Source organism: Scyliorhinus torazame, chromosome 19, assembly GCF_047496885.1.
Source record: "Scyliorhinus torazame isolate Kashiwa2021f chromosome 19, sScyTor2.1, whole genome shotgun sequence".
In the NCBI taxonomy this organism is placed as follows: domain Eukaryota; kingdom Metazoa; phylum Chordata; class Chondrichthyes; order Carcharhiniformes; family Scyliorhinidae; genus Scyliorhinus; species Scyliorhinus torazame.
In genome coordinates this window covers 24,107,940-24,179,649 of record NC_092725.1, presented here as the reverse complement: position 1 = coordinate 24,179,649, position 71,710 = coordinate 24,107,940, and the positions used below count along the sequence as shown (strand labels likewise).

General features: G+C 48.2%; 1 protein-coding gene across 6 annotated transcripts; it reads left to right on the top strand.

The window, feature by feature from the left end:
- Window positions 1-22,021: 22,021 nt before the first annotated feature.
- On the top strand, window positions 22,022-49,061 carry fus (FUS RNA binding protein). 6 transcript variants are annotated; one of them, XM_072484139.1, is made up of 15 exons: window positions 22,022-22,142; window positions 29,119-29,155; window positions 29,283-29,443; window positions 30,289-30,454; window positions 31,397-31,686; window positions 37,351-37,522; window positions 39,456-39,490; window positions 42,059-42,094; window positions 42,216-42,325; window positions 43,189-43,318; window positions 44,904-45,014; window positions 45,113-45,287; window positions 46,284-46,375; window positions 47,439-47,601; window positions 48,811-49,061. In XM_072484139.1, exons 1-15 carry the CDS (start codon window positions 22,130-22,132, stop codon window positions 48,848-48,850), a joined length of 1,731 nt encoding a protein of 576 aa, XP_072340240.1. In that variant the 5' UTR covers window positions 22,022-22,129; the 3' UTR covers window positions 48,851-49,061. The 6 variants fall into 6 exon arrangements, with proteins under 6 accessions (XP_072340240.1, XP_072340242.1, XP_072340241.1 ...); XM_072484138.1 differs by having other exon boundaries at window positions 22,115-22,142; window positions 29,116-29,155; XM_072484137.1 differs by lacking the exon at window positions 22,022-22,142 and adding an exon at window positions 23,346-23,415 and having other exon boundaries at window positions 29,116-29,155; window positions 30,292-30,454.
- Window positions 49,062-71,710: the final 22,649 nt, after the last annotated feature.

The following is a 71,710-nucleotide window of genomic DNA, read 5'->3' as shown; positions in this document are numbered from 1 at the left end:
GCGGCACCGCATAAATGACGCGACTTGCGTCGCGTAAATTACATCACCCGCGCATGCGCGGTTGCCGTCCTCCCCGAGGCCGCCCCGCAAGAAGATGTCGGATGGATCTTGCGGGGCAGCGGAGGAAAGGAGGTCCTCCTTCAGAGAGGCCGGCCCGCCGATCGGTGGGCACCGATCGCGGGCCAGACCCCTTTTGAGCCCCCCCCCCCGGTGCAGGAATCCCCCTCGCCCCCCCACAGGCTGCCCCCCCAGCATTCCCGCGCTGTTCCCGCCGGCAGCGACCAGGTGTGGATGGCGCCGGCGGGAACCTGTCGTGTTGGGCAGGGCGCTCGACCCATCCAGGCCGGAGAATCACCGCTCGCCCATTACCATCGGCAAGCGGCGATTCTCCCAGCGGCCAGCCGTGATTCACGCCGCGCCGGTTTGGGGGGGGGGGGAGAATCGCATGCGGGCATCGGGATGGTGTGGCGGGACTCGCACGGCACCCGGGCGATTCTCCCACCCGGCGTGCGGGGGGGGGGGGGGGGGCGGGGGGGGAGAATTCCGCTCCATGTATGTTTGACCAAATTCTTTCCTTAAATTTCTAAACCTTTGTCTGTAAGCTTCGGGCACTAGCTCACATGCACTTAAGATGGATTTCTTCACCTCCTCATACGTCCCAGATACCTCCTCCGGTTGTGATGCAAACACTTCACTAACTCTATCTACCAGCTTTGTTTGAATCAGTAACACCCACATGTCCTGTGGCCATTTCATTTGTTTAGCTACCTTCTCAAATGGAATGAAAAAGGCTCCCACTTCCTTCTCGTCAAACCTTGGCAATGCTTGGACATATTTAAATAGATTCCCACCAAGCCTTCGACTATGACGCTCTTTCTCACTATCCTCATCACTATCATCCAACTGTACGTTTCCCTTTACGTCTGCCAATTTTAACTGATTGTCATGTTTCAGGGCCATTTTCTGAAGTTCAAACTCCCTCTCTTTATCTTTTTCCCTGATCTGTATCTCCCTTTCTCTTTCTTTTTGTTCTGCTCGGGCTATTCGTTCTTTTCTCCTTTCTTCTCTCTCCTTTTCGTTTTCCTCTCTCTCTCTTTCTCTTTCTTTTTCCTCTCTCTCTCTTTCTCTTTCTTTTTCCTCTCTCTTTCTTTTTCCTCTCTCTCACTCTCGTATGCCAGCCGCTTTAATTCTTTCTCATGTTCCATTTGTTTAATTTGCAACTGAATTTTTGCCATTTCCAATGAGTCAAACTCTATCTCAGGCAACTTTAAATGCTTAGCCACCGCCATAATTACCTCACCGTTTCGCATTTTGTCAGGCAATGTTAACTGCAATGTTCTTGCCAAATCTAACAGTCTGCTTTTCGTTTCTATCCGTAAAGTACTACGTGTGACATTCTCCACCCCCAAAAACTTCTGAGCCTCTGAAAGAGACATTGTTCACAACACTCTCCCCACTTAAACTAAAATACCACACCGGAAAAGCAACAATCCTTCACTGTCTTTAAGTTCACAAAAGCCAATCCAATAGATAGACTTTTATCCCCCTCGAGCCCCCAATTTTTATGGGCGAGGCGTTTTCAGAACCCCAAAATGTATCATTGAGCTCAACCAACCTCTCCCTTTAATGAATTTGTTGCTTTTCCTAGCAGACGGCTTGTTCCCTAGGTGTGGGATTACAATTATGGACACATGGGTTTTTAAAAAATATATTTTATTCAAAATTTTGTGGCCAAACATAACAGTACATAGTTTTTCTTTTGAACAACAACAAAGCAATATAAATAACCGTGGCCAATTTTAAACAAATAAATAAATAATATATAAACAAAAACAAAACTGAGTGGCAACTGCCTTGTCAAAAATAGTTACTCTCCAAAGATACAATCCAACAATCCAATATACATTACCTATAACAAGTGTCTATACCTATACAATGACATCCCTGAGAGTCCATCCGGTTCCTCCTCCCCCCCCCCCTCCCCCCTGGGTTGCTGCTGTTGTCTTCTTCTTTTACATTCCCTCTATCTTTCTGTGAGGTAGTCGATGAACGGTTGCCACCGTCTGGTGAACCCTTGAGCCGAACCCCTTAATACGAACTTGATCCGTTCTAACTTTATAAACCCTGCCATGTCGTTTATCCAGGTCTCCACACCTGGGGGTTTGGCCTCCCTCCACATTAACAATATCCTGCGCCGGGCTACTAGGGAAGCAAAGGCCAAAACATCAGCCTCTCTCGCCTCCTGCACTCCCGGCTCTTCTGCAACCCCGAATATAGCCAACCCCCAGCTTGGTTCGACCTGGACCCCCACCACCTTCGAAAGCACCTTTGCCACCCCCACCCAAAACCCCTATAGTGCCGGGCATGACCAGAACATGTGGGTGTGATTCGCTGGGCTTCTCGAGCATCTCCCACACCTATCCTCTACCCCAAAAAATTTACTGAGCCATGCTCCAGTCATATGCGCCCTGTGTAACACCTTAAATTGTATCAGGCTTAGCCTGGCACACGAGGACGATGAGTTTACCCTACGTAGGGCGTCAGCCCACAGCCCCTCCTCAATCTCCTCCCCCAGCTCTTCTTCCCATTTCCCTTTCAGCTCATCTACCATGATCTCCCCCTCGTCCCTCATTTCCCTATATATGTCCGCCACCTTACCATCCCCCACCCACGTCTCTGAGCTCACTCTATCCTGCACCTCCTGCGTCGGGAGCTGCGGGAATTCCCTCACCTGTTGCCTCGCGAAAGCCCTCAGTTGCATATACCGAAATGCATTCCCTTGGGGCAACCCATATTTTTCCGTCAGCGCTCCCAGACTCGCAAACGTCCCATCTACGAACAGATCTCTCAATTGTGCTACCCCAGCTCTTTGCCATGCTCCAAATCCCCCATCCATTCTCCCCGGGACAAACCTATGGTTATTTCTTATCGGGGACCGCACCGAGGCTCCCGTCTTTCCCCTATGCCGTCTCCACTGCCCCCATATTTTCAATGTAGCCACCACCACCGGGCTTGTGGTGTATTTCTTCGGTGAGAACGGCAACGGCGCCGTCACCATAGCTTGTAGGCTAGTCCCCCTGCAGGACGCCCTCTCCAATCTCTTCCACGCCGCTCCCTCCCCTTCTCCCATCCACTTACACACCATTGAAACATTGGCGGCCCAGTAATAGTCGTTTAGGCTCGGTAGTGCCAGCCCCCCCTGTCCCTACTATGCTGCAAAAATCCCCTCCTCACTCTCGGGGTCTTCCCGGCCCACACAAAACTCATAATTCTCTTCTCGATTCTCTTGAAAAAAGCCTTCGTGACCACCACCGGGAGGCACTGAAACACAAAAAGGAATCTCGGGAGGACCACCATTTTAACCGCCTGCACCCTACCTGCTAGTGACAGGGACACCATGTCCCATCTCTTAAAGTCCTCCTTCATCTGTTCCACCAACCGCGTTAAATTAAGCCTGTGTAATGTACCCCAATTCTTGGCTATCTGGATCCCCAAGTACCGGAAGTCCCTTGTTACCTTCCTCAACGGTAAATCCTCTATTTCCCTGCTCTGCTCCCCTGGATGCACCTCGAACAACTCACTTTTCCCCATGTTCAATTTATACCCTGAAAAATCCCCAAACTCCCCAAGTATCCGCATTATCTCTGGCATCCCCTCAGCCGGGTCCGCCACATACAACAACAAATCGTCCGCATACAGAGATACCCGGTGTTCTTCTCCTCCCCTGAGTACTCCCCTCCACTTCCTGGAACCCCTCAATGCTATGGCCAGGGGCTCAATTGCCAGTGCAAACAATAACGGGGACAGAGGACATCCCTGCCTCGTCCCTCTATGGAGCCGAAAATAATCAGACCCCCGTCCATTCGTGACCATGCTCGCCATCGGGGCCCTATACAGCAACTGTACCCATCTGATATACCCATCTCCAAAGCCAAATCTCCTCAGCACCGCCCACAAATAATTCCACTCCACTCTATCAAATGCTTTCTCGGCATCCATCGCCACCACTATCTCCGCTTCCCCCTCTGGTGGGGGCATCATCATTACCCCTAGCAGCCTCCGTATATTTGTGTTCAGCTGTCTCCCCTTCACAAACCCAGTTTGGTCCTCATGGACCACCCCCGGGACACAATCCTCTATCCTCGTTGCCATTACCTTGGCCAGAATCTTAGCATCCACATTCAGGAGGGAAATGGGCCTATAGGACCCGCATTGCAGCGGGTCTTTTTCCTTCTTTAGGAGGAGCGATATCGTTGCCTCTGACATAGTCGGGGGCAGCTGCCCCCTTTCCCTCGCCTCATTAAAGGTTCTCATCAGTAGCGGGGCCAGCAAGTCCATATATTTCCTATAGAATTCCACTGGGAATCCGTCTGGTCCCGGGGCCTTCCCCGCCTGCATGCTTCCAATCCCTTTCACTACTTCCTCCGTCTCAATCTGTGCTCCCAGTCCCGCCCTCTCCTGCTCCTCCACCTTAGGAAATTCCAGCTGATCCAGAAAGCACATCATTCTCTCCTTCCCTTCCGGGGGCTGAGCTTCATATAATCTTTCATAAAATGCCTTGAACACTCCATTCACTCTCTCCGCTCCCCGCTCCATCTCTCCCTCCTCATCTCTCACCCCCCCTATCTCCCTCGCTGCTCCCCTTTTCCTCAGTTGGTGGGCCAGCAACCTGCTCGCCTTCTCCCCATATTCGTATTGTACACCCTGTGCCTTCCTCCATTGTGCCTCTGCATTACCCGTAGTCAACAAGTCAAATTCTACATGTAGCCTTTGCCTTTCCCTGTACAGTCCCTCCTCCGGTGCCTCCGCATATTGTCTGTCCACCCTCAAAAGTTCTTTCAACAACCGGTCCCTTTCCCTACCCTTCTGCTTTCCTTTATGTGCCCTGATAGATATCAGCTCCCCTCTGACCACAGCCTTCAACGCCTCCCAGACCACTCCCACCTGAACCTCCCCATTGTCATTGAGTTCCAAGTACCTTTCAATACACCCCCTCACCCTTAAACACACCCCCTCATCTGCCAATAATCCCATGTCCATTCTCCAGGGTGGGTGCTGTTCTTTTTCCTCCCCTATCTCCAGGTCCACCCAATGTGGAGCGTGGTCCGAAATAGCTATAGCCGTGTACTCCGTCCCCGTCACCTTCGGGATCAGTGCCCTTCCCAAAACAAAAAAGTCTATCCGTGAATAGACTTTGTGTACATAGGAGAAAAACGAAAACTCCTTACTCCGAGGTCTACTAAATCTCCAGGGGTCTACTCCTCCCATCTGCTCCATAAAGTCCTTGAGCACCCTAGCTGCAGCCGGCCTCCTTCCGGTCCTGGACCTCGATCTGTCCAGCCCTGGTTCCAGCACCGTATTAAAGTCTCCACCCATTACCAACTTTCCCGCCTCTAGGTCCGGGATACGCCCCAACATACGCCTCATAAAATTGGCATCATCCCAGTTCGGGGCATATACGTTCACTAAAACCACCGCCTCCCCTTGCAATCTGCCACTCACCATCACGTATCTGCCCCCACTATCCGCCACTATGGTCTTTGCCTCAAACATTACCCACTTCCCCACTAATATAGCCACCCCCCTGTTTTTTGCGTCTAGTCCCGAATGAAACACCTGCCCCACCCATCCTTTGCGTAGTCTGACCTGGTCTATCAGTTTCAGATGCGTCTCCTGCAGCATAACCACATCTGCCTTAAGTTTCTTTAGGTGTGCGAGTACCCGTGCCCTCTTAATCGGCCCGTTCAGCCCTCTCACATTCCACGTGATCAGCCGGGTTGGGGGGCTCTTTACCCCCCCCCCCCCCTGTCGACTAGCCATCTCCTTTTTCAATCCAGCTCCTCACCCGGTTCCCACGTAGCCGTATCTCCCCCCAACGGCGCCCTCTCGCCCCGACCACCCCACCCCATACCAGCTCCCCCTTCTCCCCAGCAGCAGCAACCCAGTTAACCCCCCCCCCAGCAAACTCTGGCCGACCTCGGCTTCCCCTCGTGACCTCGGCCCCCACTGTGCGAGGCCCCCTCCTTCCTGCTTCCCTGTTCCCGCCATGATTACCATAGCGCGGGAACAAAGCCCACGCTTCCCATTTGGCCCCGCCCCCAATGGCCGGCACCCCCAGCTCCTCATCCTCCCTCCCCCACGACATGGGGAAGAGAGAAAAGTTACAGGGTCGCAGGATTAACAACTTGGGAAATCATCTCTTCCCCCTTTTCCCCCTCTTCACCCCACATATTCGCCCCACCACTTTGTCCCAAACGTTCTTTTTCTAGCCCGCTTATTCCAGTTTCTCCTCGACAATAAATGTCCACGCCTCTTCTGCCATTTCAAAGTAGTGGTGTTTCCCTTGATGTGTGACCCACAGTCTTGCCGGCTGCAGCATTCCAAATTTAACCTTCCTTTTGTGCAGCACCGCCTTGGCCCGATTAAAGCTCGCCCTCCTTCTCGCCACCTCCGCACTCCAATCTTGATATACGCGGATCACCGTGTTCTCCCACCTACTGCTCCGGGTTTTCTTTGCCCATCTGAGGACCATCTCTCTGTCCTTATATCGGAGAAATCTCACCACTATGGCTCGAGAAATTTCTCCAGCCCTCGGTCTTCGCGCCATAACTTGATAAGCTCCCTCCACCTCCAACGGACCCGCTGGGGCCTCCGCTCCCATTAACGAGTGCAGCATCGTGCTCACATATGCCCCGACGTCCGCCCCTTCTGCACCTTTTGGAAGACCAAGAATCCTTAAATTCTTCCTCCTCACATTATTCTCCAGCACCTCCAGCCTTTCCACACACCTTTTGTGTTGTGCCTCGTGCATCTCTGTCTTCACCACCAGGCCCTGTATTTCGTCCTCATTCTCAGCAGCCTTTGCCTTCACGACCCGAAGCTCCCGCTCCTGGGTCTTTTGTTCCTCCTTTAGCCCTTCAATCGCCTGTAATATCGGGGCCAACAGCTCCTTCTTCATCTCCTTTTTAAGCTCTTCCACGCAGCGCCGCAGGAACTCTTGTTGGTCAGGGCCCCATATTAAACTGCCACCTTCCGACACCATCTTGCTTTGTGCTTGCCTTCCTGGCCGCTGCTCTAGAGGATCCACCGCAATCCGGCCACGTTCTCCTCCTTTTTCCATCCGTGTCCAGGGGGGATTCCCTTCTGGTTTACCGCACAGTGTTTTTAGCCGTTAAAATTGCCGTTGGGGCTCCTATCAAGAGCCCAAAAGTCCGTTCCACCGGGAGCTGCCGAAACGTACGACTCAGCTGGTCATCGCCGCACCCGGAAGTCGACACATGGGTTTTTAAACACAAAACACTGTTTATTCCATGAACTCAACTTAACATCTTAAATAAACATTGGATCTCTTAACACCCCTTACTTCAAAGATATTGCAATAGAAAATAATTCCTTAAAAGGTTCCTTCAAACTTCCAAGAGACCTTTAAACAAAATTACATCAGGTTAAAGGCTTTACTTTAAATCACCCAAATGATCCAGAGATAGTCTTTCATAGCAGATATCCAGTTCACTGCAAAACACAGACACACACTCAGCTCTTTTCAAAACTGAAACTAAAAACCTGCAAAACCAAACTGCAAAATGGCTGACCTGACAGCCCCACCCACTCTCTGACATGAAATGAAATGAAAATTGCTTATTGTCACGAGTAATTTTCAATGAAGTTACTGTGAAAAGCCCCCAGTCGCCACATTCCGGCGCCTGTTCAGGGAGGTGTGGTGGTATGTATTAGGGGTAATACGGTACACCATCAATGCCGAGGAGCTATTGGAGGACAGATGCTGGGTCCCGATTGGATCTGCCGCCTACTGGGCTCCACCCAGATAGGCGGGGTATAAGAACCCGGTTTGCTCCCCGCAGCTGCATTCTGTGACTGAGCTGCTGGGGAACAAGTCTGAACAAGTCTGCTCAATAAAGCCTTGATTAAAGTTCGCTACGTCTCGCCTTGTGTGTGATCGATGGTGCTACAGGAGGCTGGTACGGGAATTGAACCGTGCTGCTGGCCTGCCTTGGTCTGCTTTCAAAGCCAGCAATTTAGCCCAGTGAGCTAAACCAGCCCCTTTTTGTTTTCTTAAAGGTACATTGCTTAAACATCCATGTCTTAAAAGTACTCTCACGTGACACTGTCTTAAAGACACTCAGTGATTTGGCCTCTACAGCCTTCTGCGGCAAAGAGTTCCACAGATTCACCACACCCTGGCTGACAAAATTCCTCCTCATCTCTGTTTTAAAGGATCATCCTTTCAGTCTGAGACGGTGCCCTCGGGTTCTAGTTTTTCCTATTCGTGAAAACGTTCTCTCCACGTCCATTCTATCCAGGCCTCTCAGTATCCTGTAAGTTTCAATAAGATCCCCCCTCGTCCTTCTAAATTCCATTGAGTACAGACGCAGATCGTCAACCGCTCCTCATCCCCTGAGAATCCGATATGTCTCAATAAGGCCGCCTCTCATTCTTCTAAATTCTCGCTGAGTACAGTCCCAGCCTACTCAAACTCTCCTCATAGGAAAATCACTTCATACCCAAAATCAACTGAGTGAACCTTCTCTGGGCTGCCTCCAGCAAGTACAGGCCCTGACCTACTCAGCCTCTCCTCGTAAGATAATCCCTCCCAGTGTAGCCATCTGGGACGGCCACGTCCCGATTACAAAATGGACACTTGCAAAGAATGCAGGGAAAATTGGACAATGCTAAGAAACAAGCAGGTGTAAGGTCTGTCTGTTGATTAGAACCTTAAACTCTCAGATAGGACAGAAACTACCCAACAATCTACATACTAATGAGCCATCTCCGGGGACAAAAGGGAAACATTTAGATGCACAATGTTAAGGCAGACTCCCTGGTGCCAGAAGAAGCAAAGACAAAGCAGACTGACAGTCACCAGGACACGCCCAGCGATCAGGGAACCAGCCCTCTATTGGAGGAAAATCGATACCGATGATTGGGAAAGACCCAATTAGTTGCGGCCAAGCACAAGGCCCGCCCAAAAGCGCGCAAAGCCCTTTTCAGTATAAAAGGTGTCCCCCAAGGGAGAACGCCCTCCTTTGGCTTTGGCTCTCACCGAAGAGAGAGACCGGCCTAGCAGCTACAGCAGACCATGTAAGTTCCAAGTCAACGCACGCTACGAGATAGACGTTCCTAGTTGCTACCCTGTAAACAGCTCAACCCAGCAGCCTCAGAACCAAGCAACGGCCATTGTTCCTCTGACTGAGTGGGCACCCGAAGCTAAGTATAGGCTTTAGTAATAGTGATAGTTTAGTTTGTAGTTTATACATGAGTAGATTTGACTGTGTGTAAATAAATGAGCATTGCTTTTGAACTTACAGACTGGTGTTTCGAGTCATTGATCAGTATTCGGTTCTGAACCTTGTGGCGGTGTCGAAAGATACCTGCCGACTCTTGAGCAAACGTGATTAAACAGCCAAATTAAGAACCAACCAAAAGTTAGCAACACCGACCCTGGATCAACCGAGTGAACCTTCTCTGGACTGCCTCCAATCAGTTCAGGCCCGGCCTACTCAACGTCTCCTCATGACGCCAAGCACCTGGGTTCGATCCCACCTTGGGTCACTGTCCGTGTAGATTTTGCACATTCTCACCGTGTATGCGTGGGTTTCACCCCCACAACCCAAAAAGATGTGCAGGGTAGGTGGATTGGGCACGCTAAATTGCACCTTACTTGGAAAAAAGAATTGGGTACTGTAAATTCTTTTTTTTAAATTACCAGTTAAACAATGCTCAATAATGATAATGAAACACAAAATCCTACCTGCTATATTTTAGCTCCACTCAAGCACAATCCATTTCGGGTCAAAATCCACTTCTAAATACAGTTATCCAAGCCAGGAACACTTGTTGGAAAGAGATGTCTTGGATAAACGTCTTTGAGAAAGAGAGATAATTCAGGAACCAGCTGCAGATTCTTGCCAGTGTCAAACTACTGTTTAACCTGCCAGCCTTTTCAGAAACTGCCCTCATGCTCACAGGCGAAACCTTTTTGATTAAACTGCTTTGAGAAAAGTTGCTGGTCTGTATGCGGGCAAATCTTTAACTAAACCGAAACTCAACACCTGCCTGCTTCAACCCCTGACTCCTCCCGTTAACTACATCAACTTAACACAGCTAAACACATTATGAGTAGGATTCTTCGCCCTGCCGAACGCGTTTTCTGGTGCAGAGCGCCCCTACCAGCAGTGGGATCCTCCTTCCCGGCAGTCGGCCAATGGGGTTTCCCATTCTGGACACCCCCACGCCGTCGGGAAATCTGCGGGCGTGAGTGCATTGTCAGCGAAATGTAGGATCCCGCTGACTGGAGAATCCAGCCCAATGTCTCTAATTATCTATTCCCCAGGGAACCTTCTTCATTTTGTCAAAGAGTATCTTTAAGAAATGGATGTTTAAGCAATGTACCTTTAAGAATTGCAGTGATGTCAGAGTGTGGGTGGAGCTGGGCTTTAGATCAGCCATTTTGCAGTTTTTTAGTTTCAGTTTGAAAAGAGCTTGGGTGTGTCTGTGTTTGCAGTGAGCGGGATCTGATGTGATCTCTGCCATGAAAGACTATCTCTGGATCATTTGGGTGATTTAAACTGATAAAAGTAATGCCTTTAACCTGATGTGTTTTCGTTTAAAGGTGTTAAGTCTCTCTTGGATGTTGAAAGGAATAACTGAAGGATTATTTAGTGTTGCAATATTTTCAGGGTTATCTTTTAAGTAAAGGGGTGTCACGAGATCCAATATTTATTTAAAAGGGTTAAGTTGATTTCATGGAATAAACACTTTTGTGTTTAAAAACCCACGTATCCATAATTGTAATCCCACACCTGGAGAACAAGCCGTGTGCTCGGAAAAGCAATAATACATTAAAGGGGGAGGTTGGTTGAACTCAATGATGCATTTTAGGGTTCTGAAAACACCTCGCCCATAACAATGTGAACAAAATTCCATTAGCCCTACCTTTTATGATGCTTTGATTGCACCTCTGTAGTCACAGGGTCTTGTATTTTAGGACTTTTACAGCAGTTACACGCACACACTAACCCAGGCTTTTAACTCTTACTGCACTAAATACATGTATAATGTTTGAAATTCCTACATTCTTAACCTGTCTATTCCTCTGTAGACACTTTGAGTCATCCTCACCACTTGCCCTCCCACATATTTTTTACTGAAGTTACTGTGAAAAGCCCCCAGTCGCACACTCCGGCGCCTGTTCGGGTACACGGAGGGAGAATTCAGAATGTCCAATTCACCTAACAGCACGTCTTTCGGGACTTGTGGGGGGAAACCGGAGCACCCGGAGGAAACCCACGGGGAGAATGTGCCGACTCCGCACAGACAGTGACCCAAGCCGGGAATCGAACCTGGGACCCTGGCGCCGTGAAGCAACAACAGTGCTAATCACTGTGCTACCGTGCTGCCATTTGTGTGTCATCTGCAAACTTGGCAATATGCCTTCGTTTCCCTCGTCCCAAGACTGTGACCTCGTGCTGTGCATCAACCTGGACTATCATTTGCAACACTCGGCTGTCAACAAACACTGGAAGATCAGTGGGTTTCGGGAAGAACAAAGAGCATCTTACCTCGGAAACTGGAGCAGGAGGCCAGTGTTGCGAACTTTTGGTTGGTTCAATTGGCTCTGTTTTATAACCTTTGCTCTAGAGTTGCCAGGTATCTTTATGATACCGCCACGAGGTTCAAGTTCAAGTAATGATCAATAACTTAACACACCAATTAGTAAGATTCAAGTCAAAACACATTTATTATACACAGTAAATCACTACTCATGCATAAACTCTACTTTCTAGGCTATTCCTATCACTAAAAGGCCTATACTTGGCTTCGGACTGGCCCACCAGGTCAGGGGAACAAATTGCCTTTCGTTCAGGTCCTGAGTCTGCGGGATTCAAAGCTGGTCTGGACTGGTAGCTAGGAGCGCCTATCTCGTAGCGAGCGTTGACTGGAGACTTACTTGTTTAGAGGCCGCTGGACAGTTCACTCTCAGGGGTTGCTTCACGTTGCTGAGTGACCCTGTCAAGAAGGATGATTTGAATTTGGGGGCTTTACATTATAGTCCCCAGGGGCTTCCCGCCTTCGGGGCGGACCCCGTACCTGGTTCCAAGTGATTGGATTACTTTCCGATCACTTGGATCGATTTCTCCAATGCTGGAGCGGTTCCCTGATCGCTAGGCGGTCCCTAAATGTTCGTTAGCCTTCCTTTGTCTGGGCTCCTGCTGGCGCCGAGGAGTCTAGCTGGGCTTTGTTTCCCTTTACTGTTGCCATTGTGCCTGGGAATCGCACATTACTATGCAGATGGCTGCTGGTTTCAGTGCTGCCTGGTTCCTTACAGGTTCCAATATACATGATCTCTGTATTTGCTACCCTTTGCCTATGTTGGCTGAATTTCCCTTCAGCCTTTGCGGTTCTCCATTTTAAGTCGGGAAGTGGCCAACTCAGGTGGCTACACTTCAGTCAGCTCTTTGCTTCACCGTTTGATAAGATTATGGCTGCTCTGTCTGTGTCTTGAGTTTAAAATCCATCATCAGGGGGATCAATATCCTTGGGGAAGATTTGTTAGGGCTACAAGGGAGGGTTTAAACTAGATTGGCAGAGGGGGTGAGATCCTCTACAGCAGGGAAGCAAATGAGAGGCTGAAAGGAGGGGCAGTACTCAGCAACGGCAAGCTGAATAGACATGATAGGCAGGAGCCTGGCAGGGAGCGGGGAAAACCTGTTGGATTTAATTGCATCTATTTCAATGCAAGAGGGCTGACAGGTAAGGCTGATGAACTCAGGGCATGGATACGTACGTGGGACTGGGATATTATAGCCATAACTGAAACATGGCTAAGGGAGGGACAGAACTGGCAGCTTAATCCTCAATACCGGGGCCCCGCAAGGCTGCGTACTTAGCCCCCTACTCTACTTCCTGTACACACACGACTGCGTGGCAAAATTTGGTTCCAACTCCATCTACAGGTTTGCTGTTGATACGACCATAGTGGGTCGAATAATGACGAGTCAGAGTACAGGAGGGAGATAGAGAACCTAGTGGAGTGGTGCAGCGACAACAATCTCTCCCTCAATGCCAGCAAAACTAAAGAGCTGGTCATTGACTTCAGGAAGCAAAGTACTGTACACACCCCTGTCAGCATCAACGGGGCCGAGGTGGAGATGGTTAGCAGCTTCAAATTCCTAGCGGTGCACATCTCCAAAAATCTGTTCCACCCACGTCGACGCTACCACCAAGAAAGCACAACAGCACCTATACTTCCTCAGGAAACTAAGAAAATTCAGCATGTCCACATTAACCCTTACCAACTTTTACAGATGCACCATAGAAAGCATCCTATCGGGCTGCATCACAGCCTGGTATGGCAACTGCTCGGCCCAGGACCGCAAGAAACTTCAGAGTCGTGAACACAGCCCAGTCCATCACACGAACCTGCCTCCCATCCATTGACTCCATCTACACCTCCCGCTGCCTGGGGAAAGCGGGCAGCATAATCAAAGATCCCTCCCACCCGGCTTACTCACTCCTCCAACTTCTTCCATCGGGCAGGAGATACAGAAGTCTGAGAACACGCACGAACAGACTCAAAAACAGCTTCTTCCTCACTGTCACCAGACTCCTAAATAACCCTCTTATGGACTGACCTCATTAACACTACACCCTGTGTGCTTCATCCGATGCCGGTGCTTATGTAGTTACATTGTATACCTTCTGTTGCCCTATTATGTATTTTCTTTTATTCCCTTTTCTTCCCATGTACTTAATGATCTGTTGAGCTGCTCGCAGAAAAATACTTTTCACTGTACCTCGGTACACGTGACAATAAACAAATCCAATCCAATGTTCCAGAGTACACTCTGTTTTAGGTGGGACAGAGGTGGAGGAAAGAGAGGAAGGGGAGATGCATGTTTGATTAAGGGGGAGCATCGCGGCAGTAGTCAGAGATGAAATAACTGAGGGATCATCCAGCGAGGCTTTGTGGATGGAACTAAGAAATAAGAAGGGGATGGCGACCTTATTGGGGTTGTACTATAGGCCTCCAAATAGTCAACAGGAATTAGAAGACCAAATAGGCAGGGAGATTAGGGAGACTTACAGGAGTAATGGGGTTGTCATAGTTGGGGATTTTAGTGCTCCTAACATAGACTGGGTCTGCCGTAGTGTTGAGGGCTTAGATGGGGTGAAACTTGTTAAGCGTGTTCAGGAAAGTTTCCTCAGGCAGTATGAGGAGAGTCCTACTCGGGAATGGGCAAAACCTGACCTACTCTTGGGAAACAGGGCAGGGAAAGTGACCGAGGTGATGCTGAGGGACACTTTTGGACCAGTGACCACAGTTCTATTAATTTTAATATAGTTATGGAAGGGGACAAAACTGTTCCACAGGTACAAGTTCTAAATTGGGGCAACGTGAATTTCTGATGGAATTAGACAGGAGCTTGCAAGGATTGATTGGAGGAGCTTGTTTGAGGGCAAAGAGGTCTCCGGCAAGTGGGAGATCTTGAAAAGTGAAATAGCTAAGAGTTCAGGGTCTATATGCTCCTGATAGGGTGAAGGGCAAGGCTGGCAGGAATAGGGAACCCTAGATGGCAAAATATATTGAGGTTTTGGCCAGGAAAAAGGAGGCATGGCTCAGGTAGGGGTGCACGGTAGCATTGTGGATAGCACAATTGCTTCACAGCTCCAGGGTCCCAGGTTCAATTCCCGGCTTGGGTCACTGTCTGTGCGGAGTCTGCACGTTCTCCCCGTGTGTGCGTGGGTTTCCTCCGGGTGCTCCCGTTTCCTCCCACAGTCCAAAGATGTGCAGGTTAGGTGGATTGGCCGTGATAAATTGCCCTTAGTGTCCCAAATTGCCCTTAGTGTTGGGTGGGGTTACTGGATTATGGGGATAGGGTGGAGGTGTGGACCTTGGGGTCGAGTGCTCTTTCCAAGAGCCGGTGCAGACTCGATGGGCCAAATGGCACTGTAAATTCTATGTTCTAGGTACCAGCAGCTGCAATCACGGGATTCCCTGGAGATGGACGGGATACAGGAGTATACGCAAGAAGGAAATTATGAGGGCAAAAAAGGGGGCATGTCCGAGAGGATTGAGGGAATCCAAAGGGATTCTTTAAGTATATTAAAGGAAAAAGAATAACTAGTGAGAGAATCGGACGCTCAAGGATCAAAGTGGACACATATGTCCGCAGGAGATGGGTGAGGTTCTCAATGAATATTTCTTCTCTGTGTTTACTGTAGAGAAAGATATGAAGACTTGAGAACCTGGGACGGTTAGTGGCGATATATTGGGGACAGTTCACATTACAGTGTGCTGCCTGTGCTGTTGCAGTTGTACGGGACATTGATAAGACCGCACCTGGAGTATTGTGTTCAGTTGTGGTCACCCTGCTATAGGAAAGATGTTATTAAACTGGAGAGAGTGCAGAAGAGATTTACAAGGATGTTGCCGGGACTCCAGGACTGAGTTATTGGGAAAGATTGGACAGGCTGGGAGTTTTTTCTTTGGAGCGTAAGAGACTGAGGGGTGATCTTATCGAGGTGAATAAGATCATGAGAGGCGCGGATAGGGTGAATGCACTCAATCTTTTTCCCAGGGTTGGGGAATCGCGAACTGGAGAGCATAGGTTTAAGTTCAATGGGGAAAGAATTAATGGGAACCTGAGGAGCAACATGTTTACACAGAGGGTGGTACGTATGTGGAACGAGCAGCCAGAGGAAGTGGTTGAGGCAGGGACATTGACAACATTGGTAGCACAGTGGTTAGCACTGTTGCTTCACAGCGCCAGGGTCCCAGGTTCGATTCCCGGCTTGGGTCGCTGTCTGTGCGCACGTTCTCCCCATGTGGGCTGCCTCCGGGCGCTCCGGTTTCCTCCCACAAGTCCCGAAGGACGCGCTGTTAGGTGATTTGGACATTCTGACTTCTACCTCGGTGTCCCCGAACAGGCGCCGGAATGTGGCGACTAGGGGCTTTCCACAGTAAGTTCATTGCAGTGTTAATGTCAGCCTACTTGTGACAATAAAGATTATTATTGTTACTATTCAAAAGGCATCTGGGCAGATACATGGATAGGAAGGGTTTGGAGGGGTGCGGACCAAAGGCTGGCAAATGGAGTTAGCCCAGGTGGGCTTTTTGGTTGGTATGGACAAGCTTGGGCCGAAGGGCCTGTCTCCGTGCCGCAGATTCTATGATGCCCTCCGTAACTGTAGATTCTTATTGGGCAAGAAGTTGTGGAGTTTTACAGCACAGAAATAGGCCATTTGGCCGATCGAGTTTGCGCCGGACATCAAGCACCTGTCCTAATCCTGTTAGCACTTGCTCCCTCGCCTTGCATAGAGATGGCGTTTGAAATGCTCCTCTCAATACCTCTTGCATGTTGTGAGGGTTCCCACCTCCTCCACCTCCCTTTCAGGCAGCGAGGTCCAGATTCTTACCCCCTCTGGGTGAAAAGGTTTTCCCTCACATCCCCTCCAAATCACCTGCTCCTGACGAATGTGATATAAAATAGTTACTTTAGAGATATTAGTTCATGTAATGTAGAAATAAGCCACTTTGATTCTGGCAAGTAGAGACAAAGGGGTTTGAGACCGCATGGAAAAAGCAGGAAGAGGTGTGTCTATGAGAGTGATGCTGAATTGATAGGGGCCGGAGAAAGGGATTGGAAGTGAGCCAATCAGAATAGATCAAACAAGTCAGGAGGGACATAGGATGACCTATGGGTGTCGAGTATGTGAAACTTGATGCCATTTGAATGTATCAGTACTGATCTCTTTGTCTGGGACATTCACTTAGTCCCGGGGCTGCAGAGAGCAACATGTTATCTGTATCACTGTGGACTAGGTAGCTTGCAAGCTGAATAAAATAACTATTGTTATACTTGCAAATCCATCTCGACTTTTATTGAGGCCAGACTGACGGATAAAGAAATTTGGGATTCAACACTCCTTACTGTAAATCTATGCCCGCTGGTTACTGACCACTCGCCTCTGGGGGAAATGTTTCTTCCTATCCAGCTTATCCATGCCCATCATCATTTTGTACACCTTGGTCGGGTCCCCCCCTCAGCTTTCTCTGCTCCAAGGAAAACAACCCCAGTCTATCCAGCCTCTCTTCATAGCTGAAACTCTCCAGCCCAGGTAATAATTGGTGAATCTCCTCTGCACCCCCTCGAGCGCAATCACATCTGTGGTGATGTGCATCACTGTGGGTACACGGGGGGGTTAATGTAAATACATGTAGGCTAGTGGGAGCACCAGGGCCATCACACACACAACCAATAGATCAGTTAGATAGGACGCGACCAATGGACATTCACGATACACACGGAGGTGACACGACCACAGGGGGGCATTACACCAACCCATATATAAAGGACACCACACACATGATCTGCCTCTTTCCAGTGGAGACAGTCAGTGAGTACAGACACAGGGTTGATTCAATATTACTCCCACCACGTGGATTGCAGCAGCTGGTTAGTCAGTCTGGGTAGTTGTAGTAGGATTAGCAGTAGTGTTGAACCCGAGTAATAGAAGTGTAAATAGTTTAATAAACGTGTTGAAGTTATCTCCACATCTGAACCTTCCTTTGTCAAGTGCACCACAAGGAAGTTGCTTATGTTACACCTACAACATAACAAATCAACACCTTTCCTATCGTGGTGACCAGAACTGCACACAGTGCTCTAGTTGTGTCCTGACCAGTGTTTTATACAGCTCCAGCATAACCTTCCTGCTCTAACATTCACCGCCTTGGTTAATAAAGGCAAGTATCCCACAGGCCTTCTTAAAACGCCATATCTACCTGTCCTGTTGCCTTCAGGGACATGCACCCCAAGGCCTCTCTCAGTCTTCTGTATCCTTATGATCATAGAATTTACAGTGCAGGAGGAGGCCATTCGGCCCATCGAGTCTGCACCGGCTCTTGGAAAGAGCACCCTACCCAAGGTCAACACCTCCACCGTATCCCCATAACCCAGTAACCCCACCCAACACTAAGGGCAATTTTGGACACTAAGGGCAATTTATCATGGCCAATCCACCTAACCTGCATATCTTTGGACTGTGGGAGGAAACCGGAGCACCCGGAGGAAACCCACGCACACACGGGGAGGATGTGCAGACTCCGCACAGACAGTGACCCAAGCCGGAATCGAACCTGGGATACTAGAGCTGTGAAACAATTGTGCTATCCACAATGCTACCGTGCTGCCCTTGTTAGTCCCCGTTATCTTGTTAGTCCCCTAAAAATGCATCAACCTCTGCTTTAAAAATATTCAGCGCCCACTACCACTGCCTTCTGAGAGAAAGTTCCAGGACCCTGGAGGACAGAATGAGGCCATTGGGCCCACTCAGTCTGTGTAACCCTCTGAAAGCACCCTAACCTAGACCCACGCCCCCACCCTATCCTGGTAACCCCACCTAACCTGCACACCTTTGGACGCTTAAAGGGCAATTATAGCACGGCGCGTCCAACAAATCTGCACATCTTTGGACTGTGGGAAGAAACTGGAGCCACCCGGAGGAAACCCACGCACACACGGGGAGGACGTACAAACTCTGCACAGATGCCCGAGGCTGGAATTGAACCCGGGTCCCTGGCGCTGTGAGGCAGCAGTGCAGCCACTGCACCATCGTGCCGCCCTAGTCACACAAAGTCACATGACCCACTGAGAGACCCCTGAACTCTGTCCTAAAATGGCGACCCGTAATTTTAAAACTGCGGTTCTGAACTCGCTCACATGAGGAAACATCCTTCCCACCTCCGCCTAGTTAGGGTCATTCAGGATCTTACGTACTTACATAGTTAAAAAATATATATATTTATTCAAGTTTTTCATATTAACAAGCAGGTGAAACACCAAAATGCTAATATTACAAACAAAGAAACAGTAACTCACTTTTTTGAAATAAATTTAGAGTACCAAATTATTTATTTATATTTCTCCAGTTGCGGGGCAATTTAGCGTGGCCAATCCACGTCGCCCCCACATCTTTGGGTTGTGGGGGCGAAACCCACGCAGACACGGGGAGAATGTGCAAACTCCACACGGCCAGTGACCCAGGGCCGGGATTCGAACCCGGGTCCTCAGCGCCGCACTCCCTACAGTAACTAACTTTAAACTCCAGATGTAGAATCCCTAAGAGTCGACAGTGTCTAGATTTTTACAAAAGCAAATGAACAGTTGTGATCTGAGGTAGAATCTCTCCACTGAACCCCTGATGGTGAATTTCATTTTCCCCAAGTCCAAAAGGTACATGAATTCCCCTAACCAGGATTACGATCCCAGACCAGTCCCAAGTGGAGCTGGGATCTGTTTTGTTATGCTCTTGACGTCGCATAAGCTGCTTCCTTGGTGTGCACTCTGACAAAGGAAGGTTCAGACTTGGAGATAGCTTTTACACGTTTATTAAACTATTATCAATTCTCCTACTTGGATTCAACACTACTGTTAATCCTGCTATAGCTACTCAGACTGACGAACCAGTCTGCTACAATCCACGTGGTGGGTGTGATGTGTTTTGAATCAACCCTGTCTGTACTCACTGAGAGTCTCCACTGGAAAGAGACTGAGCATGTGTGATGTGTCCTTTTATATGGGTTGGTGTAATGCCCTCCTGTGGTAGTGTCACCTCTGTGTGTATCGTGACTGCCCATTGGTCGTGTCCTATCTTACTGACCTATTGGTTGAATGTCTGTGTGTCATGATGTCTCTGGTGCTCCCTCTGGTGTCTAGCTAGGAGTGATGTGTTCACATTAACCCCTTGTGTATTTACAGTGATGCATATCACCACAGGATCCAGGACTGAAACCCCAATATTCCAGTTTATTTTGTAAGACTGTGTGAAAATAATGATTCACTCCAGAAGTGATTGCATGAAGAAACAGGGCTGGGTTATTACTAAAACAAAACTTTATTATGGATACAATATTAAACTTTTTAACTTCACACCCAAAAAGAACAGCTTTACAATTACCCCTTAACACTGCTACCCAATTTCCCATCGAACAACAAGAAAGGAAACATACAGCTATCAGCCAGTCTTAAATTTAGCATTGGCACAGAGTAATACTTGCTTTATAAAACAGATTTGGCTGCTGTTAGAACCCCTTCAGACTCTGTCTGGATATCTTGAAAAAGATGGTTCACCTGGTGTGTTTCAGCTCCTTCCTTGTCCCCAGACAAAACTGCTCTGCTTTATATGTTATTCCTCGTTTGTAACTATCCTATTCTGAGAGAATTGTTGACTCAGAGTCAGGCAGATCAGAATCCAGTTCCCTTTTCTCCCAAACTGTCTCCAAACCTCACTGCCTCTGTACATTCCTGGGCTCCAGCCAGCAATGACATCATCTTCCCAAGCTGAAAAACAAATGATCTCTGCAGGCTGCACAAGCAGATCGACTCCCCAGAGACTTCCCCATGGGAAACCGCATTCCTCTGGTCAATTTCACCTGCTGCTTCAACGTTTCCAGGCCTTTACAAAACAAAATCCTTTTCAGAAGCATGCCCACTGCAGTCAAACACACTGGCTTTTAACCCTTATATTGTCCCATTACTTAGAAGCCAAGGTTCCTAAAATCCTCCATTTGTCACAGTGGTCAAAGGCGTTCTTCTGCATCAAGCCCCCCTCAAGGGCTATCTGACTGGAGTGTTCGGAAGCAACATGGCCAGTGCCATCCTTTGCAACAGCCGGCCATTGTGGAAGAGGGCTCCCATGTTCCCTGTGACAAGGTAGGTGCTGAATGTCCAGCTCCTCACGCTCGCGAGCGCCTGGGATGTCAGTGGAGGCAGGGTCGCCCGAGGCGGTGGGGAGGCATGGCTGTCGGCCAGAAAACCTCAGCAGGGGCAGCATGGATGGGTATAGTGCACCAAGGGGCACGTTGCTCCGGTGGAGGGTTGGCACTGGTGCCTCGGGCCAAGTGGCATTCACTCTCCCTGCCTCCCTCTCGCCTTTGGGTAGTGGACTGAGGGTCTACGCGTAGCTGGTGACCAGCCACACAACACTGCAAATGTGGCCGCCAGGATAAGGGTGACACCCCCATAATGCATGTGCTCCTGTCCATTTGGCGCCAAACTCCATTCATTCATTCAATTTGGGGAGGTGAGTGGGAGCAACTATTCACCTTGGAGAGAGAAAGGGGGGGGGGAATACACACATTCCTGGCACACACATTTATGAGTTTTTGGCCGAACCCACAACTTTAATGGTGGGGAAGAAGGATAATTTATGGTCCAGCGTCTCACTTTGGCGAAAGCAGCCATGTAAAAAGTCCTTTGAGCTAGCTTTTGTTGGTATCCCCCCTCCCCCCTCTCAGTCATGGCAGAGTCCAAGGTTTCACGGCATCGTCCATTCATGGTGCTGGCTGAGGGGGAGGCTGGTTTGAACAGATAGTGCAGCTTTGACAGAAAATAAAAAGTTGCCAAAATGGAACTGCACAGGCTGCAGTGCAATTAGTAAAAAATATACCCAATTCCCTTTGAGCGATGCGCGTCGGTGTGATTAATATAACGTAGAGTATAAACGTGCCTTTGGTCCAAAGCCCCCCCCCTCCACTTATCAGGTGCGAGAGTCTGACAGACCGCTGCGGGAGAGATCACGTGGATCGGGCAGCACCAATCCGAGAGGAGGGGGGAAAGAGAGGTGATGGTACAGCCCTTTGTCCGCAAGAGCAGCGGAGGGAAGGATCACGTGATCGTCCCAAAATGGGTCGCACCAAGTGCAGGCAGGGCGGAGGGGACTGACGGGAGATGGTACCGCCCTTTGTGCTGGGGACGCAAGAACAGGGAGGTCACGTGGTCCTCCCGGCGGGTTATACCAACATGAGAGACTAGCTGGGGGGGGGGGGGACTGATTACAGAGTGTTTACCTAAAAGGGAAAAACGTGCGAAATAACGGCGGATCTGGGTTTCCCACGGCTTCTTTAAGTTGTTTTAAAGCAGGTCCCGTTCCCAGAGGGGGCTTAACGCCCGGCGATGGCAGAAATCTGAAGCTAAACCCTCTCATCCCCCCCCCCCTCCGAGCGTGTGACGAGCGCGGGGAATGGTAGCGGCCGGTCAGGCTAGACCCAGCCCCGCTCGGAGTTGAGTCGTTCAGTCGGAGCCGGAGCTCCGAGAGTATCGGAAGGATGGCATCTAACGGTAAGGATAGGAAAAGGCGCCGACTCACTCGCAAGGCCGATGATCGGGGGCGGGAGGGGAAACGGGGACGGGAGGACTCCTAACCACTGTCTGAACGTGGGGAAATGTTTTTTTTCTCATCGATGTACCATGTACCTTACCGACCTCTGATTTTTTTTCCCCCCCTTTCCCCTCGGCCGCCATCTTGTTCCCCTTTCTTTCCCCCGGCCGCCATTTTGATTCCCCCATCTCCTTTTAGGCCAACGTTCAAAATGATTTTCCCCGTTGTGCTTTGGTGTTTCCCCCCCCCCCCCCCTTTATATCTCTTAACGTGTGGAGGGACGATGGTGGAAAAAATACATTTTGAAGTGCGCCAGAGGGAGGAGCCGCCGCCATTTTGTTCATCGCGCTCGTCGGCGCCTTTTATTTTTGTGAACCGCGTTTGCTGTTCAAAATATCGGGTTCTCTTTAATTCAACCCCCCCCCCCCCCCATTTCCCTATTTGTTTCGATGTTCAAATGAAAGGAGGATGAGGCTCAACGAGTGGGGACGGGCTGGCCGCCATTTTGGTCGCCCCTCTCTCTCTCTCTTCCCCCATCCATTTTTTTTTCTCGTCCATTGGCCCCGATTGTCGAACCCCTGCCTCCCCGCGAGGTGGGGGAGCTGCGGAGGGACCGCTTCTCCGTTCTCATGCCCGGGATGGCATCGGATGCCGCCGGGTTTGGGGGTGTTGGGTGGTGGGCTTTTCTCGATGGCCGCCTGGACATCCGGGGACTGCGGCCGCTGACGTCATTCCGTCGGGGCATTCCCGCCGGTGATGTCATCGCGCAGCCCCCACCCCAGTGTTGTGCACATCATGAATGCCTGCATTCACAAAACTTAGAGGCAGCAGGAAGCCATTCAGCTCCCTGCTCCACCATTCATTCATGGCTGTTCATCAAGTTCAATGCCCTCATTCTGCCTCTTTTGTACCCCCCCCTCCCCCAAATCACTTTGGCCCCCAGAACTACATCTAATTCCTAATTGAAACGAGACAGAGAATTACGCAGATTCGCCGTCCCGGGAATCAGCCTGGTGAACATTCACTGCACTCCCTCCACAGCAGGCACCACATCCTTCCTCTAATAACACCAAATCTGCAGAGAATACTCCAGTGCAGAAGGAGGCCTTTCGCCCTGTTGAGTCTGCACCAATCCTCTCGTCGACCCCGCCCATCACCTCACCTGCATATCCCTGGACATGGGCGAATTAGCATGGCCAATCCACCTAACTTTTACATCTTGGGAAGATACAGGTAAATTCCTCACAGACAGGGACTCATTTTTGGAGTACCCCATTCATTTTTTCCAATTACGTGGTCAATCCACCTAGCTTACACATTTTTCACAGCGCCAGGGTCCCAGGTTCGATTCCCTGCTGGGTCACTGGCTGTGCGGAGTCTGCACGTTCTCGTATCTGCGTCGGTTTCCTCCGGGTGCTCCGGTTTCCTCCCACAGTCCAAAGACGTGCAGGTTAGGTGGATTGGCCACAATAAATTGCCCTTAGTGACCAAAAAAGGTTAGGAGGGGTTACGGGGAGAGGGTGGACGTGAGGGCTTAAGTGGGCCAGTGCAGACTCGATGGGCCGAATGGTCTCCTTCTGTACTATGTAACACCACATGGACAGTGACCCAGAGCCGGTATCGAGCCTGGCACCTCGGTGCCATGAGGCTGCAGTGCTAACCCATTGTGCCACCGTGCTGCCCTCAGACAGACAGGGACTCATCCTGCCCATAATGGCCCCAGATTTTAGAGTTGATGTGCTGAAGGCCTCGAATCAAAGGGAATGGAGGATTTCAAAGAAAAATGGGCTGGCACAGTGGTTGGCGCTGCTGCCTCACAGTGCCAGGGACTGGGCTTCAATTCCAGCATCGGGTGACTGCCCCGTGTTTGCCGGGCTTTCCTTCGGGTGCCCTGGTTTCCTCCCACAGTCCAAAAGTGCAGGTTAGGTTGATCATAGAATTTACAGTGCAGAAGGAGGCCATTCAGCCCATCGAGTCTGCACCGACTCTTGGAAAGAGCACCCTACCCAAGGTCAACACCTCCACCCAATCCCCATAACCCAGTAACCCCACCCAACACAAGGGCAATTTTGAACACTAAGGGCAATTGATCATGGCCAATCCACCTAACCTGCACATCTTTGGACTGTGGGAGGAAACTGGAGCACCCGGAGGAAACCCACGGGGAGGATGTGCAGACCCTGCACAGACAGTGACCCAAGCCGGAATTGAACCTGGGACCCTGGAGCTGTGAAGCAATTGTGCTAACCACTGCTACCGTGCTGCCCTGAGGTGAGCCGTCTGGTAGAGAGTTCCACAAGTTCACCACCCTCTGAATGAAGGTGTTTCTCCTCATCTCAGTCCAGCTTGTCAGAGTTCTGTTTCAATGAGATCCCCTCTCATTCTAAACGTATGAAATAGGAAATTGCAATTCAGCCCTCCAGCCTGCCCCACCATTCACTATGATCATGCCCATTGAGTTTGCACCCACCCTCCTGAAGAGCCTGCCATCCAATTCCAAACATCCCTGGACACTAGGGTCAATTTTAGCACGACAAATCCACCTCACCTTCACATGATTGGACTGGGAGGAAACCGGAGCACCCGGAGGAAACCCACGCAGACACGGGAGAAAGTGCAAACTCCACACAGTCACCCGAGGCCGGAATTGAATGAGAATGGTGTCGCTAGATGATCAGCCATGATCGTATTGAATGGAGGGGTGGAATGCCTACTCCGCCTACTTGTGTTCTCTAACTCTAGAATCACACACTACAGGAAAGGCCGTTCGGCCCATCAAGCCTGCACTGACAAAAGACAACTCTAAATCTACACGCCTACCACTTGCCAGCACTTGGTCCTTGGCCATGAATGTTTCCTGTCTCAACTACCCTCCCATTCACACCACCGTAAAATTATGCCCTAATTGTTATGAACCCTTCAACTAAGAGGAACAGCTGCTTCCTATCCACCCTTCCTAAACACCAGGTTAAAGTCCAACAGGTTTGTTTCAAACACTAGCTTTCGGAGCACTGCTCCTTCCTCAGCCCTCATAATCTTGTACACCTCAATCAGGCCCCCTCCGCCTTCTCTGCTCCAAAGAAAACCACCTGAGCTTATCCAGCTCTCTTTGTAGCTCAAATACTGGGCAGCACGGTGGTACAGTGGTTAGCATTGCTGCCGACGGTGCTGAGGACCCGGGTTCAAATCCTAGTCCTGGGTCACTGTCTGTGTGGAGTTTGCACATTCTCCCCATGTCTGCGTGGGTTTCACCCCCCCCCCCCCCCCCCCCCCACAACCCAAAGATGTGCAGGTTAGGTGGATTGGCCACGCTAAAATTGCCCCTTAATTGGAAAAAATAATTGGGTACTTGTAAATAAAAAATAGCTCAAATGCTTCATCCCAGGTAACATGCTGGTGAATCTCCTCCACACCCTTTCGACACCGCAAACTGCCGGCTCAAAGTGGAGAGGATCTCCAGGAAGATCGCGCATATAGACACTGACATTAAGTTTCTACAAAGATGCAAGAAAGCAGACAAGATCCCGAAAGGGCTACAGATCATAAACCCACTCAAGTAAACTGTGCTCACCCTTTCTGGTGCCATCGCATCCTTGTAGTGTGGTAACCAGAACTGAACGCAGGTTAACATCAGTCACTGGGAAAATAGAGTCACACAGCCCAGAAACAGGCCCTTCAGCTCACCATAGCCACACTGACCATCAAACGCCAATCTGTACTAATCTCACTTCCCGGCACTCTGATCTGGCTATTTAGATGCTTGCCCAGATGCTTTTTAACTGTTGGGAATGTACCTTCCTCCACCACCCTCGGGCATTGCGCCTCTTGTGCCCTAGGTAACTATATAGTTACATTTGTCAACTTCAGGTACACTGAGGGAGAATTCAGAACATCCAATGCACATCTTTCGGAACTTGTGGGAGGAAACCGGGGCACCCGGGGGAAACCCTCACAGAACGTGCAGACTCTGCACAGACAGTGACCCAAGCCGGGAATTGAATCCGTGTCCCAGGTGCTGTGAAGCAACCGTGCTAACCACTGTGCTGCCCACATGACTTGGTGTGAGAACTATTGCCACGTTTGCAGATGACTCCAAAATAGGTTGGAAGGCAAATGGTGAGGATTACACATAGATGTAGACAGGCTAGGTTAGTGTGCAAGAACTTGGGGGAAATGTGAAGCTATGCCTTTGGCAAGGAGAATAAAGGAGCTGAGTATTATTTAAATGGAGAGACTGCAGAAAGCGGCAGCACAGGTCTGGGTGTCCTCGTTAGCTACACGTAGGTTCAGCAGGTAACTGGAAAGGCAAATGGAATGTTGGCCTATATTTCAAAAGGGGATTAAATATTAAAATAGGGGAATCTAAGGCACGAGTTAGACCACATCTGGAATCCTGTGAATGGTTTTGGTCCCCTTATCTAAGGAAAGATATACTGGCATTGGAGAAGGTTCACTACATTGATCCTGGGTAGGGAGGGATATTCGTCCGAGGAGAGGTTGGTCTGGTCTGTACTCGGGAGTTTAGAACAATGAGAGGCGACCTTATTGAGAACATATCGGGTTTGACAGGGCTGATGCTGAGGGGAGGTTTAAAACTGAGAAGAGGAGGAATTCTTTGCTGCAGGAGCTGGGTCGGTAAGTATGTTCAAGGCTGGGTTAGACAAGCTTTTTAATCAGTGAGGGGATCGAGGGTTACGACGATATCGTGTAAAAGTGGAGTTGAGGATTATCAGTCCTTACCTTGCTGAATAGCAAAGCAGACCTGATTGGCCGAATGCGTTTATGGTCTAGGTTCAGCGAGTGATGACACGCTCTGGATGGAAGGTTTCCCAATGTCCCTATTGAATTCCTCTTCCAATCACCATAAATCTGTGTCCCCGGGGACTGACTTCTCTGTCAGGGGAAGCAAGTCTTCTGTTTTGAGGAAAACAGCCCTCGTCCCCTCTGGATTCCTTCACCAGTGAGCCGGGTGGGCTTTTTACAATAGACAACAGTTTCATGGTCCGAGTTAGTGAGCATGGCTTTCGTTTCATTAACCAATTAAATTCCACCAGCTGCCCCGGGCTGGGGTGTGACCCCGAGGCGTTAGCAGGATTAGCAAGTCCATTGCCACTCTTGCCACCGGCTCCACCTGACTGCCCTTCAATGTCAGGGCCAGATACATGTCAGTGGTCAAAGTACCAATGCCTGTCTTTCCCTCCGAGTGAGATTTACTCTGTATCTAACCCTGTGCTGTACCTCTCCTGGGAATGTTTGATGGGGACAGTGTAGAGGGAGCTTTACTCTGTATCTAACCCCGTGCTGTACCTGTCCTGGGAGTGTTTGATGGGGACAGCGTAGAGGGAGCTTTACTCAGGATCTAACCCCGTGCTGTACCCGTCCTGTGGGTGTTTAATGGGGACAGTGTAGAGGGAGCTTTACTCTGTATCTAACCCTGTGATGTATCTGTCCTGGGAGTGTTTGATGTGGACGGTGCGTGATTTAGGATGTATTATGAGGCTTGCATGTTCCCTCTTAATGTTCTTTAACACCAGCACACCCCTAGGCAGTGTTTTGGGAGGGGTTGAGCTCATGAAACCCTTAATAAATCTGCTTGACGGTTTAACTTATTCCCTGCATACCAGTGTACAGCAAAAGAGTAGATTTCTTGCCTTATTAAATTGTGTAGCCGCCGCAGTGAAGAGCTGAGATGAAGGGTTTAGATGTGTTTAACGGAAGGTGGCCATGGATAGTGTGACCGAGAGAGAAAGAGGAGTCTGGTATGGGGCCTTTGTTGAGACACAATCTTGCCGTGTGATATTTAAGTAGTAGTCTTGCATGTGAGGAGTTGCTGGCTGGAGGGGATGGTTCAGCAAATGGACGCAGAGGAAGGATTGGAGCACAGTTGTCTCATGCATGCTTATAGCTAGGGAGCAGCAGGTCACTCAGCCCCTAGAGAGTCCTGCTCCCCCCATTTAATAAGATCATGTCTGATCCGATTATAACCTCAACCCCACGTCCCCGCTCGACCCCCTCCCCCCCCCGATAACCTTTCACCCCCCTCGTTAATGGAGAATCTATCCGGCTCTGCCTGAAAAATATTCAGTCTCTGTTTCCACTGCCTTCTGAGGAAGAAAGTTCCGGAGTGTCTCCACCCTCAGAAGAAAATTCTCATCTGTCTCTAATGGGCGACCCCCTTATTTTTGTTTTCTAAATTTCAGAGTACCCATTCCTATTTCTTCCAATTAAGGGGCAATTTTAGTGCGGCTAATTCGCCTCCCCTGCACTTTGTGAAACCCATGCAGACACTGGGAGAATGTGCAAACTCCACACGGAGTGGCCCAGAGCCGGGATCGAACCGCTAACCACTGCCGCTCTATTTCTATGGCATCATTAACTCAATGAAACATCCCAATAATCCAGGAGTGTGTGTCACGCAGAGGGATGTTAGGCCAGAAAACCTCTCACTTGGTCCAGTGTCTTAAGGGGCACGAGGTTTAAGGATGGAATAGCAGAGCTTGGAAACACCCAAGCAGCTGAGTGGAGAGGGCGGGGAGGGGAGAGGCGGTTACCCTTGAGCGGCCTGAATTGGTGGAGGGCTGTGGTGAGTGGGGATGAGGGCGGCAGCTTTAGCATCATGATGCTGCTTGACCAGGAGCCAGCATCTAGGGCTTGGTATGAGTTAATCGGTCAGGCATTTTTATAGATCTTTACACAGATGTGTTTGTGCTGAGCGAGACTTTTGCAGCACATCCAGAATAGCAATTTCTGGGATATTGGGTGAAAGCGCCTCTCCTCGTCACTGCGATGCCAAGTCACTTTGTTCTTTCTGATTCCATTGTGGTTTCTGTTTTCCGATTTAACAATCTCTTTCAATGTTTAAGCAGTATCCATGCAGGTGTCGCATTTACGTTGCAAAAATGTTGAAACCCCCACTCCTGTTTTTGTTTTCAGCAGCTGATCTTGGAAACTACGGGCAATCTGCTCCCCAGAGGTGAGTTGCTGATTTGCCACTGACATTCTTTGCACTGTCTGTCGGTCTTTGTCAGAGTGGTTTAAAAACAAATTGGTAAAAATTGCTTGTTGGTGTAACCTGCTGATTGTGTTCTCTTCCCCCACAGCTACGGGGCCTACAACGCCCAGCCCAGCCAAGGGGGCTACACGCAGCCGCCACCCCAAGGCTACAGCCACCAAAGTTACAGTGGTTATGGACAGTCCACTGACACATCCGCATACAGTCAGAGTGGAAGCTACGGGGCGTCGTACAATCAGGCGCAGGCTGGTATGCTACAGGCGAACTGCGCGTGATTTTTATTGAGGTTGGGAGGTCAGCAGCTGGGGATTATAGAGGCGCCGTCTCAAAGAGGTGGTGGCGGGTCGTGTCGCTGCGGTTGTGATCTGCGAGGGGAGGGCTTCAGGTGGAGGCGCCGTTCCACCGCCAGACAGTGGGTAGCGCTGCATTGACTCATGCGGCAAGGCAGCCATTCTGCCCGTCATTCCTGTGTGAGCTCTGACAACGATTCCGCAAGCTAACCTTTCCAGGCAAGTCCAGAAGCTTCCTGCCACCACCTCGGGCTCCCCATCCAGATGGTAACATCTTGTGGTGCATGTGTTGAGTCTTTGGCTGTCCTGTGCCACCTAACCCACTGGTGACACTGGATCCTTCATAGGATCCCTACGCTGCAGAAGGAGGCCATTTGGCCCATAAAGTCTGCACCGACCCTTCGAATGAGTACTTTACCCATATCACTCCCCCAACCACCCCTCCCTACCCTGTAATCTAACCTGCGCATCCTGGTCACTAAGGGGCAATTTACCATGACCAATCCACGTCACCTGCACATCTTTGGACTGTGGGAGGAAACCGGAGCACCCGGAGGAAACCCACGGCGACACGAGAAAGTGCAGACTCCGCACAGACGGAGGCTGGAATTGAACCTGGAACACTGGTGCAATGAGGCAGCGGTGCTAACCACTGTGCCGCCCCACTTGGCTGGGGGGCCCCTCCATTTCCGATGTCTCCACAATGCGTGGGTTGGCCAGTTTTGATCAACTGTGAGTTTGCAGTAAATGTTCATCATTCTTTGGTCTGCAACCCATGTGTGTATCTTAACTTGTGTGCTTTAGCAGGGTACGGGAGCCAGCCACCCGCTCAAGGGTACAGCCATTCCAACCAGGGTGGCTACGGTTCAGCGGGCTATGGAAGTGCCCAGGCGTCCCAGGGCTCATATGGACAGCAGTCATCCTACCCGGGCTATGGGCAACAGACGGCCGCAACCACTTCGCCTAGCAGGTGAGCTCTTGAAGAGTAGTCGCTACCCCCGACCCACCCTCGGAATACCCCTGTGCCCCTTTGGCATTATCAACTGGGCATGTTTAAATTTCTCAAGTTGGGGAATTGGTTTATCATTTTCATTCTGCTTCCACTTTGGCTATAGTAGTGTCCTGGCCAAAGCAACGTTGTGACACCCGGTCCCAGAGGGGGAAAGGACAGTGTATCTAACACACTGTGGCACCCATTCCCAGAGGGGGAAAGGACAGTGTATCTGACACACTGAGACACCTGGTCACAGAGGGGGAAAGGACAGTGTATCTAACACACTGTGACACCCAGTCCCAGAGTGGGAAAGGACAGTGTATCTAACACACTGTGACACCCGGTCCCAGAGAGGGAAAGGACAGTGTATCTAACACACTGTGACACCCGGTCCCAGAGGGGGAAAGGACAGTGTATCTAACACACTGTGGCACCCGGTCACAGAGGGGGAAAGGACAGTGTATCTGACACACTGAGACACCTGGTCACAGAGGGGGAAAGGACAGTGTATCTAACACACTGTGACACCCAGTCCCAGAGTGGGAAAGGACAGTGTATCTAACACACTGTGACACCCGGTCCCAGAGAGGGAAAGGACAGTGTATCTAACACACTGTGACACCCGGTCCCAGAGGGGGAAAGGACAGTGTATCTAACACACTGTGGCACCCGGTCACAGAGGGGGAAAGGACAGTGTATCTAACACACTGAGACACCTGGTCCCAGAGGGGGAAAGGACAGTGTATCTAACACACTGTGGCACCCGGTCCCAGAGAGGGAAAGGACAGTGTATCTAACACACTGTGACACCCGGTCCCAGAGGGGGAAAGGACAGTGTTAGACCACAGTTAGCGTGCAATCATGTTGTTGCTCTGTAACATGAATTCCCTTTTTTGTGTCCTCTCTCCTGATTAACAGCTATGGTGGGGCAAATTCACAATCAACCACTTACGGACAGCCCCAGGGAAGTGGGTATGGCCACCAGCAGAGTTCGTATGGTCAGCAGCAGCAGCAGAGCTCCTATGGTCAGCAGCCGAGCTCCTATGGTCAGCAGCAGGGTTCATACGGCCAGCAGCCTGGCGGCTATCAAGCCCAGCAAGGAGGCTATGGGCAGCAAGGGCAGTACAGTGGAAGCGGTGGCGGTGGTGGTGGTGGTGGCGGCGGCGGAGGAGGAGCAGGAGGAGGCGGCGGCGGATCCTCTGGAGGAGGTACGTTGAGAGAAAAAAGGCCCTCAGCGGGACTGGGGCTTGGCTGAAATGTGGGCGAGTGAAGGGAGATTTCATAGAATCCTGACAGTGGAGGGGCCATTCGACCCATCGAGTCTGCACCAACCCCCTGAGACAACGCAAGGCCACTCCCCTGCCCTAACCCTGTAACCCTTTCACAAAACCTGCACATCCCTGGACACTTGAGGGGCAATTTATCGTGGCCAATCCACCTAACCACATCTTTGGACTGTGGAGAGCACCCGGAGGAAACCCATACAGACACGGGGAGAACGTGCAAACTCCACACAGACAGTGACCCAAGGCCGGAATTGAACCCGGGTGCCTGGTGCTGTGAGTCAGAGTGCTAACCACTGTGCCACCGTGCCGATCCCAGTCTCTAACTTCCTCAAAGACAGAGTGTCCGAGGGTGACAATTCCAAACATTCACTACCTTCCATGTGAAGGAATTTCTCTACTCAGTCCAAAATGGTTAGCACTCTGACTCACAGCACCAGGCACCCGGGTTCAATTCCGGCCTTGGGTCACTGTCTGTGACTCCTTATCCTGAGGACCCCCCCCCCCCCCCACCCAAATCCTCCTCCCCATGATCCCAGGGACCAATCTCGTGAACTTCACTGTAGCTCTAGGTTGTCCTCATTTGGGAGGGGGCTTCTGAGCCACGTAGGATGTTTGCCCTTCTCTTTTAAAAAAAAAAAAATATATGTTTTATTCAACTTTTTCGGCCATACAAAACAATACAAAGGTTTTTCCCCCTTTTACAACAGCAAAACAATATAAATAACCGTGACCGTATTTCCGTATTTTAACAAATAAATAAATAATATATAAACTAAATGGCAACTGCCATAACAAAAATAATAGCTCTCCCAAATAATAAAATCAGCAATTCAATATACATAACCAAGTACCAATATCTTTACAAAAACACCCCTGAGGACCCACCTGAGCCCTCCTCTCTCTTTCCCCCCCCCCCCTCTGGGTTGCTGCTGTTCCCTTCCCATTTCCTTTATCGTTCTGCGAGGTAGTTAATGAACGGTTGTCACCGCCTGGTGAACCCTTGCGCCGAACCCCTTAGTGCAAACTTTATCCGTTCCAGTTTTATAAACCCTGCCATGTCGTTTGTCCAGGTCTCCGCGCCCGGAGGCCTGGCTTCCTTCCACATAAGCAGTATCCTTCGCCGGGCTACTAGGGACGCAAAGGCCAAAACATCAGCCTCTCTCGCCTCCTGCACTCCCGGCTATTCTGCAACCCCGAATATAGCCAGCCCCCAGCCTGGCTCGACCCGGACCCCCACCACCTTTGCCACCCCCACCCAGAACCCCTGCAGTGCCGGGCATGACCAAAACATGTGGGTGTGGTTTGCTGGGCTTCTCGAGCATCTCCCACACCTATCCTCTACCCCGAAAAATTTATTGAGCCTTGCTCCGGTCATATGTGCCCTGTGTAACACCTTAAATTGAATCAGGCTTAGCCTGGCACACGAGGACGATGAGTTTACCCTACGTAGGGCATCTGCCCACAGCCCCTCTTCAATCTCTTCCCCCAGCTCTTCTTCCCATTTTCCCTTCAGATCATCCACCATGTTCTCCCCCTCGTCTCTCATTTCCCTGTATATATCTGACACCCTACCATCCCCCACCCATGTCCCTGAGATCACTCTATCCTGAATCTCCTGCGTCGGGAGCTGCGGGAATAAAAAGCCCACAGTTGCATGTATCGAAATTCATTCCCTTGGGGCAACCCATATTTTTCCGTCAGCGCTCCCAGACTCGCAAACGTCCCGTCCAAGAACATCCCTCAGTTGCACAATCCCAGCTCTCTGCCATGCTCCAAATCCCCCATCTATTCTCCCCGGGACAAACCTATGATTATTTCTTATCGGGGACCACACTGAGGCTCCCGTCTTTCCCCTATGCCGTCTCCACTGCCCCCAAATTTTCAGTGTTGCCACCACCACTGGACTTGTGGTGTATTTCACCAGTGCTTGTAGGCTGGTTCCTTTGCAGGACGCCATCTCCAATCTCTTCCACGCTGCTCCCTCCCCTTCTCCCATCCACTTACACACCACTGAAATATTGGCGGCCCAATAGTACTCACTTATGCTCGGTAGTGCCAGCCCCCCCCCCCCCCCCCCCCCCCCCACGCTGCAAGAACCCCCTCCTCACTCTCTGGGTCTTCCCAGCCCACACAAAACTCATAACGCTTTTCTCGATCTTCTTGAAAAAAGCCTTCGTGACCATCACCGGGAGGCACTGAAACACAAAAAGGAATCTCGGGAGGACCACCATTTTGACCGCCTGCACCCGCCCCACCAATGACAGGGGCACCACCATGTCCCATCTCTTAAAATCCTCCTCCATCTGTTCCACCAATCGTGTTAAATTAAGCCTATGTAAGGTTCCCCAACTCCTGGCTATCTGGATCCCCAAGTACCAGAAATCCCTTGTTACCCTCCTCAGTGGTAAATCCACTATTCCCCTGCTCTGCTCCTCCGGATGTACCACAAACAACTCACTCTTCCCCATATTCAATTTGTACCCCGAGAATTCCCCAAACTCCCCGAGTGTCTGCATTATCTCAGTCATCCCCTCCACCGGGTCCGCAACATACAGCAGTAAATCATCTGCATACAATGATACCCGGTGTTCTTCTCCTCCCCTGAGTACTCCCCTCCACTTCCTGGAGCCCCTCAGTGCTATGGCCAGGGGCTCAATTACCAATGCAAACAGTAACGGAGACCGGGGACACCCCTACCTCGTCCCTCTATAAAGACGGAAGTAGTCAGACATCTGCCTGTTCGTGATCACACTTGCCACCGGGGCCCTATATAGCAGCTGCACCCATCCAATGAACCCTTCACCAAAACCAAATCTCCTCAACACTTTCCACAGGTAGTCCCACTTGACCCTGTCAAATGCTTTCTCGGCATCCCATCGCCACCACTATCTCTGCCTCCCCCTCTGGTGAGGGCATCATCATCACCCCTAGCAGTCTCCGTATGTTCGTGTTCAGCTGTCTCCCCTTAACGAACCCAGTTTGATCCTCATGGAGCACCCCCGGGACACAATCCTCTATCCTCGTCGCCATTACCTTGGCCAGGAGCTTAGCATCTACATTCAAAAGGGAAATGGGCCTGTAGGACCCACACTGCAGCGGGTCTTTATCCTTCTTCAAAAGTAACGATATTGTCGCCTCCGATATAGTCGGGGGCAACTTCCCCCTTTCCCTGGCCTCATTAAAGGTTCTCGTCAAAAGCGGGGCCAATAGGTCTATATATTTCCTATAAAATTCCACCGGGAACCCATCTGGTCCCGGGGCCTTCCCTGCCTGCATGCTCCCAATCCCCTTTACCACCTCCTCCACATCAATCTGTGCTCCCAGTCCCGCCCTCCTGCTCCTCCACCTTCGGGAATTCCAGCTGATCCAGGAAATGCATCATTCCCTCCTTCCCTTCCGGGCGCTGAGACTTAGACAACCTCTCATAGAATGTCTTAAACACCCCACTCGCCTCCAGGTCTGGGATACGCCCCAACATACGCCTCATGAAGTTTGCATCATCCCAGTTCGGGGCGTACACGTTCACCAGAACCACCGCCTCCCCTTGCAGTCTGCCACTCACCATTCCGTATCTACCCCCACTGTCCGCCACTATGGTCTTTGCCTCAAACAGTACCCGTTTCCCCACTAAAATAGCCACCCCCCCCCCCCCCCCCCCCCTATTCTTCGCATCCAAACCCGAATGAAACACCTGTCCCACCCATCCTTTACGTAGTCTGACTTGATCTGTCAATTTCAGGTGCGTCTCCTGCAACATAACCACATCTGCCTTTAAGTTCTTTAGGTGTGTGAGTACTCGTGCCCTTTTAATCGGCCCATTCAGCCCCCTCGCGTTCCATGTGATCAACCGGGTTGGGGGGCTCTTTACCCCCCCACCGCCCCCCCCTTGTCGACTAGCCATCCCCTTTTTACCCCAGCTCCTCACCCGGTTCCCACGTGCCCGTATATCCCACCGACGGTGCCCTCCCGCCTCGACCACCCCGCCCCATAACAGCTCCCCCTTCCCCTTAGCAGCAGCAACCCAGTTAGCTCTCCCCCCCCCCCCACCCTCCCCACTAGATCCCCCTCTCGCGTAATTACACCCCCCATGTTGCTCCCAGAAGTCAGTGAACTCTGGCTGACATCGGCTTCCCCGTTTGCCCTCGGCCTCTCACTGTGCGAGGCCCCCACCTTCCTGCGTCCCTGTTCCCGCCATAATTACCATAGCGCGGGAACGAGGCCCGCGTTTCCCACTCAGCCCCGCTTTCCTACCCACCGGCGCCCACAGTTCCTCATACTCCTCCTCTCTCCCCCCCCCCCCCCCCCAAAAGGGGAAGAGAGAAAATTTACAGGATTAAAGAATTAACAATTGAAAAATCATACCTCCTCGTCCCATATAGTCACCCGACCACTTTGTCCCAAAATGAATGTCCACGCCTCTTCTGCCGTCTCAGAGTAGTGGTGCTTCCCTTGGTATGTGACCCATGGTCTCGCCGGTTGTAGCATTCCAAATTTCACCTTTTTGTGAAGCACCGCCTTAGCCCGATTGAAACTTGCCCTCCTTCTCGCCACCTCCGCACTCCAATCCTGGTATACGCGGATCACCGCGTTCTCCCACCTGCAGCTCCGAGTTTTCTTCGCCCATCTTCGGACCATCTCTCTGTCATTATAGCGGTGAAACCTCACCACTATGGCTCGAGGTATTTCTCCTGCCCTTGGTCTTCGCGCCATAACTCGATAAGCTCCCTCCACCTCCAAAGGGCCCGTCGGGGCCTCCGATCCCATTAGCGAGTGAAGCATCGTGCTCACATATGCCCCGACGTCCGCCCCCTCTGCGCCCTCGGGAAGACCTAAGACTCTTAGATTCTTCCTCCTCGAATTATTCTCCAGGGCTTCCAACCTCTCCACACACCTCTTGTGCTGCGCCTCGTGCGTCTCTGTCTTCACCACCAGGCCTGAATTTCATCCTCATTCTCAGCAGCCTTTGCCTTCACGACCCGAAGCTCCAGCTCCTGGGTCCTCTGTGCCTCCTTTAGCCCTTCAATTGCCTGTAGCATCGGGGCCAACACCTCCATCTTCAGCTCTTCCACACAGCGCAGCAGGAACTCTTGTTGCTCCGGGCCCCATATCGAACGGCCACCTTCCGACGCCATCTTGCTTCGAGCTTCCCTTCCTTGCCGCTGCTCCGAAGGATCCACTACAATCCTGCCGCTATCCTCTCCTTTTTCCATCAGTATCCGGGGGGATTCCCTTCTATTTCACCGCACAGTGATTTTGGCCGTTTAAAATTGCCGTTGGGGCTCTTATCAAGAGCCCAAAAGTCCGTTCCAACGGGAGCTGCCGAAACGTGCGACTTAGCTGGTCGTTGCCGCACCCGGAAGTCCTGTTTGCCCTTCTCAAACAGGGTTTTCTTTTTTGGTGGGGGGGGGGCTGTACATTGACATGCGGGTGGGTGGGGGTTGGGCTGTACATTGACATGCGGGTGGGTGGGGGGGGGCTGTACATTGACATGTGGGGGGGGGGCTGTGATCTGTCGACTCCTGGCTCGAATCACCTGCTCCTACTTTGCCTCCTTTTTCTTTTTTTTTCCCTCTCTCGTCGCTGAAGCCGGATACAACCAAGACGCAAGCCCCTCGGGTGGATATGGAGGCCAAGATCCCGGTGGCTACGGAGGCCAACCAGACAATCGGGGCAGGGGCCGGGGAGGCTACAGTCGTGGGGGCGGATTTGACCGAGGCGGTGGAAGAGGAGGTCGTGGAGGTCGCGGCGGGGGCATGGGGTAAGGGTCAGCGCCCAGCTTAACGCACTTTTTATTTCTCTGTGTCAACTAACGTTTACTGTCTTTCACTCTGGGGTGGGTGGTGCAATTGTGGGAAGGAGTTTGGGAGAGCAAAGAGCTGCCTCTCTCGATTGCTGTTCAGGTTTAACATATCTGCGGTGGTTATTATTAATAACGAGGGCCTCTGAGCCCTCTAACAGCTACACAATTAAACTGATCTTTTTAAAAACACAAACTACAGGTTCTCTGTTTCTGGGGGTGTCTGCTGTGTTTGAAGAAAATGCTGATTTTTAATGTTCTCCGAAAGTCGTTTAGCTCTGATCCCTGTCAGAACCCTGAACTGTGGTTTTATATATATATATATTTTATATAAAAGGTTCTCGCTGATGAAAGCACTGCTGAGGCTTCTCCCAGCATGCCCCTGGTTGGTCCGTTTACGTGTCTGTGTGTATCTGTTATGTATCCTTCATTCAAGAAAAGTGGTATCCCGTTACCAAAAGGTTTGAATGAACAGGTTTAAAAAGAATGAATAAATAAAGCCATGTTGCAATAGATTTGAGGGATGGAGGAGTGGGGTTCAAGGAAGGATGTGTGCATTCAGAATGTGGTCAAACGGTACCCCACCAGCTCACATTTGTTGTGATGGGAGTGGATGGTGCTCTCGAAAGCGTGGATCCAGTGACCCTACCAGAGGTGCCATTTGTGTGCGTGGGTGGTGATGGTGGCAGAACTGACGGCAGCAGCAACCCTACCGTCTCCTGGACTGGGTTCTGGCTGTGAGCCGTGCTTTTGGTTAGCCAGCCCCAGTTCCACCCCCACCCCCTGCAGGCGTCGTCTTGAGATCCTGGTGGCATGAAATCTCCCCTGGGGGGCTTCGGATGGTGGTTTGGGGGGGGGGGGGGGGTCGGTTAGTCGATTTGCATTGCGTTCTGTGACCACACGAGCGTTTGAGTTTCAAGCACCAAGTTTCACCCGGGGTGGGATCTCATCGAACTCTGGATGCTTGCCACCCAAGTTGGGGATGGACTTTGATGGCAGGGGTTTTGAAAGCGCCCGCAGTGGTGAGTATGTAGAGGTCTGGGTTTAAATGCAAGCGGGTGTCTTTACTTTTGAAACAATAATATCTATCTATATATAAAAGAAGAGTGCTTTCGCCATGTTTCTGATGTTAACAAATTCTACAATTTTGTGTGCCACAGGTTTCAAAGTGAAATGAACTTATCACTACTTCACCTTCCACACTAGTTTTACATAAACCAATCTGTTGGTATTTTTTTTGGTCTTAAAACATGGCCCAAGGGAGGAAAAAAAATGCATGTTCTACACAAGTAAAACGCCGTCACAAACTAGCCTGATCAGCCAATTCTATTATTTTTAAAAAGGTTAACACGAGACTTATCTATATACGTATTTTTTTTTAAAAAGGGTGTCTTGCTATATACACGCAAAGCTCTCTAGCAATGGTTTGTGTTTCAAACTGGTGATCTTCAAGGTAATGGAAGACGAGATGAGGTGTACTTGCAAATAGACGCACCATGGTGTAAATCTATATCTCCTGTATTATATACTTTCATCTCCCTTTTAAAATAAAAACAAAAACCAGGTCTGAAGGGCTGTTAATGGTTTAAAAAAAAAAGAGAGAATTTGGCTTGAGTGTAGGTCTGCAATTTATCCTTTTTTAAAACCAGGTTTGGTGTTAGTTGAGTACGTTCTATGGTGACGTTTTGGCAGTTCAGGGCATTCTCGAGAGCCGGATGATATCCAGGTTTTGGTACCAGTATTGCGAGAACGTCTGGAGTGGAGAACAACAAAACAAACTACATATATATATATCTATATATATATATGCGATAGAACCGTAAGCCTAAGTTGACAACACTACACACACTCACACGTGGAAAAATCTTCAATGTCTTCAAATTTGTCTCCCCAGCGGTGGTGAACGAGGTGGATTCACTAAATTTGGTGGTAAGTGAAGAGTTAAGCAACTCAAAAGCAAAAAAAAAAGTGGAAAAATGAAACGAAAGATTTAACGGAAAAAAAACCCCATTGAAATGTGTTTTTTAAGTCTTGTGATGGTGAACCAAAGGCAGGTTATATCCTGTGGGAGTGACAACTCTTTTGGGATGGTGGGGGCGGGGGAGATGCTTCTCCGCTCTCTCTCTCTTTGTCGTTACGACGGCCGGCTCTATCCAGCTTTTGCGTGGGGGCCGGCCCCCCCTCCTTTTCGAGCCGCCGTGTCGGTCTGGAGTGTTTATCCTTCAACTTGGGAGGGTTGGAAAATCTTTAATGCGTGTGCATTAAACTGGGTTAAGGTGTTACTCGCGCATTTGTGCAGACATTGGTGCCTTTCAAAACCTTTGGTTAAAACACTACCAAGATATGGGTTATATTTTTGACCAGCTGTCGATTTGGTTCGTAATGGTTATAAAGATCTCTTTTGTTACCCTGGTGTTGAAGTTCGTTTTTCCACCGACCCCGCCACCGCCAGTCCCTACAAAACTTGTCAGGGTTAGGCTATTCATCAGAGGTTGTGGTACATGTTTTTTTCCCGTGTGTCTGTACACATGAGCAGTTTTGGGGTACATGTTTTGTACCCTTGTTTGTCTGTGTGTCTATGTTTGAGCAATTTTGAGCTACATATTTTGCTCGTCTTGTGTGCATCTGAGCAGTTTGGGAGTACATGTGGTGGTCTGTGTGTACATGTGAGATGTTTCGGGTTACGTGTGAGCAGTTTGGGGCATGTGTTTGTGTGTAAATGAGCAGTTTTGGGGTATGTGTGTGTACATGTGAGCAATTTTTGGGTACATGTTTTTGTCTGAATACATGTGGGCCATTTGTGTTGGGGGGTGGGGGGGGGGTGACTAGCTTGTACACTCTCCTGCTGGGAGTGGCAGCAGTGGCTTGCAACCGCCCCCCTGGGCTGCTAGGCCTTGGGAAAGCTTCACCTGGGATCCATAGCGCCCTCAATTGTAGTGGGGGGGTGTCTCTTCACGTCCCCAACTCCCAGAGCCCTTCTGGCTGAACCGCTGAATGGGTATCTTGTGTGTATGCAGCAGTTACTTGGACAAACAGAACTGTGCACTTCCCACTCCCCACCTTGCGTTCTGGAACACACGAACACCGGAAGGGTCAGCAGGAATTGCAGCTTGGCTGTCCGGTGTCCCAAACACTGGCTCAAATGGGAATGATTTATTTCCAGAGCGGTCGTGTCCGATTTCCTTCTGTTGGTGTTGTTCCTGATCAGTCACAGGCCCTACGGCAGGCTGGTGCCCCACTCTGCCCTGGCGTGCGCCGACCAGAGCAAGCGTTTGCAAAGCATTCGGGCGCTGGAGTCTGGGTGGCAGGTGCCTACGGTGTGAAATATTTTTGGTGGGGTGGGGGGCATGGGATCTTCATTTTAATGTGATAACTGTATTGAATTGTTTCCTGGCTATGTTAAGATGCTAAAGAGGAGGTTTCCACACCCCTCTTCATTTTAAGGATATATGCAAATATCTTAAGTAAGGTGACCTCCAATGTGACTGGGAGTGGTGGGGGGGGGTGGGGGGGGGGAAAGAGGTGGTGCTTACAATAAAATGGCCTGGTTCTTTTCTAGTCGACAATCTGCTGTGTGACTGCTGCTTCGATGCACTGGAAGGAGAGTCCACTCAGCGGTCAGGGTGCTACCCATTGTAGTCAGGCCTGTGCTGTTGAAGATAGGCCCGGGCTAGACCACTAAAGCGGACTCCTTCACAGGTTCGCCCAGAAGCCTGCTGGCGAGCTGCTGGGACTGATCTCTTGAGTTTGCAGGGGTGGAATGCAGTCTTCACTTTGTATTTTTTTTTAAGGAAAGCTTGGAAAAAAAATTCTAAAACATTTAAATGCACGCACCCACATTTAAACGTTAAAACCTGCCGTATGATCACCGTTGCTGGAACTGGCCGTTCAATCCTGTGTATCAGGGACACTGCCTGCCTACCTCGGAGTTTGCAGCCGGAAAGCTTTTGTTCTGTCAAATGAAGTTGCCAATTCTGAATTGAAGTATTAAGATTGCAAAGTGTCCTCCAGCTGGTTACTTACAGGAGGAGGAGGCCAATGTTTAAATTTTTTTTATTTAGATAGATATATATGCGCACACATTTAAAAACAAAACAACTGCACTTGGGTTCTGTGTACTTGATGCTCAGCCATACCATGGTCCTTTAAAAGAGAAGGAAAAGAAAGGCAATCTTTCTGTCTTGTGGGTTTGGAACTGGTTGTAGCTGCTGTGAGTTAAGTGAACACGTTAGGAGGGTCTCTTGCTCTCGTGGGCCACACCGTACTGGAGGCAAAACTGAAAAGTTGGGTAAAGGTTGATTCATTCACTCGTGTCTATTGAGCACATGTGTCAATGTTGGATCTTAATACTTGTGGTGGTCGCATTTACATGCGTGTTCTGTAATGTGTTTATTTTTGTATTTGGCTGATGTGTAGTGGGGGGTGACAGCGGGGGCTGTTTTAGTTGGTACTTTTTTCAATGCTGAATCCCCCTCTTTTTTTTTTTTCAAATTGAAGGTCCTCGAGACCAAGGACCTGGAGCCCCAAATCCAGGTAGGAAAACCATTTTAACCCGTGCCCTTGCCACGCATTTCTTTAGAGTATAATAGTTCCTAGTTTTGTGCCAACTTTAAAAAAAAAAAAAAAAAAAATTATTTCCCCGTTCTGCTCTCAGGATCTGATCAGGATAATTCAGACAACAACACCATCTTTGTCCAGGGACTGGGCGACAGCGTGACTGTCGAGACAGTGGCAGAATACTTCAAGCAAATCGGTGTGATCAAGGTAAGTAGTGTGTTCTTGCCCGCCAGTGTGGCACACCCTACCCTGGCCGTGTGTCCAGAACATTTATGGGGTCGCCGCTTCTCCACGCAGTAGCCTGGACTCTGCCAGGGAGATGGAAGGATGTCTGGGCTTTTCATGCAACCCCGGGAGCGTTCCCGGAGCAGTGTTCTCCCGCGAGCTGGCACCCGAGCATGCGACTGAGTTGAGCCCCTCCGACTGCCTAAGAATAAACTTTTTGTTCTCATTTTGCCCATCCTGATTTTTATTTTTTTGAACGTCTTGATTCATCTCCTGCTCTGCTCCGAGGAGGAATCCCGCCTTCACCTGTCTCCGCGTGAGCAGAATTCCCTGTTTACGTGAAGCTGGTGGGAGTGTAGTGGGGCACCAGTGGGACCGTGTTTGAAGTAACTGAAGGCTATGGCAGCATCTGAGGCGAGAATAGGAGTTAACCTTGTGACCCTTTCATCAGAGCTGGGTAACGTTGGAAATGTGTTGTGCCTTGAGCAAGGGGTGGTTTGTGCAAGGGCATACTGGGCGATGGGCCAGAAGGTGGGATTGATTGAGTGCCACGAGTTAGTCCTCCAGGGCCAATGGTGATTGGGTGAGGAAAAACAGGAAACATGCAGTGCTGCTGCCTGCAAGTGCACTTGTTCTGGCAGCCTCTCTTCACATGGGGCTAATTGGGATGCAAGCTAGTGAGCTGGAGGCAAATGTGCTGTTCCTCGAAGGTTGGCGGTGGAGTGGGAGATATGTGGGCGCGTCGTCATCTCCAGATTTGGAGGAGTGGACGCACACTGAGTGCCCAACAGGTTCCTGACCTCTTACTGTATAACACACTTTCTCTCTCTGCTCCCCCCTCCCAGCTCAACAAGAGGACCGGTCAGCCAATGATCAACCTGTACACGGACCGTGAGACCGGCAAGCTGAAGGGAGAAGCGACGGTTTCGTTTGACGACCCTCCTTCCGCCAAGGCTGCCATCGACTGGTTCGACGGTGAGTGTCCCGAGTATTGCTACATTTCTTGGGGGGGGGGGGGGGGGGGGGGGTACTGTTTTGAGTTCAAGCACATGGGCACGAGCCATGATCTGATTGGATGGCAGCATTATGATCCAGGACCAGACTCCAACCGCGACTAGGATACTGGACAGAAAGTTAATATCGTCAGACTGAGGATGGGATATCTCGCTCTGGGAGTGAATCCATGGAAAATAGGGATATGGTAGACTAAAACCAACTTTATTAGTAATGCAGTATTAAAATATCTTTAGCTTCACGCAAGAAAATAACTTGCAATTACCCCATAAACAATGTTAGTCAATGCAATGAATACAATAACCCTTAACTGCTAACTTTATTCCCACTCACAACAAAACCGTCTCCAGTCATAATCTACTTTTAAATACAGTTGGCACTCAGGAATACTTGCTGCACAGATGCCTTTTGATATTGATGAACTCTGTCTGAGCAATGCAGAACCACAGGCTGTTTCTTCAGAAACTATTACACAGCCACAAACTTTAAAAAACTGAACTGAGCACATTGTCTCCAATGAGCTACACATCAGGGAGCCCTCTCAATATAAAAACAATCCAATGGCCAATATAAAAATAATCCACAATTGCCCAAACTTTTACAATGCTTTAATTGCACCTCTGGCTCCCAACAGCCTAACTGTATTGCAAACCAGGACTTTGCAGGGCTAATGGGGCCGAATGGCCTGCTCCAATTTCTTATATCCTTGTCAGTTCTGTCTGTCCAAAGCTTTGACCACAGCATGAGACTAGGAGGTTCCTTCTCATCAACTCTTGTGTCCTTTAGGCAACAAACTTGCTACTTTGCCACATTGTCCTTTGTGACTCCTTATTGAGCTCCTCTGCAAAATGGCGGCTGCGCTTCCGACATTGCGGCACGACTAGACTTTGGAAAGCACTTCGGCTGTGTACTGCTCCACAATGCCCCCGGCCGAGGGAGGTGGCAAACAGCCAGCCCACATTTGAGGAGCAATGGGCTTATCATAGTACATAGAACTTGCAGTGCAGAAGGAGGCCATTCGGCCCATCGAGTCTGCACCGAACCAGTTCAGCCCTCACTTCCACCCTATCCCTGTAACCCAATAACCTCTCCTGGATGGGCCTAGCATTTGTTGATCATCCATAATTGTCTTTGATGGTGGCGGTGAGCTGTCTTTGTCGTTTGTGATGTTAGTCAGCATCCATGGTGCTGTCAGGATGGTGTCCGGACTGGAGGGGAGCTTCCAGGTGGTGGTACTCCCTGTGTGTCTGCCTGAGATGGTGGAGGTTGAGAGTTTGACACTGGGCTAACCTAGAACGCTTGGAAAGAGTGCCTGCTGGGACACTGGGCTGACCCCGAGCACTTGTGAAGAGAGACTGCTGGGGCACAAGGTGGATGTCGGGGTGGGTAGAAAGTGAGCTTGTGCAATACTGTGAATAAACCTAGAATGCTGGTGCTTAGTTCTGCCTTGGGTAACACACCTCCCTTAATCATCCACCTTCTCCTCCCCCTCCCCGCCCCAACTCTGCAGCCTTAAATTTAAACCGTTTATATTTGTCTTTTGCAGGGAAGGAATTTAGCGGAAATATGATCAAGGTCTCCTTTGCTACGCGGCGGACGGAGTTCAATCGGGGCGGATTGAGAGGTGGAGGAAGAGGTGTCGGAGGGGGAAGGGGTGGTTAGTTGTCATTTTTCATTTTAATAAGTTTTTGAGGGTCGAGGTCCAGACCCTGTTGTTGAAAACTGCTGACCAATTTTATTTTCTGCACTGCACAGCACCAATGGGTCGTGGAGGGTTTGGTGGCGGAGGCGGAGGCGGTGGAGGTGGAGGCGGCGGCGCGGGCGGTGGAGGTCCTCGTGGTGGCTTCTCCGGCAGCGGAGGAGGAGGTGGTGGAGGTGGCGGTTCAGGTGGCGGTCAGCAGCGAGCTGGAGACTGGAAGTGTACCAATCCGTGAGTACCAATCTAGTAAACCTTTAACTCCTCTCTGGCGCCTGCTCTCTCTCTCTCTGGCGCCTGCTCTCTCTGGCACCTGCTCTCTCTGGCCTGCCCTCTGTGTCTCACACTATAGATCACTCACACACTTTCTGGCTTGCTTGCACGTGCTCTCTATCTCTGGCTCGCCTTTTTTCTCTTGCGCTCTCTGGCTTGCACTCGCACGTGCTCTCGTTCGCTCTCTGGCTCGCACGTGCTCTCGTTCGCTCTCTGGCTCGCACGTGCTCTCGTTCGCTCTCTCTGGCTCGCACGCGCTCTCGTTCGCTCTCTCTGGCTCGCACGCGCTCTCGTTCGCTCTCTCTGGCTCGCACGCGCTCTCGTTCGCTCTCTCTGGCTCGCACGCGCTCTCGTTCGCTCTCTCTGGCTCGCACGCGCTCTCGTTCGCTCTCTCTGGCTCGCACGCGCTCTCGTTCGCTGGCTCTGGCTCGCACGCGCTCTCGTCCTGGCTCTGTGGCTCGCACGCGCTCTCGTCCTGGCTCTGTGGCTCGCACGCGCTCTCGTCCTGGCTCTGTGGCTCGCACGCGCTCTCATCCTGGCTCTGTGGCTCGCACGCGCTCTCGTCCTGGCTCTGTGGCTCGCACGCGCTCTCGTCCTGGCTCTGTGGCTCGCACGGGCTCTCGTCCTGGCTCTGTGGCTCGCACGGGCTCTCGTCCTGGCTCTGTGGCTCGCACGGGATCTCGTCCTGGCTCTGTGGCTCGCACGGGCTCTCGTTCTGGCTCTGTGGCTCGCACGCGCTCTCGTCCTCTCTCCCTCTCTCTGGCTCGCACGTGCCTCCTCAGCTTGGGAAACACCTGGCGTAGATGAACGATTGCATTCACTTGTCTGGCGCCCACCCGAATGTGGTTCTGTTGTGCGGTTTTGAAGCGGGTATTGTGGAGGTGGCCCAGGCCCAGATGTTTATAAGATGCTCTGGGAATTTTCTCGCTAAGTTGCTGTCCTGTTTCTCATTGGCAGGACTTGCGGCAATATCAACTTCTCCTGGAGGAACGAGTGTAACCAGTGCAAATCGCCCAAGCCTGAAGGAGCTGGAGGTCCACCGCCAATGGGTACGGCAAGAATTGATGGCTGCCTGTCTGCTCGCTTTCCTGTTTATGATTCTCTTACAGCAAAACAAAATGGTTTGGGTTCTGTGCAAACGCACAACTCCTTGAATCCCCATCCAGGGGTTTTTGCCTGCTTGGTGACTCTGGAGCGCACCCTGTGCTGTACGACTTTATTCATTTAGGGATCTGGGTGTCGCTGGTTGGCCCTCCGTTTATTGTCCATCACCTTTTTTATAAAGTACCCAATTCTTTTACCAATTAAGGGGCAATTAGCGTGGCCAAACCACCTACCTGCACATCTTTGGGTTGTGGGGGTGAAACCCATGCAAACACGGGGAGAATGTGCAAACTCTACACGGACAGTGAGCCAGAATCGAATCTGGGACCTCTGCGCATGAGGCAACAGCACTAACCACTGCGCCACCGTGCTGCCCGTCCTGGGAGTGTTTGATAGAGACGGTGTAGAGGGAGCTTTACTCTGTATCTAACCCAGTGTTGTACTGTCCTGGCAGTGTTTGATAGGGACAATATAGAGGGAGCTTTACTCTGTATCTAAACCCATGCTGTACCTGTCCTGGGATTATCATAGAATTTACAGTGCAGAAGGAGGCCATTCGGCCCATCGAGTCCGCACTGGCTCTTGGAAAGAGCACCCTACCCAAGGTCCACACCTCCACCCATAACCCAGTAACCCCACCCAACACTAAAGGCAATTTTGGACACGAAGGGCAATTTATCATGGCCAATCCACCTAACCTGCACATCTTTGGACTGTGGGAGGAAACCGGAGCACCCGGAGGAAACCCACGCACACACTGGGAGGATGTGCAGACTCCGCACAGACAGTGACCCAAGCCGGAATCGAACATGGGACCCTGGAGCTGTGAAGCAATTGTGCTATCCGCAATGCTACCATGCTGCCCACAAAATGGGAGTGTTTGATGGGGCTAGTGTAGAGGGAGCTTTACTCTGCGGGGTGGTTCGCTTTTAATGTTGCACTGTCTGTGTCTCTGCTACCCCTCCCCAGGACGGTTGTTAAATTGGACCATTTACTTGCTATCCACAGGTGGATTTGGAGGAGACCGTGGTGGGGGTGGTGAGCGTGGAAACCGGGGTGGATTTGAGCGCGGTGGTGGATATCGGGGCCGCGGTGGAGACCGAGGTGGCTTCCGCGGCAGAGGTGGCGACCGAGGCGGTTATGGCATGGGAGCTGGAAAAATGGACTCCAGGTAAGCAGTGTGTTCTCGCACCCTCCCGCCCCAACCGGTTCCCAGCACATTGACTATTTGTCCATTATCTTCCCTCTCTGTGCATTGGGTCTCAAACACTCCTCCCTGATGGTCAATCCCACATTCATGACATGCCTTTGCTGAAGAGGTGACTCCTCTCTCGACCTTTCCACTGTTGGCCTCCTGGCTCGAATCTGGTTCTGGGTGAGCTGAACTTGCCTGATCATATTCACTCGCCTCGTTCTTTCTCTTTTTCTCTCCCCCTCCCCAGTTTGCCCCATCATCGCCCACCCTGTGCCCACTGGCCCCCTCCCCAGTTGATTTTCAACATAAAATTCTCATCCTAGTTTTTAAATTGGCTCAATCGCCCTAGTCTCTCCCCAGCCCCTCCATCCCTCAGAGTTCTCTGCTTCCGAGCTCTTATGCATATGCCCAATTTTCCATTCTTCTGCCAATGGCGGCCATGCCTTTGGCTGCATTTGTTGGGGGGTGGGGAAACATCTGGAATCCTGTCCCGCCTCGCTCAATCGCTTCCCGTCCTTTTGAAGACACCCCGGAAAGCAGTGCCGTCTACCTTCGAGGGCCGAAGAGCCTGTTCTTGTGCTGTATTTTCTTTGTTCTTTGTACCCTTAAGTGGCTGCCCTCTTAATTTGGCAGGGATCTGGGTTCAATTCCGGCCTGGGGGTGACTGTAGAGTTTGCACGTTCTCCCCATGTCTGCGTGGGTTTCCTCCGGGTGCTCCGGTTTCCTCCCTCAGTCTGAAGAAGTGCAGGTTGGGTGGATCGGCCACAATAAATGCGGGAATGGGGCTGGATAGGGTGCTCTTTTAAGATTTTGTGCAGACCCAATGGGCCAAAGGCCTCCTGAACTGTAGGGATTTTTGAGTACCCAATGATTTTTTTTTCACAATTAAGTGGCAATTTAGTGTGGTCAGTCCACCTAACCTGCACATTTTTGGGTTGTGGGGGCAAAACCCAGGCAAACACGGGGAGGAGCATGTGCAAACTCCACACAGACAGTGACCTGGGGCTGGGAGTGAGCCTGGGTCCTCAGCAAAGTAGGCAATAGTGCTAACCACTTCCCACCGTGCCGCACCCGGGGTTCTACAATTCCAAAGACCCGCATAGACAGGTTAACGAGAGAGAGAGTTGATGGTCTTAGATGTTGGATGTGAGATTCTGACCCTTGTTCTTAATTTTGTTTTTGCAGGAGTGATCACAGGCAGGATCGGCGAGAGAGGCCCTATTAAAACGTGTACATATTCATTGGGACCACGGGATTTCTATCTTTTTATTTTATATACAGTTACTGTGTTGGTATGTGCTAATAACCTAATAAACTGTAATAACCGTTACATCGTGTGAGAGGAGCCGTTCTTGGTTTTTTTTTTTTTGTATCTGTTGGATTTTACCTGTATTTTCACAAATGTTGACATTAAAAACTTCCAACTGTTTTAAGAACCGTTCTTGGTTGATTCTCATTCTGAGAGTATGTACAGCTGAGTTCTCGTTCCGAGTATGTACAGCTGAGTTCTCGTTCCGAGTATGTACAGCTGAGTTCTCGTTCCGAGTATGTACAGCTGAGTTCTCGTTCCGAGTATGTACAGCTGAGTTCTCGTTCCGAGTATGTACAGCTGAATTCTCGTTCCGAGTATGTACAGCTGAATTCTCGTTCCGAGTATGTACAGCTGAATTCTCGTTCCGAGTATGTACAGCTGAGTTCTCGTTCCGAGTATGTACAGCTGAGTTCTCGTTCCGAGTATGTACAGCTGAGTTCTCGTCCCGAGTATGTACAGCTGAGTTCTCGTCCCGAGTATGTACAGCTGAGTTCTCGTCCCGAGAGTATGTACAGCTGAGTTCTCGTTCCGAGAGTATGTACAGCTGAGTTCTCGTTCCGAGAGTATGTACAGCTGAGTTCTCGTTCCGAGAGTATGTACAGCTGAATTCTCGTTCCGAGAGTATGTACAGCTGAATTCTCGTTCCGAGAGTATGTACAGCTGAATTCTCGTTCCGAGAGTATGTACAGCCGAATTCTCGTTGCGAGAGTATTTACAGCTGAATCTGTTGAAGTTTACCTGTATTTTCACAAATGTTGACATTAAAAACTTCCAACTGTTTTAAGAACCCTTCTTGGTTGATTCTCATTCTGAGAGTACAGCTGAATTCTTATTCTGAGCATTGACAGCTGAATTTTTGTTCCGAGCATTTACAGCTGAATTCGCATTCCGAGAATATTTACAGATCAATTCTCATTCCGAGAGTATTTTGGATGCTAAATTTTGCCTTGGTTTAATTGCTCTGATGTATCACCTTTTGCTCTTGAGTCGGCAGGTATCTTTCTGATACCGCCATGTGGTTCAAGTCCGAGTAATGATCAATAATCCAATACACTGCTTAGTAAGAGTTAAATCAAAGCACATTTATGATGTACAGTAATCAATACTCATGCATAAATTCTACGTCTAAGATACTTCCGACAACTAACAGGCCAATACTTAACTTCGAAATGGCCCACCAGGTCATGGAAACGAATGGCCTTTTGTTCGGGTTCTGAGTGCGGGATTCGAAGCTGGTACAGATTGACAGCGAGGAGCGCCTACCTCGTTGCGAGCGTTGAAGTAAGACTTACTGGTTGTTTCGCGATGGCTGGACCGGTCACTGTCAAGGGTTGGTCTGCGTTGCTGAGTGACCCGGTCAGAAGAAGAAGCAGAAGGGTCGATTTGAACTTGGACTCTATTGGGGCGGACCCTGTACCTGGTTCCAAGTGATTGGACTTTGTCCCAATCACTTGGTTCGATATTGTCCAATGCTGGAGCGATTCCTTGATCGATGGGCGGTCTTGAGGTGGTCGTTCACCTCCCTTTGTGTAGGCTTTTGCTGGCGACGCTGAGTGGGTTGGCTTTGTGTGTCTAAAATGTTGCACATTGTTCCTGGGGATTGCTCATTAGTATGCAGATGGCTGGTGTTTTGTTGTGCTGATGGTTTCTGGTATCGATCTTGTTTGGCCTTCCCAGAGGGGAATACACAGTCTACCTGTAGCTGCTTGTTTTAGTCCTGTTGGCTGATTTTCCCATCAGCCTTTGCCGTTCGCCATTTTAACTGGCGACAATTTACAGCTGAATTCTCGTTCCGAGTATTTCGAGCTGAATTCTCATTCCGAATATTTTCAGCTGAATTCTGATTTCGGGAGTATTTACAGCTGAATTCTCAATCCGGGAGTATTTACAGCTGAATTCTCATTCCGGGAGAATTTGCAGCTGAATTCTCATTCCGAGAGCATTTCCAGCTGAATTCTCATTCCGAATATTTTCAGCTGAATTCTCATTCCAAGTATTTACAGCTGAATTCTGATTTCGGGAGTATTTACAGCTGGATTCTCATTCCGAGATTATTTACAGCTGAACTGTCATTACTGGAGTATTTACAGTTGATTTCTCATTACGAGAGTATTTACAGCTGAATTCCCATTACGAGATTATTTACAGCTGAATTCCCATTACGAGATTACTTACAGCTAAATTCCCATTACGAGAGTATTTACAGCTGGATTCTCATTACGAGAATTTACAGCTAAATTCTCATTACGAGACTTTACAGCTGAATTCTCATTACGAGACTATTTACAGCTGAATTCTCATTCAGAGTATTTACAGCTGAGTTCTCATTCCGAGTATTTTCAGCTGAATTCTCATTCGGAGTATTTACAGCTGAGTTCTCATTCCGAGTATTTACAGCTGAGTTCTCATTCCGAGTATTTACAGCTGAGTTCTCATTCCGAGTATTTTCAGCTGAATTCTCATTACGGGAGTATTTACAGCTGAATTCTCATTACGGGAGTATTTACCGCTGAATTCTCATTCCGGGAGTATTTACAGCTGAGTTCTCATTCCGAGTATTTTCAGCTGAATTCTCATTCGGAGTATTTACAGCTGAGTTCTCATTCCGAGTATTTACAGCTGAGTTCTCATTCCGAGTATTTTCAGCTGAATTCTCATTCCGAGTATTTACAGCTGAGTTCTCATTCCGAGTATTTACAGCTGAGTTCTCATTCCGAGTATTTTCAGCTGAATTCTCATTACGGGAGTATTTACAGCTGAATTCTCATTACGGGAGTATTTACCGCTGAATTCTCATTCCGGGAGTATTTACAGCTGAATTCTCATTCCGGGACTATTTTCAGCTGAATTTTCATTCCATGAGTATTTACAGCTGAATTCTCATTCCGGGTGTATTTACTGCTGAATTCTCATTCCGGGAGAATTTACAGCAGAATTCTCTTTCCGGGAGAATTTACAGCAGAATTCTCTTTCCGGGAGAATTTCCAGCTGAATTCTCATTCCGAGAGTATTTCCAGCTGAATTCTCATTCCGAATATTTTCAGCTGAATTCTCATTCCGAGTATTTACAGCTGAATTCTGATTTCGGGAGTATTTACAGCTGGATTCTCATTCCGAGATTATTTACAGCTGAACTGTCATTACCGGAGTATTTACAGTTGATTTCTCATTACGAGAGTATTTACAGCTGAATTCCCATTACGAGATTATTTACAGCTGAATTCCCATTACGAGATTATTTACAGCTAAATTCCCATTACGAGAGTATTTACAGCTGGATTCTCATTCCGAGAATTTACAGCTAAATTCTCATTACGAGACTTTACAGCTGAATTCTCATTCCGAGAGTATTTACAGCTGAATTCTCATTACGAGACTATTTACAGCTGAATTCTCATTCCGAGTATTTACAGCTGAGTTCTCATTCCGAGTATTTTCAGCTGAATTCTCATTCGGAGTATTTACAGCTGAGTTCTCATTCCGAGTATTTACAGCTGAGTTCTCATTCCGAGTATTTTCAGCTGAATTCTCATTACGGGAGTATTTACAGCTGAATTCTCATTACGGGAGTATTTACAGCTGAATTCTCAATCTGGGAGTATTTACAGCTGAATTCTCAATCCGAGAGTATTTACAGCTGAATTCTCAATCCGGGAGTATTTACAGCTGAATTCTCAATCCGGGAGAATTTACAGCTGAATTCTCATTTCCGAGAGTATTTACAGCTGAATTCTCAATCTGGGAGTATTTACAGCTGAATTCTCAATCCGAGAGTATTTACAGCTGAATTCTCAATCCGGGAGTATTTACAGCTGAATTCTCAATCCGGGAGAATTTACAGCTGAATTCTCATTCCGAATATTTTCAGCTGAATTCTCATTCCGAGTATTTGCAGCTGAATTCTGATTCAGTGAGTATTTTCAGCTGAATTCTCATTCCGAGTATTTACAGCTGAATTCTCAATCCGGGAGTATTTACAGCTGAATTCTGATTTCGGGAGTATTTACAGCTGAATTCTCAATCCGGGAGAATTTACAGCTGAATTCTCAATCCGAGAGTATTTACAGCTGAATTCTCAATCCGGGAGTATTTACAGCTGAATTCTCAATCCGGGAGTATTTACAGCTGAATTCTCAATCCGGGAGAATTTACAGCTGAATTCTCATTCCGAATATTTTCAGCTGAATTCTCATTCCGAGTATTTACAGCTGAATTCTCATTCCGAGTATTTGCAGCTGAATTCTGATTCAGTGAGTATTTTCAGCTGGATTCTCATTACGAGAATTTACAGCTAAATTCTCATTACGAGACTTTACAGCTGAATTCTCATTCCGAGAGTATTTACAGCTGAATTCTCATTCCGAGTATTTACAGCTGAGTTCTCATTCCGAGTATTTTCAGCTGAATTCTCATTCGGAGTATTTACAGCTGAGTTCTCATTCCGAGTATTTACAGCTGAATTCTCCTTACGAGAGCATTTAATGCTGAATTCTCATTCCGACTATATTTACAGCTGAATTCTCATTCCGGGAGTATTTACAGCTGAATTCTCATTCCGGGACTATTTTCAGCTGAATTTTCATTCCATGAGTATTTACAGCTGAATTCTCATTCCGGGTGTATTTACTGCTGAATTCTCATTCCGGGAGAATTTACAGCAGAATTCTCTTTCCGGGAGAATTTCCAGCTGAATTCTCATTCCGAGAGTATTTCCAGCTGAATTCTCATTCCGAGTATTTACAGCTGAATTCTCATTCCGAGTATTTACAGCTGAATTCTCATTCCGAGAGTATTTCCAGCTGAATTCTCATTCCGACTATATTTACAGCTGAATTCTCATTCCGAGTATTTACAGCTGAATTCTGATTCCGGGAGTATTTACAGCTGAATTTTCATTCCGAGAGTATTTACAGCTGAATTTTCATTCCGAGAGTATTTACAGCTGAATTCTCAATCCGGGAGTATTTACAGCTGAATTCTCAATCCAGGAGAATTTACAGCTGAATTCTCATTCCGAATATTTTCAGCTGAATTCTCATTCCGAGTATTTGCAGCTGAATTCTGATTCAGTGAGTATTTTCAGCTGAATTCTCATTCCGAGTATTTACAGCTGAATTCTCAATCCGGGAGTATTTACAGCTGAATTCTCCTTACGTGAGCATGTAATGCTGAATTCTCATTCCGACTATATTTACAGCTGAATTCTCATTCCGAGTATTTACAGCTGAATTCTGATTCCGGGAGTATTTACAGCTGAATTTTCATTCCGGGAGTATTTACAGCTGAATTCTCATTCCGAGAGTATTTACAGCTGAATTCTCATTCCGAGAGTATTTACAGCTGAATTCTCAATCCGGGAGTATTTACAGCTGAATTCTCAATCCGGGAGAATTTACAGCTGAATTCTCATTCCGAATATTTTCAGCTGAATTCTCATTCCGAGTATTTGCAGCTGAATTCTCATTCCGAGTATTTGCAGCTGAATTCTGATTCAGTGAGTATTTTCAGCTGAATTCTCATTCCGAGTATTTACAGCTGAATTCTCAATCCGGGAGTATTTACAGCTGAATTCTGATTTCGGGAGTATTTACAGCTGAATTCTCAATCCGGGAGTATTTACAGCTGAATTCTCAATCTGGGAGTATTTACAGCTGAATTCTCAATCCGAGTATTTGCAGCTGAATTCTGATTCAGTGAGTATTTTCAGCTGAATTCTCAATCCGGGAGTATTGACAGCTGAATTCTCAATCCGGGAGTATTTGCAGCTGAATTTTCATTCCGAGAGTATTTACAGCTGAATTCTCAATCCAGGAGTATTGACAGCTGAATTCTCAATCCGGGAGAATTTACAGCTGAATTCTCATTCCGAATATTTTCAGCTGAATTCTCATTCCGAATATTTTCAGCTGAATTCTCATTCCGAGTATTTACAGCTGAATTCTCATTCCGAGTATTTACAGCTGAATTCTGATTCCGGGAGTATTTACAGCTGAATTTTCATTCCGAGAGTATTTACAGCTGAATTTTCATTCCGAGAGTATTTACAGCTGAATTTTCATTCCGAGAGTATTTACAGCTGAATTTTCATTCCGAGAGTATTTACAGCTGAATTCTCAATCCGGGAGTATTTACAGCTGAATTCTCAATCCGGGAGAATTTACAGCTGAATTCTCATTCCGAATATTTTCAGCTGAATTCTCATTCCGAATATTTTCAGCTGAATTCTCATTCCGAGTATTTACAGCTGAATTCTCATTCCGAGAGTATTTACAGCTGAATTTTCATTCCGAGAGTATTTACAGCTGAATTCTCAATCCGGGAGTATTTACAGCTGAATTCTCAATCCGGGAGAATTTACAGCTGAATTCTCATTCCGAATATTTTCAGCTGAATTCTCATTCCGAATATTTTCAGCTGAATTCTCATTCCGAGTATTTACAGCTGAATTCTCATTCCGAGAGTATTTCCAGCTGAATTCTCATTCCGAGAGTATTTACAGCTGAATTCTCCTTACGAGAGCATTTAATGCTGAATTCTCATTCCGACTATATTTACAGCTGAATTCTCATTCCGAGTATTTACAGCTGAATTCTGATTCCGGGAGTATTTACAGCTGAATTTTCATTCCGAGAGTATTTACAGCTGAATTCTCAATCCGGGAGTATTTCCAGCTGAATTCTCAATCCGGGAGAATTTACAGCTGAATTCTCATTCCGAGTATTTTCAGCTGAATTCTCATTCCGAGTATTTTCAGCTGAATTCTCATTCCGAGTATTTGCAGCTGAATTCTCAATCCGGGAGTATTTACAGCTGAATTCTGATTTCGGGAGTATTTACAGCTGAATTCTCAATCCGGGAGTATTTACAGCTGAATTCTCAATCCGGGAGAATTTACAGCTGAATTCTCATTTCCGAGAGTATTTACAGCTGAATTCTCAATCTGGGAGTATTTACAGCTGAATTCTCAATCTGGGAGTATTTACAGCTGAATTCTCAATCCGAGAGTATTTACAGCTGAATTCTCAATCCGGGAGTATTTACAGCTGAATTCTCAATCCGGGAGAATTTACAGCTGAATTCTCATTCCGAGTATTTTCAGCTGAATTCTCATTCCGAGTATTTTCAGCTGAATTCTCATTCCGAGTATTTTCAGCTGAATTCTCATTCCGAGTATTTTCAGCTGAATTCTCATTCCGAGTATTTGCAGCTGAATTCTCATTCCGAGTATTTGCAGCTGAATTCTGATTCAGTGAGTATTTTCAGCTGAATTCTCAATCCGGGAGTATTTTCAGCTGAATTCTCAATCCGGGAGTATTTACAGCTGAATTCTCAATCTGGGAGTATTTACAGCTGAATTCTCAATCCGGGAGAATTTACAGCTGAATTCTCATTCCGAATATTTTCAGCTGAATTCTCATTCCGAATATTTTCAGCTGAATTCTCATTCCGAGTATTTACAGCTGAATTCTCATTCCGAGTATTTACAGCTGAATTCTCAATCTGGGAGTATTTACAGCTGAATTCTGATTTCGGGAGTATTTACAGCTGAATTCTCAATCCGGGAGTATTTACAGCTGAATTCTCAATCTGGGAGTATTTACAGCTGAATTCTCAATCTGGGAGTATTTACAGCTGAATTCTCAATCCGGGAGTATTGACAGCTGAATTCTCAATCCGGGAGTATTTGCAGCTGAATTCTGATTCAGTGAGTATTTTCAGCTGAATTCTCATTCCGAGTATTTACAGCTGAATTCTCAATCCGGGAGTATTTACAGCTGAATTCTGATTTCGGGAGTATTTACAGCTGAATTCTCAATCCGGGAGTATTTACAGCTGAATTCTCAATCCGGGAGAATTTACAGCTGAATTCTCATTTCCGGGAGTATTTACAGCTGAATTCTCAATCTGGGAGTATTTACAGCTGAATTCTCAATCCGGGGGTATTGACAGCTGAATTCTCAATCCGGGAGTATTGACAGCTGAATTCTCAATCCGGGAGGATTTGCAGCTGAATTTTCATTCCGAGAGTATTTACAGCTGAATTCTCAATCCGGGAGTATTTACAGCTGAATTCTCAATCCGGGAGAATTTACAGCTGAATTCTCATTCCGAGTATTTTCAGCTGAATTCTCATTCCGAGTATTTTCAGCTGAATTCTCATTCCGAGTATTTGCAGCTGAATTCTCAATCCGGGAGTATTTACAGCTGAATTCTGATTTCGGGAGTATTTACAGCTGAATTCTCAATCCGGGAGTATTTACAGCTGAATTCTCAATCCGGGAGAATTTACAGCTGAATTCTCATTTCCGAGAGTATTTACAGCTGAATTCTCAATCTGGGAGTATTTACAGCTGAATTCTCATTCCGAGTATTTACAGCTGAATTCTCATTCCGAGTATTTGCAGCTGAATTCTGATTCAGTGAGTATTTTCAGCTGAATTCTCATTCCGAGTATTTACAGCTGATTTCTCAATCCGGGAGTATTTACAGCTGAATTCTCAATCCGGGAGTATTTACAGCTGAATTCTCAATCCGGGAGTATTTACAGCTGAATTCTCAATCCGGGAGAATTTACAGCTGAATTCTCATTTCCGAGAGTATTTACAGCTGAATTCTCAATCTGGGAGTATTTACAGCTGAATTTTCATTCCGGGAGTATTTGCAGCTGAATTCTCATTCCGGGAGAATTTGCAGCTGAATTCTCATTCCGAGAGTATTTACAGCTCAATTCTCATTCCGAATATTTACAGCTGAATTCTCCTTACGAGAGTATTTACAGCTGAATTCTCCTTACGAGAGCATTTAATGCTGAATTCTCATTCCGACTATATTTACAGCTGAATTCTCATTCCGAATATTTTCTGCTGAATTCTCGTTCCGAGTATTTACAGCTGAATTCTGATTTGGGGAGTATTTACAGCTGAATTCTCATTTCCGAGAGTATTTACAGCTGAATTCTCAATCTGGGAGTATTTACAGCTGAATTTTCATTCCGGGAGTATTTGCAGCTGAATTCTCATTCCGGGAGTATTTACAGCTGAATTCTCATTCCAGGAGTATTTACAGCTGAATTCTCATTCCAGGAGTATTTACAGCTGAATTCTCATTCCAGGTGTATTTACTGCTGAATTCTCATTCCGGGAGAATTTACAGCTGAATTCTCATTCCGAGAGTATTTACAGCTGAATTCTCCTTACGAGAGCATTTAATGCTGAATTCTCATTCCGACTATATTTACAGCTGAATTCTCATTCCGAGAGTATTTACAGCTGAATTCTCAATCCGGGAGTATTTACAGCTGAATTCTCAATCCGGGAGAATTTACAGCTGAATTCTCATTTCCGAGAGTATTTACAGCTGAATTCTCAATCCGAGTATTTACAGCTGAATTCTCATTCCGAGAGTATTTCCAGCTGAATTCTCATTCCGACTATATTTACAGCTGAATTCTCATTCCGAGTATTTACAGCTGAATTCTGATTCCGGGAGTATTTACAGCTGAATTTTCATTCCGAGAGTATTTACAGCTGAATTTTCATTCCGAGAGTATTTACAGCTGAATTCTCAATCCGGGAGTATTTACAGCTGAATTCTCAATCCAGGAGAATTTACAGCTGAATTCTCATTCCGAATATTTTCAGCTGAATTCTCATTCCGAGTATTTGCAGCTGAATTCTGATTCAGTGAGTATTTTCAGCTGAATTCTCATTCCGAGTATTTACAGCTGAATTCTCAATCCGGGAGTATTTACAGCTGAATTCTCCTTACGTGAGCATGTAATGCTGAATTCTCATTCCGACTATATTTACAGCTGAATTCTCATTCCGAGTATTTACAGCTGAATTCTGATTCCGGGAGTATTTACAGCTGAATTTTCATTCCGGGAGTATTTACAGCTGAATTCTCATTCCGAGAGTATTTACAGCTGAATTCTCATTCCGAGAGTATTTACAGCTGAATTCTCAATCCGGGAGTATTTACAGCTGAATTCTCAATCCGGGAGAATTTACAGCTGAATTCTCATTCCGAATATTTTCAGCTGAATTCTCATTCCGAGTATTTGCAGCTGAATTCTCATTCCGAGTATTTGCAGCTGAATTCTGATTCAGTGAGTATTTTCAGCTGAATTCTCATTCCGAGTATTTACAGCTGAATTCTCAATCCGGGAGTATTTACAGCTGAATTCTGATTTCGGGAGTATTTACAGCTGAATTCTCAATCCGGGAGTATTTACAGCTGAATTCTCAATCTGGGAGTATTTACAGCTGAATTCTCAATCCGAGTATTTGCAGCTGAATTCTGATTCAGTGAGTATTTTCAGCTGAATTCTCAATCCGGGAGTATTGACAGCTGAATTCTCAATCCGGGAGTATTTGCAGCTGAATTTTCATTCCGAGAGTATTTACAGCTGAATTCTCAATCCAGGAGTATTGACAGCTGAATTCTCAATCCGGGAGAATTTACAGCTGAATTCTCATTCCGAATATTTTCAGCTGAATTCTCATTCCGAATATTTTCAGCTGAATTCTCATTCCGAGTATTTACAGCTGAATTCTCATTCCGAGTATTTACAGCTGAATTCTGATTCCGGGAGTATTTACAGCTGAATTTTCATTCCGAGAGTATTTACAGCTGAATTTTCATTCCGAGAGTATTTACAGCTGAATTTTCATTCCGAGAGTATTTACAGCTGAATTTTCATTCCGAGAGTATTTACAGCTGAATTCTCAATCCGGGAGTATTTACAGCTGAATTCTCAATCCGGGAGAATTTACAGCTGAATTCTCATTCCGAATATTTTCAGCTGAATTCTCATTCCGAATATTTTCAGCTGAATTCTCATTCCGAGTATTTACAGCTGAATTCTCATTCCGAGAGTATTTCCAGCTGAATTCTCATTCCGAGAGTATTTACAGCTGAATTCTCCTTACGAGAGCATTTAATGCTGAATTCTCATTCCGACTATATTTACAGCTGAATTCTCATTCCGAGTATTTACAGCTGAATTCTGATTCCGGGAGTATTTACAGCTGAATTTTCATTCCGAGAGTATTTACAGCTGAATTCTCAATCCGGGAGTATTTCCAGCTGAATTCTCAATCCGGGAGAATTTACAGCTGAATTCTCATTCCGAGTATTTTCAGCTGAATTCTCATTCCGAGTATTTGCAGCTGAATTCTCAATCCGGGAGTATTTACAGCTGAATTCTGATTTCGGGAGTATTTACAGCTGAATTCTCAATCCGGGAGTATTTACAGCTGAATTCTCAATCCGGGAGAATTTACAGCTGAATTCTCATTTCCGAGAGTATTTACAGCTGAATTCTCAATCTGGGAGTATTTACAGCTGAATTCTCAATCTGGGAGTATTTACAGCTGAATTCTCAATCCGAGAGTATTTACAGCTGAATTCTCAATCCGGGAGTATTTACAGCTGAATTCTCAATCTGGGAGTATTTACAGCTGAATTCTCAATCTGGGAGTATTTACAGCTGAATTCTCAATCCGAGAGTATTTACAGCTGAATTCTCAATCCGGGAGTATTTACAGCTGAATTCTCAATCCGGGAGAATTTACAGCTGAATTCTCATTCCGAGTATTTTCAGCTGAATTCTCATTCCGAGTATTTTCAGCTGAATTCTCATTCCGAGTATTTTCAGCTGAATTCTCATTCCGAGTATTTTCAGCTGAATTCTCATTCCGAGTATTTGCAGCTGAATTCTCATTCCGAGTATTTGCAGCTGAATTCTGATTCAGTGAGTATTTTCAGCTGAATTCTCAATCCGGGAGTATTTTCAGCTGAATTCTCAATCCGGGAGTATTTACAGCTGAATTCTCAATCTGGGAGTATTTACAGCTGAATTCTCAATCCGGGAGAATTTACAGCTGAATTCTCATTCCGAATATTTTCAGCTGAATTCTCATTCCGAATATTTTCAGCTGAATTCTCAATCTGGGAGTATTTACAGCTGAATTCTGATTTCGGGAGTATTTACAGCTGAATTCTCAATCCGGGAGTATTTACAGCTGAATTCTCAATCTGGGAGTATTTGCAGCTGAATTCTCAATCTGGGAGTATTTACAGCTGAATTCTCAATCCGGGAGTATTGACAGCTGAATTCTCAATCCGGGAGTATTTGCAGCTGAATTCTGATTCAGTGAGTATTTTCAGCTGAATTCTCATTCCGAGTATTTACAGCTGAATTCTCAATCCGGGAGTATTTACAGCTGAATTCTGATTTCGGGAGTATTTACAGCTGAATTCTCAATCCGGGAGTATTTACAGCTGAATTCTCAATCCGGGAGAATTTACAGCTGAATTCTCATTTCCGGGAGTATTTACAGCTGAATTCTCAATCTGGGAGTATTTACAGCTGAATTCTCAATCCGGGGGTATTGACAGCTGAATTCTCAATCCGGGAGTATTGACAGCTGAATTCTCAATCCGGGAGGATTTGCAGCTGAATTTTCATTCCGAGAGTATTTACAGCTGAATTCTCAATCCGGGAGTATTTACAGCTGAATTCTCAATCCGGGAGAATTTACAGCTGAATTCTCATTCCGAGTATTTTCAGCTGAATTCTCATTCCGAGTATTTTCAGCTGAATTCTCATTCCGAGTATTTGCAGCTGAATTCTCAATCCGGGAGTATTTACAGCTGAATTCTGATTTCGGGAGTATTTACAGCTGAATTCTCAATCCGGGAGTATTTACAGCTGAATTCTCAATCCGGGAGAATTTACAGCTGAATTCTCATTTCCGAGAGTATTTACAGCTGAATTCTCAATCTGGGAGTATTTACAGCTGAATTCTCATTCCGAGTATTTACAGCTGAATTCTCATTCCGAGTATTTGCAGCTGAATTCTGATTCAGTGAGTATTTTCAGCTGAATTCTCATTCCGAGTATTTACAGCTGATTTCTCAATCCGGGAGTATTTACAGCTGAATTCTCAATCCGGGAGTATTTACAGCTGAATTCTCAATCCGGGAGTATTTACAGCTGAATTCTCAATCCGGGAGAATTTACAGCTGAATTCTCATTTCCGAGAGTATTTACAGCTGAATTCTCAATCTGGGAGTATTTACAGCTGAATTTTCATTCCGGGAGTATTTGCAGCTGAATTCTCATTCCGGGAGAATTTGCAGCTGAATTCTCATTCCGAGAGTATTTACAGCTCAATTCTCCTTACGAGAGCATTTAATGCTGAATTCTCATTCCGACTATATTTACAGCTGAATTCTCATTCCGAATATTTTCTGCTGAATTCTCGTTCCGAGTATTTACAGCTGAATTCTGATTTGGGGAGTATTTACAGCTGAATTCTCATTTCCGAGAGTATTTACAGCTGAATTCTCAATCTGGGAGTATTTACAGCTGAATTTTCATTCCGGGAGTATTTGCAGCTGAATTCTCATTCCGGGAGTATTTACAGCTGAATTCTCATTCCAGGAGTATTTACAGCTGAATTCTCATTCCAGGAGTATTTACAGCTGAATTCTCATTCCAGGTGTATTTACTGCTGAATTCTCATTCCGGGAGAATTTACAGCTGAATTCTCATTCCGAGAGTATTTACAGCTGAATTCTCCTTACGAGAGCATTTAATGCTGAATTCTCATTCCGACTATATTTACAGCTGAATTCTCATTCCGAGAGTATTTACAGCTGAATTCTCAATCCGGGAGTATTTACAGCTGAATTCTCAATCCGGGAGAATTTACAGCTGAATTCTCATTTCCGAGAGTATTTACAGCTGAATTCTCAATCCGGGAGTATTTGCAGCTGAATTATCATTTCGAGCTGAATTTTCATTCCGAGTATTTACGGCTGGATTCCCATTCAGAGTATTTACAGCTGAATTCTCATTCCGAGAGTATTAAGGCTGAATCTGTTGGATTTTACCTGTATTTTAAGAAAAGTTGACATTAAAAACTTCCATCTGTTTTAAGAACCCTTCTTAGTTGATTCTCATTCCGAGAGTATTTACAGCTGAATTCTAATTCCGAGTATTTACAGCTGGATTCTCATTCCGAGATTATTTACAGCTGAATTGTCATTCCGAGTATTTACTGCTGAATTCTGATTCCGGGAGTATTTACAGCTGAATTCTCATTCCGGGACTATTTTCAGCTGAATTTTCATTCCATGAGTATTTACAGCTGAATTCTCATTCCGGGAGAATTTACAGCAGAATTCTCTTTCCGGGAGAATTTCCAGCTGAATTCTCATTCCGAGAGTATTTCCAGCTGAATTCTCATTCCGAGAGTATTTACAGCTGAATTCTCATTCCGAGAGCATTTACAGCTGAATTCTCCTTACGAGAGCATTTAATGCTGAATTTTCATTCCGACTATAGTTACAGCTGAATTCTCATTCCGACTATATTTACAGCTGAATTCTCAATCCGGGAGAATTTACAGCTGAATTCTCATTCCGGGACTATTTTCAGCTGAATTCTCATTACGAGAGTATTTACAGCTGCATTCTCATTCCCAGTATTTACAGCTGAATTCCAGGTCTCTGCACAGCAGCATAACCAAGCATTGAGTAGCACATGTTACCTACCAGACAGGTAACAAAACAAGTGGAAAGAGGCGGAGTGCTTGTGCCTCGTGTGCTTTATAGTGGGAACCTTGTGTTCTGCCTAGTGATTGGTTGTGTTCTGTCCTGTGTGTTGATTGGCTGTACTGGGTGTCTGTCACTGCCTCTATGTATCTCATTATGTGCATGAGTGCATATCATGACATCCCCCCCACTTTAAAAGAAAAAAAAAAATTGTCATTTGCTTCGAGCACGTGCGAGAGTATGTACATGGATAACTATTTACATCAAAGGGCGAGTGAATGAATATGTACATGAAAGGTGTCTAGCGTGTAGATACAGAACAATATTTACAAGATAAATGTCTATAAGTCCAATCTTTGGGGCTGGTATCGGACCCTTGTCTACTGTCTGAGAGGTGGAGGTGGGGACGACGGCGGCGCCTTGACAGGCGGGATTGCTGCCAGATTGGTGACCTCGTGGTGCGAGGTATCCGGAGGAGGCATAACATTATCTGGAAAGGTGAGATTTGGTGGTGGGCAGGCAAGTTTGCGCAGTGCCCTTCTGTTGCGCCTGACAATGGAGCCATCAGCCATACGAACCACAAACGATCTGGGAGCAGCCTGTCGAACAACAACAGCTGGGGCTGACCAGCCTCCATCAGGTAGCTTGATGCGAACAGCATCTTCCGGGGAGAGCACAGGCAAATCAGTAGCATGAGCATCGTACGTCAGCTATTGCTGGTTCCTGAGTTGCTGCACCTTTTGCAGCACTGGGAGGTGATCCAGGTCTGGTAAGTGTATGGCCAGAACAGTCGTCCGCAGGTCTCTATTCATGAGTTGAGCCGGAGACATGCCGGTGGACAGAGGGGTTGTCTTGTACGCCAACAGCGCAAGGTTGAAGTCAGAAGCAGAGTCCGCAGCCTTGCAGAGCAGTTGCTTCACTATATGGACCCTTTTCTCAACCTTCCCGTTGGACTGCGGGTAGTGTGGGCTTGAGGTGATGTGGTTGAATTGGTACGACTTGGTGAAATTGGACCACTCTTGGCTGCGGAAGCAGGGACCATTGTCACTCATGACAGTGAGTGGAATACCATGCCTGGCAAATGTCTCCTTGAGGCCTTGATGACTGTCCTTGATGTGAGGTCTGACAGCTTCACAACTTCCGGGTAATTTGAGAAGTAATCTATGATAAGCACATAGTCACGCCCATTGGCGTGAAAAAGGTCGATTCCCACCTTGGACCACAGAGAGGTCACGATCTCGTGTTGCTGGAGTGTTTCTTTGGGCTGAGCAGGCTGGAAACGCTGGCAGGTCGCACAATTGAGGACCATGTTGGATATGTCCTGGCTGATTCCAGGCCAATAGACAGCCTGCCGGGCTCTGCGCCTACACTTTTCGACACCGAGGTGTCCCTCGTGGATTTGTTTGAGCTCTAAGCTCTGCAGACTGTGAGGAATAACGATACGATCTAGCTTGAGGAAGATCCCCTCAACGACTGCCAGGTCGTCCTTCACATTAAAGAACTCAGGGCATTGCCCTTTTTGCCAGCCATTTGCGAGGTGGTGCATTTCACGCAGCAGAAGAGGGTCTTTGGCCGTCTCTTCACGAATGCTGATCACTCTTTCATCTGAGACCGGGAGGTTGCTGACACACAGCTGCACCTGCGCCTCAATTTGGCGGATGACGGCAACCTGTTCACAGGGCGAGGCGATGGAGCGGGACAGGGCATCCGCAATTATCCTCTCCTTGCCTGGTGTGTACACTAACTCAGAATCGTACCTGCGGAGTCGAAGGAGGATGCTCTGAAGCTGGGCATCATGCCATTCAAGTCCTTACGAATGATATGGACCAAGGGTCTGTGGTCAGTCTCCACTGTGAAGGTTGGTTGGCCGTAGAAGTAGTCACGGAACTTTACAATGCCGGTTAGGAGGCCCAGGCACTCTTTTTCTATTTGGGCGAACCTCTGTTCAGCAGGAGTCATGGCCCTTGACGCAAAAGCCACTGGAGCCCAGGACGAGGATCATCCTTCTGGAGGAGCACCGCACCAATGCCGTCCTGGGTTGCGCGGTGGAGATTTTTGTCTCCCTGTCCGGGTTAAAAAACGCGGGTACCGGAGCAGTGCACCTTTAGCTCGAGCCACTCTGCGTGATGTGTGGGTAGCTACTGGAATGCAGTGGACTTCTCCACTTCTCAGATGCCTGAGAGCCGTGGTGCGTGATGCCAGGTTGGGAATTAACTTTCCCAAGAAGTTTACCATACTGAGGAAGCGTAGTACCGCCTTTTTGTCTTCCGGGATCTTCATGGCGTTAATGGCCTTGACCTTGTCCGAATCTGGTCGCACACCCTGCTGGGATATCTGGTCGCCCAAGAACTTGATGAATGACATGCCAAAGGAGCACTTGGCCTTGTTCAGTTTGAGGCCGTTTGCATGGACATGTCGAAAGACTTGTTTGAGACGAGATATGTGTTCCTCGGGGGTTGTGGACCATATGATTACATCATCTACGTAGACACGCACACCCTCAATGCCCTCCATCATCTGCTCCATGATCCTGTGGAAGATTTCAGAGGTCGAAACAATGCCGAACGGCATCCGGTTATAATAGTCCCTGCCAAATGGTGTGTTGAACGTGCAGAGCTTCCTGCTGGACTCGTCCAGTTGTACCTGCCAGAAACCACGCGATGCATCTAGCTTCGTGAAGAATTTGGCGAGTACCATCTCACTGGTCAGTTCCTCCCACTTCGGGCTCAGGTAGTTTTCCCGCATTATGTTCCGGTTAAGATCTTTGGGATCTATGCATATCCGCAACTTCCTGAGGGCTTCTTCACACAACCCATTGAGCTGACCCAGTCAGTCGGTTCCGTCACTTTAGAGATGATGCCCTGGTCTTGGAGCTCCTGTAGTTGTGCCTTTAAACGTTCCTTCAGAGGAGCCGGCACCCAGCGTGGTGCATGGATTACAGGCGGGGCATCAGGCCAGAGTAGGATCTTGTAGCATTATGGCAACGTACCCATTCCACTAAACACATTGCGCCAGGATGTCATCAATGTCAGCATCCACATTGATCCACATTGGAAGAGGACGTGGCGTGGACTCGCTGTGCGAGGTTGAGTAGCTGGCATGCATGGGCACCGAGCAGGGATGCCTTATCAGGCTTGATGATTTCGAATCGCAGTGTGACATTGATGGTCTTGTTGGAGACGAATAGATGACAAGATCCTAGTGCAGTTATGGCATTGCCATTATAATCGAGGAGCTGGCAGGCTGGCGGAAGAATTTTGGGTTGCTTTTTAATGCTGTCAAAATCAGCTTGAGAGATGAGATTGGCAGAAGCACCAGTGTCCAGCTTGAACTGGATGCTGCATTGATTTACTTGTATGGCAGCACGCCATTTGTCCGTGGAATCCACATTGAGGATAGATAAGCGTCTTGCTGAATTTGAGGAGGCATATTCACATGTAGTGATGATGCCCACACGATTGGGGGACTCCAGGCAGTCGTCCTCTGGATCCGTAGTGCTACCAGGATCAGAATCCAGTAAACCTTGCTGTACACATCGAACGCGCCTGCGTTGGAATTGGGATCGCTGGCCCTTGACTGGTGGTGTAGACCTGCACAAGGCTGCATAATGTCCAGGCTTCCCGCAATTTAAACATTGCCTGCCTTTTGCAGGGCATTGCCGCTTTGAGTGGGCGGTGCCGCAGTTCGGGGATGTCATGACGTTGATGTCGTTATGCCCCGTGCATAGTTGCACATGCGCAGTGCGGTCAGCCGACGTTCGCACCTGCGCAGTTTGGTCTTCGGCCGCTTCGTTCTCACATAAGACCATAAGACATAGGAGCGGAAGTAAGGCCATTCGGCCCATCGAGTCCACTCCACCATTCAATCATGGCTGATTTCAACTCCATTTACCCGCTCTCTCTCCATAGCCCTTAATTCCTCGAGAAATCAAGAATTTATCAACTTCTGTCTTAAAGACACTCAACGTCCCGGCCTCCACCGCCCTCTGTGGCAATGAATTCCACAGACCCACCACTCTCTGGCTGAAGAAATTTCTCCTCATCTCTGTTCTAAAGTGACTCCCTTTTATTCTAAGGCTGTGCCCCCGGGTCCTAGTCTCCCCTGCTAATGGAAACAACTTCCCTACGTCCACCCGATCTAAGCCATTCATTATCTTGTAAGTTTCTATTAGATCTCCCCTCAACCTCCTAAACTCCAATGAATATAATCCCAGGATCCTCAGACGTTCATCGTATGTTAGGCCTACCATTCCTGGGACCATCCGTGTGAATCTCCGTTGGACCTGCTCCAGTGCCAGTATGTCCTTCCTGAGGTATGGGGCCCAAAATTTCTCACAGTATTCTTAATGGGGCCTAACTAATGCTTTATAAAGCTTCAGAAGTACATCCCTGCTTTTATATTCCAAGCCTCTTGAGATGAATGACAACATTGCATTTGCTTTCTTAATTACGGACTCAACCTGCAAGTTTACCTTTAGAGAATCCTGGACTAGGGCTCCCAAGTCCCTTTGCACTTCAGCATTATGAATTTTGTCACCGTTTAGAAAATAGTCCATGTCTCTATTCCTTTTTCCAAAGTGCAAGACCTCGCACTTGCCCACATTGAATTTCATCAGCCATTTTTTGGACCACTCTCCTAAACTGTCTAAATCTTTCTGCAGCCTCCCCACCTCCTCAATACTACCTGCCCCTCCACCTATCTTTGTATCATCGGCAAACTTAGCCAGAATGCCCCCAGTCCCGTCATCTAGATCGTTAATATATAAAGAGAACAGCTGTGGCCCCAACACTGAACCCTGCGGGACACCACTCGTCACCGGTTGCCATTCCGAAAAAGAACCTTTTATCCCAACTCTCTGCCTTCTGCCTGACAGCCAATCGTCAATCCATGTTAGTACCTTGCCTCGAATACCATGGGCCCTTATTTTACTCAGCAGTCTCCCGTGAGGCACCTTATTAAAGGCCTTTTGGAAGTCAAGATAGATAACATCCATTGGCTCTCCTTGGTCTAACCTATTTGTTATCTCTTCAAAGAACTCTAACAGGTTTGTCAGGCACGACCTCCCCTTACTAAATCCATGCTGACTTGTCCTAATCCGACCCTGCACTTCCAAGAATTTAGAAATCTCATCCTTAACAATGGATTCTAGAACCTTTCCAACAACCGAGGTTAGGCTAATTGGCCTATAATTTTCCATCTTTTTTCTTGTTCCCTTCTTGAACAGGGGGGTTACAACAGCGATTTTCCAATCCTCTGGTACTTTCCCTGACTCCAGTGACTGTTGAAACGTCATCACCAACGCCTCCACTATTTCTTCAGCTGTCTCCTTTAGAACTCTAGGATGTAGCCCATCTGGGCCCGGAGATTTATCAATTTTTAGACCTCTTAGTTTCTCTAGCACTTTCTCCTTTGTGATGGCTACCATATTCAACTCTGTCCCCTGACTCTCCTGAATTGTTGGGATATTACTCATGTCTTCTACTGTGAAGACTGACGCAAAGACTTATTCAGTTCCTCAGCTATTTCCTTGTCTCCCATCACTAGATTACCAGCGTCATTTTGGAGCGGCCCAATGTCTACTTTTGCCTCCCGTTTGTTTTTAATGTATTTAAAGAAACTTTTACTATCATTCCGAATGTTACTGGCTAGCCTACCTTCATATTTGATCCTCGCTTTCCTTATTTCTCTCTTTATTATCCTCTGTTTGTTTTTGTAGTCTTCCCAATCTTCTGACTTCCCACTAACTACTCTTTGCCACATTATAGGCTTTCTCTTTTGCTTTGATGCATTCCCTAACGTCCTTTGTCAGCCATGGCTGCCTAATCCCCCCTCTGATAATCTTTCTTTTCTTTGGGATGAACCCGTTCGTGTTGCGCATGCGTGGGGTCCCGGGAAAAGCGCGCAAAATGGCCGCTTTCATCGATACTGAGGCGCTGCATCCGGGCGATGGCCTGTACACTCTCTGCCTCGTGGGAGGCAAGTTGTTCGTGTTCTGCCGATTTGAGACTGGAGTTGCGATTTCTCGCCTGTTCATGCACTATACACGTCTCGATTGCGACTGGCAGGGTCATGTGCTTAATTTTGAGGAGTTGCTCCCGCAAGGAATCGGAGTGGACCCCAAACACGATCTGATCCCTGATCATGGAATCAGCGGTTGCACCATAGTTGCAGGACTGCGCTAATATACGGAAATGAATAAGAAATGATTGGAAAGGTTCATCCTTACCCTGAAGGCGTTGCTGGAGGATATAGCGCTCAAAGCTCTCGTTTGTTTCGACTTCACAGTGACTGTCGAACTTCTCCAAAACGGTCTTGAATTTGGTCTTGTCCTGGCCGTCGGTAAAATTAAGCGAGTTGAAAATCTGGATGGCTTGGTCCCCCACAGTTGATAGGAGCAGCCTGTTTTTTCTGGCATCGGACGCAACCTCGAGGTCAGAGGCCTCAATGTAGAGAAGGAACCTTTGCTCGAAGACCCGCCGGTTGGCGCCGAGATTGCCGGAGATCCGTAGCTGTGGTGGGGCCTGGATCATCTCCATGCCGCTGGAAGGCACTTGCTGGTCATCACAGAATCACTCGAGGTAAACCACTCAGAGAAAGTAGACTATTGGTGTCGTGTTACTCACCCTGGGGTAACACGGACTGCAACTGGATGCAGTTGTACTTGAAAGTCGACTCCAGACTTTGATGTTAGTTCAATATGTTTTATTGAACTTGTTAAGCAGTGCACACAGTTCACTGTGGGTTTGACACTCTACTAATCTAAGCGTGCTTACTATAACTAACTAGAACAGACTAGCTCTGAGCCACGTGTACAAGGTGCTAACTGATATATACACCCTGACTGTCACTACAGTTGTCACCAGTGGAAAGAGGCAGAGTGTTGATGCCTCGTGTGTTTTATAGTGGGAGACCACCTTCTGGTGTTCTGCCTGGTGATTGGTTGTGCTCTGTCCTGTGTGTTGATTGGCTGTACTGGGTGTCTGTCACTGCCTGTCTGTATCTCATTATGTGCATGAGTGCGTATCATGACAATAGGGAGGGTTGTAGGGGCTGGACGAGGTTACAGAGATAGGGAGGGTTGTAGGGGCTGGAGGAGGTTACAGAGATAGAGAGGGTTGTAGGGGTTGGAGGAGGTTACAGAGATAGGGAGGGTTGTAGGTGCTGGAGGAGGTTACAGTGATATGGAGGGTTGTAGGGGTTGGAGGAGGTTACAGTGATGGGAGGGTTGGAGGAGGTTACAGTGATACGGAGGGTTGTAGGGGTTGGGGGAGGTTACAGAGATAGGGAGGGTTGTAGGGACTGGAGGAGGTTACAGAGATAGGGAGGGTTGTTGGGGCTGGAGGAGGTTACAGAGCTAGAGAGGGTTGTAGGGGCTGGAGGAGGTTACAGAGATAGGGAGGGTTGTAGGGGCTGGAGGAGGTTACAGTGATAGGGAGGGTTGTAGGGGTTGGAGGAGGTTACAGAGATAGGGAGTGTTGGAGGGACTGGAGGAGGTTAGAGAGATAGGGAGGGTTGTAGGGGCTGGAGGAGGTTACAGAGATAGGGAGGGTTGTAAGGGCTGGAGGAGGTTACAGTGATAGGGAGGGTTGTAGGGGTTGGAGGAGGTTACAGAGATAGGGAGTGTTGGAGAGACTGGAGGAGGTTACAGAGATAGGGAGGGTTGTAGGGACTGGAGGAGGTTACAGAGATAGGGAGGGTTGTAGGGGTTGGAGGAGGTTACAGAGATAGGGAGGGTTGTAGGGGTTGGAGGAGGTTACCAAGATAGGGAGCGTTGTAGGGAGCTGGAGGAGGTTACAGAGATAGGGAGGGTTGTAGGGACTGGGGGAGGTTACAGAGATAGGGAGGGTTGGGGATGGAGGAGGTTACAGAGATAGGGAGGGTTGGGGATGGAGGAGGTTACAGAGATAGGGAGGGTTGTAGGGAGCTGGAGGAGGTTACAGAGATGGGGAGGGTTGTAGGGGCTGGAGGAGGTTACAGAGATGGGGAGGGTTGTAGGGAGCTGGAGGAGGTTACAGAGATAGGGAGGGTTGTAGGGGCTAGAGGAGGTTACAGGGATAGGGAGGGTTGTAGGGATTGGAGGAGGTTACAGAGATAGGGAGGGTTGTAGGGGTTGGAGGAGGTTACAGAGATAGGGAGGGTTGTAGGGGTTGGAGGAGGTTACAGAGATAGGGAGTGTTGGAGGGACTGGAGGAGGTTAGAGAGATAGGG

Coding starts and splice junctions, on each gene's coding strand:
- fus (XM_072484135.1), top strand. CDS start 23,361: ATGGGCGAATTAGCATGGCCAATCCACCTAACTTTTACATCTTGGGAA. Junction 23,416..29,115: donor TACATCTTGGGAAGATACAG/GTAAATTCCTCA, acceptor TTTTGTTTTCAG/CAGCTGATCTTGGAAACTAC. Junction 37,523..39,455: donor GGTCGCGGCGGGGGCATGGG/GTAAGGGTCAGC, acceptor TTGTCTCCCCAG/CGGTGGTGAACGAGGTGGAT.